Source organism: Pelodiscus sinensis, chromosome 11, assembly GCF_052426305.1.
Source record: "Pelodiscus sinensis isolate ZL-2025 chromosome 11, ASM5242630v1, whole genome shotgun sequence".
NCBI classification, from domain to species: Eukaryota; Metazoa; Chordata; order Testudines; family Trionychidae; genus Pelodiscus; species Pelodiscus sinensis.
The window spans coordinates 15164913-15237001 of NC_143062.1; the positions used below are offsets into that span (position 1 = coordinate 15164913).

The window sequence follows — 72089 nt, forward strand, 5'->3', positions numbered from 1 at the left end:
ATAGACAGTGGAGGCTACAAAACAATGTAGTTAAATGGATAATGAGCCCATTATTCCCACACAGAACATAATGTACAGCTGCATCCAGGGAAACACTTTAGTCAACAAACAAACCCAAGCGAAAGTAGGTGAAACTCCTTATGAGCCAGGAATTCTGGTTCTTTTTTCAGTCCCTCGGGTTGGAGGATTCATCATCTGAATAATAAAATACTGACAAGCTTCTCCCAGCTCTAACAGAAGAGCTCTAAGGGCAGAAAACATGGTCTGAGAGTAAAGAACTGATTTTATGTAGTTCAGTGATTTATATAAGAGCAACACCTTGGGAAAATGAGATACAATGTGGTTTGGCAGCTTCTCTCTGTGTATTACAGTATGTCATATTTCATACCTAAACAAAGTTCACCTTTTACTGCAAAGGCTGCAGGGAAATCACACTTACAGCTTTTTAAAAGAGTGTGCTGCTGAGGAGAGATTGGCTATGCTGAAAGCATTCAATTCTTGGAGACATGAACTGCTTTTCTATGTGTTTTGTGCAGAACCTAGAACAATGAGGACTCCAGGCACTACTGGAATATAAACATTAAATAAAAAAGAAAACAAGAATAAAGATGCAAGTCTCCTGAGGCTCTATTAAATCACTGTAATGATTTCATAGCTTCTTCCCCCTTGTGATCAAAGAAAAAAAATCAAATACCCAGAGGAAGAGTTATACCTTTTCAAAGATTAACAGAGGAAGGGTGGGTTTTGTCATTAGCCCCCTCCTCCTATTCTCCCCCACACACATTATATTTTAGGTCAAATGTTTAACAAAAAAATGTATAAACAGTGCCATCAAATGGTGAAAGAATGAAATGCTAGTCACATGAATTCCAAGTTTATTTTTCAGTATGCCTTGGGGCTCAAATTAACAAGAAGCAAAATTTCAGCCTAACTTACTTTCCCTCTACTAGATGTGTGCATACCTAATTTTACATGTACACAGCCAGATAGATATCTGTATGTGTGGTCTGACTGAACCAAACTTGCATCACTCAAGTCTGCATATGAAGTCCACTAGTTCATGTGCACAACACTATGGCTACGTCTACACTGGCACTTCGAAGTAGGAATAAGAGCCTTCGGAAAAGGGCGCTTTTTTCGGAGGATCGGGGCCAGTGTAGACGCTCTTTTCCGGCTTTTCTAAAAGCCGGAAAAAAGCGGCGGACATTTTTATTTAAATGCCGCGGGGGATATTTAAATCCCCCGCGGATTTCCCTACTACGGTAGCTGAAATTAACATGCCCCTTCCGGAAAAGGGGCCAGTGTAGACGAGCCCAAAATGTCTAATGTGCTCCCCAATGAATGGCACATTTTCAATACTTCAGTATCAAACTCTGAGGAGATTCAAACCTCCACAGAGACAGATTTATATTCAGATCTGATGCACCATAGGAACAGAGATAAGCAGCTCTCCAGCACATCACACGATAAGGCAGTGGAAACAGAACCTGACTTCTCTTTCCTGTTGGAGGAATGTTCTTATGCATGCTTCACAAAGTCAAATGGTGGTAGATTCAGAAGAGAGGGACAAACAACCGGGACATGTGCAGTAATGCAAAATATAAGCCTTTCCTGGTTATACTGAGCTCTGCTCTGCCAGTGAGAATGAGAAATAGTATGGAGGGATTTGTCTGGATATTCTTCCATCAGTGCCCCTATATCTCCTGATCAAAACCCACTTCCATGTGTTTATGAAATGCAGTATTTCTTTCAGCTGACAACACTGAGGGTATGTCTACGCTTGCAGCCTAATTTGAACTAAGGCTGCAAATGCAGGCATTCGGAATTGCAAACCAAGCCCAGGATTTAAATATCCCACGCTTGATGTGCAAGTTCCCAGCTGGTCGCCATTTTTGAAACTTACAAACCCGAACTAACTGCCCGCGTCTACATGCGGCAGGGAAACTGGCGTTCGAAATAAAGCCTTATTCTGAACTACCTGTTATTCCTCCTGCAATGAAGTTTAACAGGTAGTTCGGAATAAGGCTTTATTTCGAACACCCGTTTCCCTGCCCCGTGTAGACATGGGCAGTTAGTTCAGGCTTGTAAGTTTCAAAAATGGCGACCAGCCGGGAACATGCACATCAAGCGCAGGATATTTAAATCCCGGGCTTGATTTGCAATTCCAAATGCCTACATTTGCAGCCTTAGTTCAAATTAGGCTGCAAGTGTAGACATACCCTTCGGTCAGGGAGACTTCAGGGGGCAAGTATATAGGATCAGGAACTTGAATAGGATAAAGGCTTTTGATAAAGGGAAGAAAATCAGGTCTGCTGTACAGGGAGAGAGTAGAACACCACGGCTATGTCTACACTGCCGGGTTATTGTGCAAGAATGGCCGTTCTTCTGCAGAACGTCCACACTGCCCACCCGCTCTTGCGCAAGAAGGTTTACAGTAAAGCGTGGTAAGAGAGGGCATCTTGTGCAAGAGCTACACTCTTTTTGAATAGGTGTAAGCTCTCTTGCGCAAGAGTTCTTGTGTAAGAGGGCAGTGTGGACGTGAGGCAGGGGGTTCTTGCACAAGAAAACCCTATAGCTAAAATGGCCATCAGAGCTTTCTTGCACTAGAGAGCATCCACACTGCCATGGAAACTCTTGGGCAAACGCACATTTCACACATGGCAGTGCGGACGTGTTCTTGAGCAAGACTTCTTGCACAAGATGTTCTTGCTCAAGAACCTGCCAGTGTAGACATAGCCCAAGGCTATGTCTACACTAGCGGGTTCTTGTGGAAGAACTCTTGTGCAAGAACATGTCCACACTGCCATGTGCTTTTGTGCAAATGCGTCCATGGCAGTGTGGATGCTATCTTGTGCAAGAAAGCTCTGATGGCCATTTTAGCCATAAGGCATTCTTGCACAAGAAAGCCCTGCCGGTCATCCACACAGCCCTCTTGCGCAAGAGTTCTTGCACAAGAGAGCTCACATTTGTTAGAAAAGAGCATAGCGCTTGCACAAGGAGCCCTCTCTTACCACGCTTTACTGTAAATCTTCTTGCACAAGAGCAGGTGGGCAGTGTGGACGCTCTGCGGAAGAACGGCCATCTTGCACAAGAAGCCTGCAGTGTAGACGTAGCCCCCGTGTAAACTTGCAATGATAGGATTAGCAACCAGATGTCTTCACCATGTAGCAGCAAAAGGGCTGTCTTCAGGCAGAGTATTTTTCAGAGGGGTAGCTGCGTTAGTCTGATACTTTAAAAACAAGTAGTCATGTGGCACCTTAGGGTATGTCTACACTAGCCACCCTACTTCGAACTAGAGTGGCTAATGTAGTCATTCGAACTTGCAAATGAAGCCCAGGATTAAAATATCCTGGGCTTTATTTGCATGTTCCCGGGCGCCGCCATTTTTAAATGCCCGGTAGTTCGAAAACCTCTGCCCGTGGCTACACGCGGCACGGGCAAGGTAGTTCGAATTAAAGCTCCTAATTCGAACTACCATTACTCCTCATTGCAGGAAGAGTAACAGTAGTTCGAATTAGGAGCTTTAATTCGAACTACCTCGCCCGTGCAGCGTGTAGCCACGGGCAGGGGGTTTGAACTACAGGGCATTTAAAAATAGCGGTGCCCGGGAACATGCAAATAAAGCCCGGGGTATATTTAAATCCCAGGCATCATTTGCAAATTCGAATGACTACATTAGCCACCCTAGTTCAAACAAGGGTGGCAGTGTAGACATACCCTTAGGCTACGTCTAGACTGGCATGATTTTCCGCAAATGCTTTTAACGGAAAAGTTTTCTGTTAAAAGCATCTGCGGAAAAGAGCGTCTAGATTGGCATGGACACTTTTCCGCAAGAACACTTCTTGCGGAAAAGTGTCCATGCCAATCTAGACACAGTTTTGCGCAAGAAAGCCTCGATCGCCATTTTCGCGATTGGGGCTTTTTTGCGTAAAACAATACCGCGTTGTCTACACTGTCCCATTTGCGCAAGAGGGCTTTTGCCCAAACAGGAGCAGCATAGTATTTCCGCAAGAAGTACTGATTTCAGACAGTAGGAAGTCAGTGTTCTTGCGGAAATTCAAGCGGCCAGTGTAGACAGCTGGCAAGTTTTTCCCGCAAAAGTAACTGCTTTTGTGGAAAAACTTGCTAGTCTAGATGCAGCCCCTGAGACTAACAAAAATATATATAGTATCATGAGTTTTTGTGGGCAAAACCCACTTCAGATGAGCTGGAGTGGGGGAAAAAAGGAACCCAGAATTGTATAACTGAAAAAGAAAAGAGAGAGAGGGAAAAAAAGTAACTGTCAATTTTAGTGCAGGTGCTAATGAGGCTAACTGAGTGGGGCTGGAAGTATCTCATAATTATCTTTTGAAGTAAATGAGGTTTTAAATGTATGGAAAGCTGGTTTTCTTTCAAACACAGAAAGAGGGGACAAGGCAGCAGCTAACAAGCATAAAGAAATTGTCTGTTTTGAAGCTGAAATTTCAGGCAAGAGGTGGCTTGCTTTGAATGGCTAAGATGGAGATATTAGGTGAAGCAATTACGACCAGGTTATAAGTTGTGACCGTGGTGTTATAGTGATTAGTGCCCCCATCAGCATATTCACAGTCATCTGGAGAGCTATGGGGCCTGGATGGCTCCATAGTGCGGAGTGACAACTATAGCATAATTTCTTGTTTCATTAAGGGTCTATATAGACTGTGCTTGGTCCTGCCATGAGGGCAGGGGACTGACCTTGATGATCTCTCAGGGTCCCTTCCAATTCTAGTGTTCTATGATTCTATCTTAAGTTCTTGATTATAGAGGGACAATTTACACTTATTACTATATTTGCTTTAAAATGTGAGTGATATCGCCAAATATTTAAATGCTGCTATTTAAACTGTGTTATTAAATTTATTAACCCTAATTTGGAATATTGCATATTATATACCATGGCTACGTCTACACTAGCACATTCTCACGCAAAAACTCTTTTGCAGAAGAGTTCTTCTGCAAAAACTCTTCCAGAAGAGAGTGTCTACATTGGCATGTGCTTTTGCGCAAGAGATGTGCTTTTGTGCAAGAGCATCCATGCCAGTGTAGACGCTCTCTTGCGCAAGAAAGCTCTGATGGCCATTTTAACCATAGGGCTTTCTTGCACAAGAAATTCATGTTGCCTGTCTACACTGGCCTCTTCTGGAAGAGCTCTTGCACAAAAGGGCTTCTTTCTGAGCAGGAGCATCAGAGTTCTCGCGCAAAAAGCCCTTATTTTATACATTAGAACGTCAGTTTACTTGCGCAAGAACATGCGGCCAGTGTAGACAGGCAGCAAGTTTTTGCGCAAGAGCGGCTGCTTTTGCGTGAGATTGCACCAGTGTAGACACAGCCCGTGTATTTTATAACTTTTTAAACCAAACTTTGTACTTTGGGGCAATTTAAACAGACTCAGATATACAGAAACGTTTTTATTAACCTATAATTAACATTAGCTTTAATAAATTGTAAACCATTTCTTATCAGTTTAATACTTGATATGTTCCCTATCTGAGGAGATGGAAAAGGAGCTTGCTCCATCACTACACACATCCACCTGATATTGTAGAAACACTACATCTCCCCTTAGGCAGACTATCACAGTTGAATATTGATAGAAATGTAGCCATGTTAGTCTGGTGTAGCTGAAACAAAAAACAGGACTATGTAGCACTTTAAAGACTAACAAGATGGTTTATTAGGTGATGAGCTTTCGTGGGCCACACCCACTTCCTCAGATCAAATAGTGGAAGAAAATTGGCACAACCATATATACCAAAGGATATAATTAAAAAAAATGAACACATATGAAAAGGACAAATCAAATTTCAGAACAGAAGCCCCCAACTTAAACCTGTCCAACACATTATCAATAAACTACAGCCTATACTGGAACAGGATACTAAACTCCAAGAGGCTCTGGGAGACAGACCCATAGTCTCCTATAGACAACCACCTAACCTCAAGATGATTCTTACCAACAACCACAGGACATACCACACTAATACCAACCCTGGTACCTTCCCTTGCAACAAACCCCGTTGCCAGCTTTGTCCACATATTCACTCTGCTGACACCATTATTGGACCTAACCAAGTGAGTTACAAGATCAAGAACACATATTCCTGCGCATCCAGAAATATAATTTATGCTATCATGTGCCGAAAGTGTCTGTCTGCTATGTACATTGGACAAACGTCTCAGACACTTCACCAAAGGATCAATGCCCACAAAACAGATATTAGACAGGATCACAAAGAAAAAACAGTTTCTTGCCATTTTAACCAGAAAGGACATTGTCTCAATGACTTGATTACCTGCATCCTGCTTCAAAGGCCTTTTAAGAATACACTTGAAAGAGAATCCTCTGAACTGTCATTCACGCTTAAATTTGACACTTTACACCTAAGTTTGAATAAAGACGCTAATTATCTTACCCACTACAAAGATAGCTTCCCCAATTATCACCTCTAATATCAATAGCTCACAGACATTTACCTTCCCCCCATCCCGCTTCTGTTCTGAAATTTGATTTGTCCTTTTCATATGTGTTCATTTTTTTTAATTGTATCCTTTGGTATATATGGTTGTGACAATTTTCTTCCATTATTTGATCTGAGGAAGTGGGTCTGGCCCACGAAAGCTCATCACCTAATAAACCATCTTGTTAGTCTTTAAAGTGCTACATAGTCCTGTTTTTTGTTTCAACTATCACAGTGGAGAGAAAGTTGAACTACGTGTTAAGAGAGTGCTGGTTTAGGTTTGGGGTATGGTGTCCCAGATGCAGAGCTGTGCTGGAGCTCCAGCTTGCAATTTAGGAGACCTAGATGCAATCCCTGCTCCAACACAGACTCTCTGTGTTACCTTGAACTTCCCTGTGCCTCAATTCCCCATCCATACAAGGGAATAACAGTCATACCCTGCACATAGAGCGGGGCTCAAATACTATCGTAATGGGGTAGCCACTAGGAACCAAAGATAGGAGCTAGTCTCTGTTCCTTCTCACAGAGCCTGACTTATACCAGATGACTGGATGAAAAGCTCTATTGATAAGGGAAGTGTTCTCACACTTGCTGAGTCTGACACAGACCAGCATTGTTCTCAGAACATATGTTAATTTTAGATCATAGATCAGTGACTGATGGGTGCAGGTGCCCTGGGGCATCTTTACTGATACACAAAACACACACCTACATGGACACCACAAAATTTGGTGCACCAACTTGCCCCAAATTTCATCGTGCCCTACACAGCCACATACTGCTTATCCCCCACTGACTATGGGAACATAAGAACATAAGAATGGCCGTACTGGGTCAGACCAAAGGTCCATCTAGCCCAGTAGCCTGTCTACCGACAGTGGCCAGCACCAGGTGCCCCAGAGAGGGTGGACCGAAGACAACGATCAAGTGATTTGTCTCCTGCCATCCCTCTCCAGCCTCTGACAAACAGAGGCCAAGGACACCATTTTATCCCCTGGCTAATAGCCTTTTATGGACCTAACCTCCATGAAATTATCTAGCTTCTCTTTAAACTCTATTATAGTCCTAGCCTTCACAGCCTCCTCTGGCAAGGAGTTCCACAGGTTGACTACACGCTGTGTGAAGAACTTTCTTTTATTAGTTTTAAACCTGCTACCCATTAATTTCATTTGGTGTCCTCTAGTTCTTCTATTATGGGAACTAATAAATAACTTTTCTTTATCTGCCCTCTCCACACCACTCATGATTTTATATACCTCTATCATATCCCCCCTCAGTCTCCTCTTTTCTAAACTGAAAAGTCCCAGTCGCTTTAACCTCTCCTCATATGGGACCCATTCCAAACCCCCAATCATTTTAGTTGCCCTTTTCTGAACCCTTTCCAAGGCCAAAATATCTTTTTTGAGGTGAGGAGACCACATCTGTACACAGTATTCAAGATGTGGGCGTACCATAGTTTTATACAGGGGCAGTAAGATATTCTGTGTCTTATTTTCTATCCCTTTCTTAATAATTCCTAGCATCCTATTTGCCTTTTTGACCGCCGCTGCACACTGTGTGGAAGTTTTCAGAGAATTGTCCACGATAACTCCAAGATCTCTTTCCTGATTTGTCATAGCCAAATTAGCCCCCATCATACTGTACGTATAGTTGGGGTTATTTTTCCCGATGTGCATTACTTTACACTTATCCATATTAAATTTCATTTGCCATTTTGTTGCCCAATCACTCAGTTTGGTGAGATCTTCTTGGAGTCCCTCACAGTCTGCTTCTGTCTTGACTATCCTAAACAGTTTGGTATCATCTGCAAACTTTACTACCTCACTGCTTACCCCTTTCTCCAGCTCATTTATGAATAAGTTGAAAAGGATTGGTCCCAGGACTGACCCTTGGGGTACACCACTAGTTACCCCTCTCCAATCTGAAAATTTACCATTTATTCCTACCCTTTGTTTCCTGTCTTTTAACCAGTTCTCAATCCAAGAAAGGACCTTCCCTCTTATCCCATGGCCATGTAATTTACACAAGAGCCTTTGGTGAGGGACCTTGTCAAAGGCTTTCTGAAAATCCAAGTATACTATATCTACTGGATCCCCCTTGTCCGCATGTTTGTTAACCCCTTCAAAGAACTCTAACAGATTAGTAAGACATGATTTCCCTTTACAGAAACCATGTTGACTTTTGTCCAATAAATTATGTTCTTCTACATGCTTCACAATTTTATTCTTTACTATTGTTTCGACTAATTTGCCCGGTACTGAAGTTAGACTTACCGGTCTGTAATTGCCAGGATCGCCTCTAGAGCCCTTTTTAAATATTGGTGTCACATTGGCTACCTTCCAGTCATTAGGTATGGAAGCCGACTTAAAGGATAGGTTATAAACCATTGATAGAGATTGTCTAAGCTGTAGTCAGAAAGAGAGGAGGGGAGAGGGCAAACCATGGGCCAGAGCAGACAAACAACCGCATACAAAGGAATCCAATGCATCAGGGAAGGGCAGACAAATAACCAGTGGCAAATTTCTAAAGTGCTTGTACACAAATGCTAGGAGTCTAACTAATAAGATGGGTGAACTAGAATACCTCGTATTAAATGAGGAGATTGACATAATAGGCATCACTGAAACCTGGTGGAATGAGGAAAATCTGTGGGACACAATCATACCGGGATATAAAATATATAGAAAGGATAGAGCAGGCTGGGTGGGTGGCGGAGTGGCACTGTATGTGAAAGATAATGTAGAATCAAATGAAATAAAAATAGTAAGTGAATCAACATATTCAATAGAATCGCTATGGATAGTAATTCCATGCTCCAATAATAAGAAATTAGCAGTAGGGATATATTACCGACCACCTGACCAGGACAGCGATACTGACATTGAAATGCTGAGGGAGATTAGAGAGGCTACCAAAATAAAGAACTCTATAATAATGGGGGATTTTAATTACCCCCATGTTGACTGGATACATGTCACCTCAGGAAGAGAAGCAGAAATAAAATTTCTCAATGGCTTAAATGACTGCTTCTTGGAGCAGCTGGTGCAGGAACCCACAAGGGGAGAGGCAATTCTCGATTTAGTCCTAAGTGGAGTGCAGGATCAGGTCCAGGATATAACCGTTACCGGACCACTTGGGAATAGTGACCATAATATAATAACATTCAACATTCCTGTGGTGGGAAGAACACCTCAGCAGTCCAGCACCCTGGCATTTAATTTCAGAAAGGGGAATTACACAAAAATGAGGAGGTTAGTTAAACAGAAATTAAAAGGCACAGTGACTAGAGCCAAATCCCTGAAAGCTGCATGGAAACTTTTTAAAGACACCATAATAGAGGCCCAACTTAAATGTATACCCCAAATTAAAAAACATAGCAAGAGACCTAAAAAAGAGTCACCGTGGCTTAACCACCATGTGAAAGAAGCAGTGAGGGACAAAAAGGTATCTTTTAAGAAGTGGAAGTCCAATCCTAGTGAGATAAATAGAAAAGAACATAAACACTATCAAATCAAGTGTAAAAATGTAATAAGAAAAGCAAAAAAAGATTTTGAGGAACAGCTAGCCAAAAACTCAAAAAACATTTTGTTATTTCTTTTTAAGTACATTAGAAGCAGGAAGCCAGCTAAAAAAACTGTGGGTCCCCTAGATGATCAAGCTATAAAAGGAGCAATCAAGGACGATAAAGCCATTGCAGAGAAACTAACTGATTTCTTTGCTTCAGTCTTCACGGCTGAGGACGTTGGGGAGATTCCTGAATCTGCATCATCCTTTGTGGGTGATGAATCTGAGGAACTGACCCGGATTGAAGTGTCATTAGAGGAGGTTTTGGAACAAATAGAAAAACTTAACGTTAACAAATCTCCGGGACCGGATGGCATTCATCCAAGGGTTCTAAAAGAACTAAAATGGGAAATTGCTGAGCTATTATCTGTGGTTTGTAACCTATCCTTTAAATGGGAGGGGAAGGACTCTTTGGCCTTCCAAAGCTTCTGGTTCTACAAGACTGGGATAGGAAAAAAGTAAAGAACATAGTGAGAGGGTGGGAGTCTTTATTATTATTAATAGCAGGATAGCACTTAGGGAACCCAGTGGACATTATTGCTCCATTGCATGAGTCACAGCATAGACTCAGCTTGAGAAGGAGCCTTTGCTCCACAGAGCTAAGTCTCTTATCCCTGCTCTCTGAGCAGGACAGGGGGACATTAATCTAGATATCAGACTAACCTGGACTTTTCCAGATTAGAAAGCTTAGATGAGTGACACCCACTGCACTAGTAGGGGGGCAAATGTGATGGTTTTATTGCACAGTCATGCAGGGTACCTGTAGAGCCATCCCTACCAGTGCTGGTGCCCTCCCCAGCCCAACATCTGTACCCCCCACAAGGGGAATGGCTGCACCATGGAGGGAAGGGAGCCTGCAGGGGCAGAAGCTGTGGGGGAGCAAAGGGGTTGCCAACTCTCCTGGACTGGACACCATCACTGGGAGGAAGACTCATCTGCAGCCTTAGGGGAGCAGGCAGGAGGCGTGGGCGGCCTGTTCCCAAGAGCAGCCAGCGATGCCCAGTGCGTGTTGAGGAGGTGGAGCAGGTGCGGCAGGATTCTTGGTGCCTTGCTTCTAGGAACAGCGGCACCATGCTCCTCTCCTTTGCTGCAGCCGCTCCTGGGAACAGGGCCTGGCAGACCAGTGGATATCATCTATCTACGGGCAGACATCTGTATCCAAGCAGGGCTCTAGCATGGGGCCGGGGCAGACAGGGAGCCTTCTTCAGGTTCACTGCATCGCTGACCTGAAGCTGCCCCGGTAACTGCTGCCTGGTAGAAGCCTTCACTGCAATGTCCCAGTCCTCGCCCAAAACCAGCATCCCTCCTGGACTGCCTCCCAGAGCCAGCACCCCATACTCCATCCTGCACCCCAAATCAGCCCTGACCCCCCCCAAAGAGCCAACACACATAACCCTTCCTGCACTCAGAACCCTCTCTTGTACTCCAAGCACCTGTCCCAGCCCTAGCCTTGACCCCCCCCCAGAGCCAGCACCAACCCCCTCCTGCATCACTGTCCAGCTCTGCCCCCATCCCAGAGCCAGCACCCCCTCCTGAACCCTGGCCCCAGCTCTGAGACGCCTCCCGGAAACGGCACTCCTTCTGATACCCCTACCCCTTTGCCCTGATGCCCCTCCCAGAGCCAGGACTCCATCCCCCCCCCCTTGCACCCTAAAACCCCTGCCCCAACCCTGACTCCATCTCAGAGGCAGCACCAACACCTTTCTACACCCTATACTCCTCCTGTATCCCAAGCCACAGCCCTGAACCCCCTCCTGAAGGCAGCAACAATACCCAATCCTGCACCCCAATCCCCATCCCGAACCTCAAACCCTGCCCAGTAAAAGTGAGTGAGGGGTGGGAGAGAGCCAGTGAGGGAGAGAGGGGGATGGAATGAGTAGGGTGGGGCTTCGGAGAAGGGGCAGGGTAGATCTCGGGTTGCCCTTAAATTCCAAAGAGATCTTGGGCATAAAAATATTGGGGACCACTGGTCGCTGCGGGCAGTGCAGGCAGTTGAATGGCTTTCGAGCATTCCTTGTTATCTGCTAATAATGAGTAGGAGTTGAAACCAGTCCGTTCTCTGGCTCCTTTGCAACTCATTAGCCACAGGGGGTTCCCAGCTCCCCTTCCTCCAAGCTACTTCTTTGACTTTATACAAAAAGGCATTTCCTGCAATTCTGCTGTCCCATTCTCCAACTGTGGCCAGCGCCAGTTGTTTGACAGCTTGGAGAAGCCCCAGAATGGGCAACTGTGGAAGAAGTTGCCCACAAGATAAGTTTCAATCTGATCCCTATACTTAGGTCTACACGGAATCTGCAAAAATGTCCTTATGATCAACAAGAAAGTATTTCTACACACGCTCCTTCAATTTATATTCTAAATATATTCAAAGGCCTTGATCCTGACAGGTGCCAAGAGCCCCAACCCCTGATAGTCCCTAAAAGCCAAAACCCCTTGGTGTCACTCCACCCACTCCCCTTTGGACAAGCAAGTTCATGCCCAGGACAGTATTTGCCAACTCTTGGACCTCTACAGACAACTACATACGAAACCCATGGGTCACCACATCTACCATCACAGATTCAGTAACCACCCCAAACACGCCGAGAAGTCTGTCAAAGGCAGGCACTCTGATACTAAAGAACACACTCCAAGGAGAAAGTTTGCGACGGGTATCTTAACACATTCAAAATACCATCACCAAAGGAGGAGAGACTGCCAGAGTAGATTGCATCAGGGAATGGACCAACCAAACATATCAAAAAACTTGCTTTAGTGCAAAAATAAAACTCCCACCAACTGTACTACCTTAGATGTCACCTGGGATGACTGGTGAGCAGTGACACGGGGGCCATCAGCCACATGACCCCTGCCAGCCCAGGAAAGGGTCAGAACAATCCCTTTCAACCCAGATCCTGCCTCTCCCCACCCCTGTTCCACCCTCTCCCCTGCAATTGCTCCACTCCCACCTCTTCCCCCAACCCCCTCCTCCAAGCGGTGTGGCTCAGGAGACTAGCAGGGTCAAAGATCCGGTGTCAGCACCAGGGTTCAGCTCTTCCGCAATCATCAGCATCAGTGGAAGAAGCTGAGCAACGGAGCCCCACTCCCCTGACAGCATCGCTCTATTTGCCGCTGGTGTATCCCCTCCCCGGAGCAATGCACCAGGGGGGCTAGTGAGAGGGAAAGAGATTAGTGCCTGCAGTAGGGGGCCATCCCCCCACACTCGCTGACAGCAGCACGGGAAACAGAGCACTGCAGTCCCAGCTTGCTCTGCTCTCCGTCACTCAGTGGAGGGGTAGAACTGCCCCCACACTCATTAGCGGGAAGCAGAGCGATGCTCTGGGGGAGCAAAAGTGAGATAGGGCCATGTTGCTCCACTTCCCCCGCTGCTGTCTGTGAGTGTTGGGGGGCCCTGACTGCAGCTGCCAGTGCCAGACCCCCAGCCCTGCTAGATCCCCTCCATTAATTGGGGAAGAGTTGGGGTGGAGCAGGGGCGGGGCCTGGGTGGAGGGAGATGTCCAGGCACTTCCCTGGGCCAGGGGAAGTCACATGGCTGGTATGTCTCCCCTTACCATCCACCCCTGCTAATAGCGTGTTGAGCACAAGTCCGCACCCACTGAAAGCAGGGATATAGAAAGACTTCAACAGACCATGGAAAGCACACCGTGTCTTGTCCCCGTTCCTATGTAACCATCTTTTCTGACTCCTGCCTAGCCTCCTTGTGGGCACCTCCATCCAGGTGTCAGAACTAGGCATCAACTTCTCTGCTCCCAGACTGAAGTTTTAAGGTGTAATTTACTCTACTTATCCCAGCACATTTGACTTCAGTCCAGCACCTGAATTTCTGCTGTCTCCCAAGGGCTATGACAGGGATTACTTGGGTCCAGCCATTTTTCAGAAAGCATAAAGCAGTTAGGACAAACACATTACAAAGAATACATAAAACAAATAATCTACTCACAGGCTAACCGGTTTTTCCCCTGGGAAATCTCAGGAGGTAAAATAGGAATTAAATTAAATAAACAATACATATCCCGCCCCTATAAAAAACACTTCTGAATCAAGTTCCTCCTTTCTCAGTCTCAACCTGGGCTGCAGTCACTTCAGCAGATCTACACTTAAAATGCTACAGCCACACAGCTGCACCAATGCAGATGCATTGCTATTGCACTTAAGTGAAGATGCTCCTATGCCAACAACAGAGTTTCTCCCACCAGCATAATTAATCCACCTCCGCAAGAGGTGGTAGCTCTTCCAACAGGAGATCTCCTGCCAATACAGTGCTGTTGACACCAGAGTTAGGTTGATATAACTAAGTTGCTTAAAATGTGTGCACTTTTCACACCCAAGTGACGCAGTTATACTGGTATAAGTCTGTTGGATATACCTGGCCTTACTTTTGCCCAAAGCAGTTCACAGAAAATATACAGTTGGCACTAACCATTTATTCTTGACACACTTCTCCCTCCCCCACAAAAAGAAGGCACTCTAAATCACTCAAAAGGAGTAAAATTAGCCATAAATGAGACATGCACACAAGCTTAATACACAATACACACATTACACCAACTAAAGCCCCAGAATATTCCCCTTTTCCATATCTCACTGTGGGACTGATTCAATGGGGTCATCACCTTTTCAGAGCCAGGGCCTCTCTACTCTTCTGCAGCCAAAGACTAGGTTACATCATCCACAGGAAAGAGACACAGCTTATATATCAGAGGGGTAGCCGTGTTACTCTGAATCTGCAAAAGCGACAAGGAGTCCTGTGGCACCTTATAGACTAACTGAAGTGTAGGAGCATAAGCTTTCATGGGCAAAGACCCACTTCGTCAGATATAGATATATACAGCTTATATAGTGTCCCACTTGCACAGTCCTCCCCTAATCCCACCAGCTTTTGGGAGGCCACAACAGCCATCAAGTAGAGGTAGCAGGGACAGATCAGCTCATGTCCAGGACAGCAGCCCCAGGAGGAGGGACGGGGGAACCTGTATCCATGGTCATTTTATGCCTCTAGTTAAACAGAACAGGCCCTGACCGTGGCTCTGAAGACGCTGGATTTAAATTGCATTCATGGGCCCTGTGCGCTGATAAAACTATGCACCTGTGGAGAAGTGACTGTGAGGAGACAGCGCAGGCCGACTTCCTTGGAAGTGGGAGAAGAGGAAGGTCCAGTACAGGGCAGCCTGAGGCTCAGCCACCGGGGAAGGGAGGTTCAGAGCAAGGGCAGCCTGCGGCCCAACTGCCGGGGAGCTGTTGGGTGAGAGGGCTCAGCCGCCGCGGGCGGTATTAATTAGCCTGGCCCCTCCCCCCGGCGCGTCGTCTCTCCCCTAGCTGCGGGCGGGGCGTAGCAAGTCCAGCCAGAGCCTCCCTCAGGCACTCTCCTGTCCCTGGGCGTGGCCGGGTTCGGCTGCATTGTGCCCCGCCCCTTCGCCGCCCAGACCAATAGGAGCTCAGCCCCGCTCTGGATGAAAAAGGGGGCGGGGTGGTTTTCAAGTGTACAGGCGCGGCGCCCTCCAGGGTTCTGTAGGGCTGCGTGCGTGCGTGTGCGTGTGCGTGTTGGAGCGCATCGCGCGTGCGCTTCCCCCGACAGGCGTCTGTCCTGAGCCGCCGTGGCCACCAGATGGCAGCAGAGGGACTGGGGAGACTCATTTCTGGCGCGGCATACGGGAAGTAGCGGGGCGCTGTATGCAGGGCGATCCCCTCTATAGGGAAAACTAGCGACTCCTCCCTCCCTCTGCGAGGAAGCAGTGGGGCTGTGCGCGTGCAAATTACAGGTACTAGTGTGTAGGGACAAGGGCGGAGCGAGTCCCTCTATAGGGGACAGCATGGATGCTTCAGGCCCGCCTATACCGTCGTACAGGATTGGGAGCAGGGACACCTGCTATGCGCAGGGATAGTGGGACTGGGGTGAGTAGGAATCCGTCTACGGAGTGGGGAAGATGCTCTCCTTAGAGTCAACATAAGAGAACCCAGCATAGGAAAAGGAAAATTTCCACTGAGAGGCTAATTCACTGTTTATTCCACACATGCGATCTCTCCTGCAGTCTCCCTGCGCTGCCACAGCAGCATCATTTCCAGCCAAGGAGCTGAGAACATCCTGGCTACTTCTAGACTGGCATGATTTTCCGCAAATGCTTTTTACGGAAAAGTTTTTCCGTTAAAAGCATTTGTGGAAAAGAGCGTCTAGATTGGCACAGACGCTTTTGCGCAAAAGCACTTTTTGCGGAAAAGTGTCCATGCCAATCTAAACGCGGTTTTGCGCAAGAAAGCCCCGATCGCCAATATCTCCATCGGGGCTTTTTTGCACAAAACAGTTTTTAGCTGTCTACACTGGCCGTTTTGTGCAAATACATTTGCGCAAGAGGGCTTTTTCCCGAATGGGAACAGCATAGTATTTGCGCAAGAACACTGACAATCTTACAAGAACACCGACAATCTTGCGCAAATTCAAGGGGCCAGTGTAGACAGCTGGCAAGTTTTTCCGCAAAAGCAACTGCTTTTGCGGAAAAACTTGCCTGTCTAGACGCAGGGAACTGCAGTTGCTGCCCCCCCCAGAGCTTCGCACCCCACTGGAACAAGGTCCATGCAGCTAGAGAGCAACCATCTGGGCAGGGAGGAACACAACAGTAGAAATAAGATAGAGGCATAGATCAGGGGTGGCCAACCTATGGCTCTTGAGCCACATGCAGCTCTTTGCTCACAGAAATGCAGCCCTCAGGGTTACGGCTTGTTCCGAGCCACATGCCCGCTTTGTGCACACGCCCCAGTTCCTGGAGGGAGAAGTGCGTGGCTGTGGCGGTGGCAGCTCCAGTGAGACCAAGGCATTGGGTTAAAATGGGAGGGGTTTGGGAGTGCCTGGCTCTGGGGGAGGGATGTGTGGCTCTTTGCACTACTATCCACAGCTGTTTTGGCTCTTTGTGTCTAATTGGTTGGCCACCCCGGCATAGATGTTGGGTAGAAGATAGTCACATTTCCCAAGCTCTCACTTTCCACGCTGTTTATCACTTCATTAAGTGACTGCAAACTCTGAGATTCCAAGGCAGCAGGTATTTCAAGCAACTTAGTTCATGGTATATCAACATTAGTTCAAGGCTGGTTTCAGGATCTAACTTCTTGTTTAAGAATCTAGGACAATGTACACTCCAGTAAAGAATCAACTGGACAAATTCACTAAATTGGACAATGAAGTTACACCAGGATGAAACCACAGTCACCACTGAACTGCACTAACCTGATCAAGAAAAACTAGGACCTTGTACTAGAGTAGAAGAGTAATTTGCTGCTATTTCTGTACAAAAGCCAAAGTAGTAATTTAAAAATAAATTATGTCAATTTGATCCTATAAATAGTCCCCATTTTCCACGGTTATGTCTAGAAACACAAAACCAGACAATATATAATTGCCCTTGACTGTAATTTTGCATTTTTTCCTGCAAGAGCCTCTCAGCATAGACCTCTTTGAAATCATGGGGCATTCAGGACCATGCATGATGTTTTTGTACTCCTTACTCCCCATGGCTTTACTGAGCACTTTGGTGGCAGAAGGAAAGTTTAACTATATAACAAACCAAACTATTTAACAGAAGTAGTCCCAAATGAAAGCACTGTTTTAATTAAGTGATAGAAAACAGTCATACGGACTCCTTTGGGGTACATCTACACTGCAGAGGAAGATTGAAGCTGCCGCTGTCATTCTTCTAGGGTTCGAATTAATGGTCAAGTTGAACAGTGAGAGGGTCTAGTTCGAAGTGAGAGGGTCACTTTGGTCAATGCCAGCAGGGGCGGCCCGTGAGCCTAGGCACCCTGTGATGACGTCATGGCAATTGAAGGCCATGTAGGGGGGAGCGCCAGCTGCTGCAGCCGGCCTCAGGCCGCTCCCGGATTCTGGTAACCCTGCTTTCACAAGGAGTAAGGGAAGTCAAAGGAAGAGTGTTGACAATGCAAAGCCGAGTTAAGCTACTTCGACTTCAGCTACACAATTAACATAGCTGAAGTTTCATATCTTAATTTGATTTTGTCCTGTAGTGTATACATACACTCAAAGTCCTGCACTATGATTGCTCCATAGAGGCCAACCTCCTCTGCCAAATGTTGTCAGTAGCAGCAATGGCTGGATTGGAATAGCTAAAGGTTCCTCATGAGGATACCCCCTAGCTACCCTTAACACGCAAATCTCTCACAAGCCCCTCAGTAACTCTGTATGTAGCAAAGAAAACTTATATGAGAAAAGGAACAGCATTAATATGGGAAACAATAAATCTACCACATGGTGAATGAACACTAATCAAAACCCCTTCTTCCACATTTCTTTTGTCTCAGTTTCCTCACCTGCAGCTCTGAGGGTGCATCTCCACTGCAGGGCTTGACTCTAAATAAGCTACACAAATTGAGATGCTTCAATTGCCTATCTTATTTCAAAATAGCTTATTTCGAAATAGGGAGCATCTACACAGCACTTATTTCAAAATAGAGCACTTCCAGCTTCCCTTAGTCCTCATACAATGTGGCTGTGTCTACACTGGTGCAATCTTGCGCCAAAGCGACCGCTCTTGCGCAAAAACTTGCTGCCTGTCTACACTGGCCGTGTGTTCTTGCGCAAGTAAACTGACGTTCTAATGTATAAAATAGCCTGAAGTTTAGACATACCCTAAGTTATTTCAGAATAGTGCTAGTTATTTTGAAATAGTGTTGTAGTGTAGACGTACCCTGATAGTCCTATGAACAAATATTTCCTTTAGCACACTACTTACCTCCTCATAGGTAGCAGTCAGACATTAGTATTGTTCCCAGGACAGCATCTCTCCCAGCCACTATGGTTTTCAGACACAATATAAAGGTTGGGTCCTGAGGCTCTATTACATGACCCAGCTTTCAGTGTTTCCAGCTCCCATAACTAGTAGGTAGGTAGAAGACTCATTATGGAGTACATTCAACTCTATTATTATACTATACAACCTTAGCAGAGAAAGACGCGAGCATCTCCTATACTCTCCAAACAAAACCCAAATATTTTTTGTCATTTGTCTCTCAGTGATTGGAATCTGAAATATTGGAAAGGGTGACCTCTGATTTAGGACATATTCACTACAGTTCTTTTCTCCTTTAGTCATGCAGTCGGGCACATAACATTTCATTACACCTACAGCCAAGACATATATTCGGTTTAATCCAAAATGGCCAAAAATGATCACATGGCCAGGTGGGACTCATGCATGCCAGTGAGGTCTCTGTTCATTTGCTCTTTTCCCTCTAGTTTACCAGTAGCTGGTGAAGAGGGCTCCTTTTCTCTAAATGCCTATCCAGATGTACATGTATCTAAGAAGAGCCTTAGCAGAGAGGCTGAGGGGCAGGATTGAGGGGCATCAGCAGAAGTGTTTGGATGGGGTGAGGAGCCCAGAGCAGGGTTGAGATGGAGGGGCATTGGTAGAGTTCTAGGGGCGGGAGCTCAGGGCTGGGCTAGTATAGGAGATGAGGGTCAGTATTGAGGGCCATCAGCAAAGTTGTGTCTTGCGGTAGTTCAGTACTGGGACAGCAGTGGGAATGCAGAGGGGCATCAGCAGAGGTCTCTACATGTAGCAGGTGCGTGAGTCCAGGGCTGGGAAAGCAAGTAACAGTGGTCAGGATTTGGGGCACCAGTAAATCCATGTGGTTGCTGAGCGCAGGGTTGGGATGTTTATGGGTCTGTAGGACATGATTGAGATGCATGATTGAGACTGGAACTGGGGGTGATGGTTGGTCTCTTCAGGTTTGAGTTGGGAGGCAAAAGTTCTGTCTAGTCAAGAATCAAAGGTAGGGGGCTTTGTCCCAGATGTAATTGGGGGAGATGAACCTCTTGAATTAGGAATGTGCCCTGCCCACCCAAAGTACAGTCCTCTGAAGTTCCTTCCCAATGCCTTCACTAGGGGCTTTTACCCATGCTCTCCCCTCATCAGATAGGACAGTTGTTCCCTGGGGGTTTCACCCTCCCCCTATCTTCTCTACTTGAAGAAGTTGCTTTTGCTCTCCTGCTCTCTGACTCTTCCCATGTCCGACATGGATTTGCTGGAGGGTTACCCTCTTTGCTCATCCTGGGTTGGGAGTGGTCACTGGGGGTACGTCTAGACTGCATCGCTATTTCGCATCTTTTGAACCAGCCCATTATTTCAAAATAGATTTTGAACTAACAGGCTTGCTGTTCTGATGTCCCTGTAATCTTTGTTCCATGGGAGTTACGAGACGTTTCGGAATAGTGGTTTATTTCAAAATTAGATCGAAATAAGAAACGCAACTTGCGTAGCTCTAATTGCGTATCTTATTTCGACCTACAGGTGCAGCGTATGCACCTGGGTGTTATCCTCTTCTCCCTGTGTAGGGGGAGTGATTCCAGTTGTGTCCAAGCAGCCAGGGACCAGAAGGGAAGAGAGCACTGAGTCAGGAACTGTTCCACTTGTGTCTGCAGGATGAAATGGCTGTGTCTGATAGAGGAGGAAAGGACGGATCAGAGGGAGCAAAAGGAGGGAAGCCAGCCGTATCAGCTAGAACACCTGTGTCCAAAGGAGGTAAGTCAGAGGAGGGAAAGGAGTCCACGTAGGGTCCGTTCCAGCTGCATCCATGGGAGGGGGAGCACAGAGCTGGGCATTGGGAAGCTTTTCCACCTGTCCTGGGAGATGGAGGCTAGGCACAGTTGGGTCATTTTAACCTTCAAATCCTTAAGCAGTAAAGTGACAGAGGTGCAAGGTTAATAAACAGTTTATTTGCATTTTACAAGATCAATCTTCTTACATTCTCAATTAATTTGCCATTAAAGTGCTGAAATATTTTTTTTAAATCAAGATACATTTGTTAACAGAAATTATAATAAATCTCAGAAAAGTGGCAGTCACAGATTTTTGCATCATAACTAAGAAAAGTCCTCTCTTATAATACAAATAATGAAACAAACATATGGAGACAACTAAGATGGTGTCAGTCGCATTCAATCCAAAACATGTAGAGTCAAGGTTAGTCTTTTATTGGTAAATTCTGTTTTTCTTCATGACATTTATCTTAAGTAGCCCAGGTTCTCTGGTCTTAAATTAAAATACATTTCTCACCATTACAACTATCAAAGCTAATAGCAATCATAGGTTTCTGTGATAAACACTCCAAGTCATTTTAAACTCCATCTTACAAGGGCAAGTGACATATTTCAGTTGTATCTATATATTTTACAGTGTTTTCAGTATATCCATTCTCATTATAGAAATGTAAGCCCTGCAAATAAAAGCCAAAAGGTACTTAAAATGGAAATATTATTTCCACAAACTGACACTGAAAATATCCAGTAAAATGAAAAGGATATCAAAATAGCTTGCTAGTAAACTTAAGCTCTCAGCATTTAATGCACAAACCAAAGTCATGAAAATGAAGAAACTTTCAAATACATCAGTTGAACTGTGGTGCAGCTGCAGGGTCACTTAAAATCTCCTCTCTTTTGGGTAGGCAAGCTAAGTCTACCATTTCACTAGGCACCGTTCATTTTATTGCTGAGATGGAAAGTATTTCAAGCTATGAAATTTATATACAAACACACAGAAGATATATATATACAGACATATATACATGGACGCTTTACTCTTTCTTTTTGGCAACAGTCAGTTCTACTGCTGGTACTCGGAATCCCCCCTTTGTCCCGCTATCGTTACTCGACGAGGAAGACAGGCGGGATTTCTTGGACGTTAATGAGACCCCACTCCCTGGCATCTTTCCTGCTTCATCATCACTTCCAGTTACCTCATAAGAACCTTTAGTTTTTGACCCTATTCCTCCAAATGTTCCAAATTTCATCTTGGCCTGTTTTTCTTTCTCTGCTCCTGAGCTGCACTCAAACTCCAACGTGCCAGTAGGGGTTGACTGGGAGGAATGTTCATCACTAAAGGAAGATGACCGATGACGTGGCTTTTTGCTTTTAAATAACGAAAACTTGCCTTTAGGTGAAGTGGCAGCAGCTTCCCCTCCCTCCAATTCGCCCTCCATAGAACCTAGACTTGCCTTGGAACTCTTCAGTTCTCCTTTAGACCCTGAAACGGACACTGAGACTTCTGTTGAGCCAACACTAGTGCCTTTGCCCTTAGGTTTTGAAAAATTAAACTTTGGCATTTTAATTTTAGATTTCTTAAGCTTGACATCTGGCTCTTCGCTCTCAGCCTCCATCACACCGGCCTGGAGACTGGCATCTGGCTGAGGGAAGTTAACATCAACCCCCACTTCTCTTCCTGTTACCTCATGTCCCGAAGACACAAATTTAGGCAATTTCATCCTAGGGAATGTCACTTTTCCTGAGGCACTTTCTAAGTTACTTTGTGGAAAACTCATATCTATGCCAGGACCTTTGAGTCCTACTTTGGGACCTTCCAGACCACCCTCTATCTTTGGTCCAGAAACATGAAGACCTCCTGCAACATTTGGCACATTCATTGCTACATCAAAACCAGAAGATGAAAGCTGTGGCCCTTTGAATTCACCACCTGAATGCTCAACGCCCAAGAGTGGCGCTTTCATGTCTCCAGAAATGCCGAAACCTCCTTTGATTTTAGGCCCTTTCAAATTCACATCGAAATCTGACCCAGAAACTTTTGGTGTTGATACACTGAAGGAAGGACCTGTTAAGCTGACATCAGGAGCATCAGCAGCAATACCCACCCCCGAAACCTTCATGCCTTGGGAACCTGAAATGTCACATTTGGGCAGTTTAACTGAAGGCATTTGAATATTTCCATGTGAGCTTTTCATGCTGATGTCTGGTGCTTCCATTCCAACTTTTGGGCCTTTAACATCGCCAGAAATATTAATATCACCCTTTAGGTTTGGTCCTTTTAAGTTAAAATCAATGTCAGATGTAGAGATTTTTGGAGTTGAAATTTTAAGTGGCTGTATTTTAACTGTAGGCCCTTTCAACTCTCCATCAATACCTGTGCCGATAAGGTCTCCTTTAATTTGTGGTCCTTCAATATTCATACCCATGTCAGACCCCTCAACATGAGGACTAGAAATGCCAAATTGGGGGAGCTTTAGAGAAGGAAGTTTAATTGCACCTCCCAGACCTTCCAAGTTAACATCAGGTGCATCTATAGCCACCTTGGGGGATTTAATGCCACCAGAAAGATCAAGATCTCCTTTTAACTTTGGTCCTTTCAAATTTACATCAAAACCTGGGGCAGAAATACCTCCTGATGGCATTTTCACTGCAGGCCCTTTGATATCAAGGTCTGGGGCACTGAGATGTACATCCATACCTGGTGCTTTTATGCCACCCTCAAGTTGCGGGACAGAAAACCCAGCATCCCCTTCCATGTTCATGTCTATGTGAGGTCCCTCCACAGTTGGAGATTTAAATTTGGGAAATTTAAGTTTTCCTCCAAGGCCCTTAATATCAACATCTGGAGAATGTATGTCCACTTTTGGACCTTTAAGATCACTAGAAGCATCCAGGTCTCCTTTTAGTTTTGGTCCTTTCAAGTTTACATCAAAATCAGGTCCAGAGACTTGGGGCATTGAAAGGTTTACTGATGGCATAGTCATCTTAGGTCCCTTCAGTTTTGCATCTAATCCTTCAGCTGCAGGAACACTCACACCTCCTTCTATACTTGGGGTTGAAACATCTACGCTTGCTGAGGGAAGCTGCACCTCAGCTCCTTCCAAATTCAGACCTGGTTTCCCTATCTTGGGCAGTGAGAACTTGGGAAATTTTAGTTTTCCTCCTGGACCTTCTAATTCTGCTGTGGGAAGACTGACGTCACCTTTTATTTTTGGTCCTTTCAAGTTCATATCAAAATCAGATGCGGAGAATGAAGGAGCAGAAATGTCCACTGAAGGCAGATTGACTGTAGGTCCTTTCAATTTGATGTCAGGGGCATTAATGTCTGCATCAATACCTGGGATTCTCAGATCACCTTCCATTTTGGGACCAGCTATATCAATATTTCCACTTGGAAGTTTGACCTTAGGTTTCTTAAGATTGATATCAGGACCTTCAATGTTAACATTAGGAAGTTTTGTGCTGATACTGGGAGTTGTAATGTCAAGACCTGGTGACTTTATGTCACCTTTGATACCTGGTGCAGAAACTTCCAAATCAGGTGCTTTAAATTCTCCTTCCATTTTAGGAACTGTCACAGAAGCATCAGCTTTGAACTTAGGTGATTTAATATCAAACTCAACATCTGGAAAAGAGAGTTTCCCAAACATTGGTTTCTTTCCTTTGGGGGATTTGACATTAATATCTCCTTTTATAGTTGCATCTGGGCCAGCTACATTCAGATCTAAATCAGGAGATTTCAAATTTACATCTGCATCACCACTAGGTAGATTCACATCAAATCCACCCTTCTTTCCTTTAATTTTAGGACCACTCATATGAAGTTTTGGCATTTTAAATTTGCTTTTCTTTCCTTTCCCAGACAGGCCAATATCAGGGGATTCCACATTCAGTTCACCTTCTGGGACAGCAATATCCACTTCAGGAGGTTTGATTTCTGTCTTAGGACTTTTAATTCCAAACCCAAATTTTGGTTTCTTAAATTTGGGAAGTTTAACATTGCCTTCAAGGCCTTCAGTGGTCACATCTGGACACTCAACATCAAGCTCAGGACTTCTAACCCCAAGTTCTGGGCCTTTGATATCAACTTCAGGACCTTTAAGATTACCTTCAATCTTGGGGACAGAAACATCTAAGTCCCCCTTCATTTTATGACCTTTCAAATTTAAGTCAATATCTGGCATTGAGATTTTAGGTGTCTTAAAATGCATCTCAGGCATCTTAAATTTTGGCCCTTTCAGTTTTCCTTCTGGACCTTCAATGTCCAAATCAGGAGCATCAATGTCTGTTTTTGGACCTGATAGATCAATCTCTCCCTTTGGAAGACTTACGTCCACATCCAGCCCTTCCCCTCTGAACCCAGGCGTACTGAATTTAGGCAGCTTCATTTTGGGCATTTTCAGTTTTCCTTCAGGGCCATGAATATCAATGTCTGGTGCATCAATATCCACTTTAGGACCTTTAATATCAAATTCAGGACCTTTCAAATCACCCTCTATTTTTGGACCAGAAAGACCTATGTCTCCTTTCAGTTTAGGTGCCTTTAGATTCAGGTCTACATCTGGCATGGAGATTTTAGGGGCCTTGATGTGCATTTCAGGCATCTTAAATTTGGGACCTTTGAGTTTTCCTTCTGGACCTTCAATGTCGACATCAGGAACATCTATGTCCAATTTGGGGCCTTTGAGATCAAAATCAGGACCTTTCAAATCCCCCTCAATCTTTGGAACAGAAACATCCATGTCTCCCTTTAGTTTAGGCCCTTTTAAATTCAAGTCAAAATCTGGCATGGAGATTTTGGGTGCTTTAATATGCATTTCTGGCATCTTAAATTTAGGACCTTTCAGTTTTCCTTCTGGACCTTGAATGTCAACATCAGGAACTTCAACAGACATTTTGGGGGATTTAATGTCAATCTCAGGACCTTTTAAATCACCTTCTATGTTAGGGACAGAAACATCCATGTCTCCTTTCAGTTTAGAACCTTTTAAGTTTAAATCAATATCTGGCATGGAGATTTTAGGTGCCTTGATATTCATTTCAGGCATCTTAAATTTTGGACCTTTCCATTTTCCTTCAGGCCCTTCGATATCTAAATCAGGGACATCAATGTCCATCTTAGGACCCGAAATATCAACCCCTCCTTTTGGAAGACTTACATCCACATCCGGGCCTTCCCCTTTGAACCCAGGCATGCTGAATTTAGGCATCTTCATTTTAGGCATTTTCAGTTTTCCTTCAGGGCCATGAATATCAATGTCTGGCGCATCAATATCCACTTTGGGACCTTTGATATCAAATTCAGGACATTTCAAATCACCTTCCAACTTAGGTCCAGAAACATCTATATCTCCTTTTAGCTTAGGGCCTTTAAGGTTGAAGTCCACGTCAGGCATGGATAGTTTAGGTGCCTTAATATGCATTTCGGGCATCTTAAATTTGGGGCCTTTCCATTTTCCTTCTGGGCCCTCAATCTCCACATCTGGGGCATCTATGTCCAATTTGGGGCCTTTAATATCGACTTCAGGGCCTTTCAAATCACCTTCAATATTTGGCACATCCACATCTCCCTTCAATTTGGGGCCTTTTAAATTCAGATCAAAGTCTGGCATGGAGATTTTAGGTGCTTTAAAATGCATGTCAGGCATCTTAAATTTGGGGCCCTTCCATTTCCCATCTGGACCTTCAATCTCCACATCAGGGGCATCTATGTCCAGTTTGGGACCTTTGATATCGAATTCTGGGCCTTTCAGGTCCCCTTCCAATTTTGGAACAGAAACATCCACATCCCCCTTTAATTTAGGGCCTTTCAAATTCATGTCAATGTCTGGCATAGAAATTTTAGGTGCCTTGATGTTCATTTCAGGCATCTTAAATTTAGGGCCTTTCAACTTTCCCTCCGGACCTTCAATGTTCAAATCTGGGGCATCTACGTCTACTTTGGGGCCAGAAATATCCACCTCCCCCTTTCGAAGTTTTACATCCAGATCAGGGCCTTCCCCTTTGAACCCGGAGATGCCAAATTTGGGCATTTTGAATTTAGGCATTTTAAGTTTACCCTCTGGCCCATGAAGATCCACGTCTGGTACATCAATGTCAACTTTGGGGCCTTTGAGGTCAAAATCAGGGCCTTTCAAATCCCCTTCCAGTTTAGGGCCTGAAATGTCCATATCTCCCTTGATTTTCGGACCCTTTACATTCAAATCAAAATCTGGCATGGAAATTTTAGGTGCTTTAAAATGCATGTCAGGCATCTTTAATTTGGGGCCTTTCCATTTTCCATCTGGACCTTCAATGTCCACATCAGGCACATCTGTTTCCAATCTGGGGCCTTTGATATCAACTTCTGGGCCTTCAAATTTTGGAACAGAAACATCCACATCCCCCTTCAGCTTAGGGCCTTTCAAATTCAAGTCAATGTCTGGCATGGAAATTTTAGGTGCCTTGATGTTCATTTCAGGCATCTTAAATTTAGGGCCTTTCAACTTTCCCTCCGGACCTTCAATGTTCAAATCTGGGGCATCTACGTCTACTTTGGGGCCAGAAATATCCACCTCCCCCTTTGGAAGTTTTACATCCACGTCAGGGCCTTCCCCTTTGAACCCGGAGATGCCAAATTTGGGCATTCTGAATTTAGGCATTTTGAGTTTAGCCTCTGGGCCATGAAGATCCACATCTGGTACATCAATGTCAACTTTGGGGCCTTTGAGGTCAAAATCAGGGCCTTTCAAATCCCCTTCCAGTTTAGGGCCTGAAATGTCCATATCTCCCTTGATTTTCGGACCCTTTACATTCAAATCAAAATCTGGCATGGAAATTTTAGGTGCTTTAAAATGCATGTCAGGCATCTTAAATTTGGGGCCTTTCCACTTCCCATCTGGACCTTCAATGTCCATATCAGGCGCATCTGTTTCCAATCTGGGGCCTTTGATATCAACTTCTGGGCCTTCCAATTTTGGAACAGAAACATCCACATCCCCCTTCAACTTAGGACCTTTCAGATTCAAATCAATGTCTGGCATGGAAATTTTAGGTGCTTTGACGTGCATCTCAGGCATCTTAAATTTAGGACCTTTCAGTTTTCCCTCTGGTCCCTCAATGTCAAGATCTGGAACATCTATGTCTAATTTGGGACCTTTAATATCAACATCTGGGGCTTTCAAATCTCCTTCCAATTTTGGAACAGAAACATCTACATCCCCCTTCAACTTAGGGCCTTTCAAGTTAAAATCAAAATCTGGCATGGAGATTTTAGGTGATTTAAAATGCATATCAGGCATCTTGAATTTGGGGCCCTTCCACTTCCCATCTGGACCTTCAATCTCCACATCAGGGGCATCTATGTCCATTTTGGGGCCTTTAATATCGACTTTTGGGCCTTTCAAATCCCCTTCCAATTTTGGAACAGAAACATCCACATCTCCCTTCAACTTAGGGCCTTTCAAATTCAAATCAAAGTCTGGCATAGAAATTTTAGGTGCCTTGATATTCATTTCAGGCATCTTAAATTTTGGGCCTTTCCATTTTCCTTCTGGTCCTTCAATTTCCACATCAGGAGCATCAATGTCTATTTTAGGTCCTGAAATATCAATCTCTCCTTTTGGAAGACTTAGATCCACATCTGGGCCTTCTCCTCTGAACCCAGGCATTCCGAATTTAGGCATTTTGAATTTAGGCATTTTCAGTTTACCCTCTGGGCCGTGAATATCCATGTCTGGTGCATCAATGTCCATCTTGGGACTTCTGATATCAATTTCAGGTCCCTTCAAATCTCCTTCCAGTTTAGGGCCAGAACCACCTATGTCTCCTTTTAGTTTAGGGCCCTTTAAGTTAAAATCAATATCGGGCATTGAGACTTTTGGTGCCTTGATGTTCATTTCAGGCATCTTAAATTTGGGGCCTTTCCATTTTCCTTCAGGACCTTCAATATCAGGAGCATCAATGTCTACTTTGGGGCCTTGGATATCAAACTGAGGACCTTTCAAATCCCCTTCCAGTTTAGGGCCAGAAACATCCACATCCCCCTTTACTTTTGGGCCTTTCAGGTTCAAATCAAAATCTGGCATGGAGATTTTTGGTGTTTTAAAATGCATATCAGGCATCTTGAATTTGGGGCCCTTCCATTTCCCATCTGGACCTTCAATCTCCACATCAGGGGCATCTATGTCCAGTTTGGGGCCTTTGATATCGATTTCTGGGCCTTTCAAATCCCCTTCTAATTTTGGAACAGAAACATCCACATCCCCCTTTAATTTAGGGCCTTTCAAATTCAAATCAATGTCTGGCATGGAAATTTTAGGTGCCTTGATGTGCATCTCAGGCATCTTAAATTTGGGACCTTTGAGTTTTCCCTCTGGTCCTTCAATATCAAGATCAGGAGTATCTATGTCCAATTTGGGACCTTTAATATCAATATCTGGGGCTTTCAAATCTCCTTCCAATTTTGGAACAGAAACATCCACATCCCCCTTCAACTTAGGGCCTTTCAAGTTAAAATCAAAATCTGGCATGGAGATTTTAGGTGATTTAAAATGCATATCGGGCATCTTGAATTTGGGGCCCTTCCACTTCCCATCTGGACCTTCAATCTCCACATCAGGGGCATCTATGTCCAGTTTGGGGCCTTTGATATCAACTTCTGGGCCTTTCAACTCCCCTTCCAATTTTGGAACAGAAACATCCACATCCCCCTTTAATTTAGGGCCTTTCAAGTTCAAATCAATGTCTGGCATGGAAATTTTAGGAACATTGAAATGCATTTCAGGCATTTTAAATTTGGAGCCTTTCAGTTTTCCCTCAGGACCTTCTATTTCCAAATCTGGAACATCAATGTCTATTTTGGGACCTGAAATATCCACCTCCCCTTTTGGAAGGTTTACATCCATATCTGGTCCCTCTCCTTTGAACCCAGGCATGCCAAATTTAGGCATTTTCAATTTGGGTATTTTGAGTTTCCCTTCTGGACCATGAATATCAATGTCTGATGCATCGATGTCTACATGGGGACTTTTGATGTCCATTTCGGGCCCTTTTAAATCCCCTTCCAGCTTTGGACATGAAACATCTAGCTCTCCTTTCAGTTTAGAACCTTTTAGATTTAACTCTACATCTGGCATTGACACTTTAGGTGATGAAATACTGAGGAACGGCATTTTAAATTTGGATCCCTTTGCTTTCCCTTGAATATCCACATCTGGAACACTCACATCCACCTTTGGTCCAGATACATCAATATCAGATTTCTTAACTTTCACATCCACATCAGGGGTCTGAACTTTTGGGCCAGAAAAACTGAATTTGGGCAGTTTAAATCTTGATTTTTTTGTCTTTCCTTCTATATCAAGTTTTGGGGCCTCAAGGTCAATATCTGGCCCTTTCAGTTCAACTTTGGGACCTTTCAAATCACCCCCTACTTTAGGAACAGATACATCCACATCTCCCTTCAGATTAGGACCTTTCACATTTAAATCGATATCTGGCATGGAGATTTTGGGAACATTAAAATGCATGTCGGGCTTCTTAAATTTGGGACCCTTTAGTTTTCCTTCTGGCCCTTCAATATCCAAATCAGGAACATCAATGTCAACTTTTGGAGCTGACAGATCAATCTCCCCTTTTTGAAGGCTTACATCTACATCTGGTCCCTCCCCTTTGAACCCAGGCATGCCAAATTTGGGCATTTTGAATTTAGGCATTTTGAGTTTACCCTCTGGGCCATGAAGATCCACGTCTGGTACATCAATGTCAACTTTAGGGCCTTTGATATCGAAGTCAGGACCCTTCAAATCACCCTCAATCTTTGGAACTGAACCATCCACATCTCCCTTCAGTTTAGGTCCTTTCAAGTGTAAATCAACATCTGGCATGGAGATTTTGGGTGCCTTGATGTGCATTTCAGGCATCTTAAATTTGGGACCTTTCACCTTTCCTTCTGGCCCCTCAAAATCCAACTCTGGAGCATCAATGTCAACGTTTGGACCTGACAGGTCAATCTCTCCTTTTGGAAGGTTTACATCAAAATCTGGTGCCTCCCCTTTGAATCCAGGCATGCCAAACTTGGGCATTTTGAATTTAGGCATTTTGAGTTTACCCTCTGGGCCATGAAGGTCCACGTCTGGTACATCAATATCAACTTTGGGGCCTCTGAGGTCAAAATCAGGTCCCTTCAAATCACCCTCAATCTTTGGTACAGACACATCTACATCTCCCTTCAGTTTAGGGCCCTTCAAGTGTAAATCAACATCTGGCATGGAAATTTTGGGTGCCTTGATGTGCATTTCAGGCATCTTAAATTTGGGACCTTTCAGTTTTCCTTCCGGCGCCTCAATATCCAAATCAGGAGCTTCAGTGTCAACTTTTGGACCTGACACATCAATCTCCCCTTTTGGAAGGCTTACATCAACATCTGGTCCCTCCCCTTTGAACCCAGGCATGCCAAACTTGGGCATTTTGAATTTAGGCATTTTCAGTTTACCCTCTGGGCCATGAAGGTCCACGTCTGGTACATCAATATCAACTTTGGGGTCTCTGAGGTCAAAATCAGGCCCCTTCAAATCACCCTCAATCTTTGGAACAGACACATCCACATCTCCCTTCAGTTTAGGGCCTTTCAAGTGTAAATCAACATCTGGCATGGAGATTTTGGGTGTCTTGATGTGCATTTCAGGCATCTTAAATTTGGGACCTTTCAGCTTTCCCTCTGGACCTTCAATATCCAACTCTGGAGTATCAATGTTCAATTTGGGACCTTTGATATCAACCCCAGACCCTTGCAAATCACCTTTCAATTTTGGAACACAAACATCCACATCCCCCTTCACTTTCGGGCCTTTCAGGTTCAAATCAAAGTCTGGCATAGAAATTTTAGGAGCCTTGATGTTCATTTCAGGCATCTTAAATTTAGGGCCTTTCCACTTTCCCTCTGGACCATCAATGTTCATGTCTGGGGTCTCTATAGCTACCTCCGGCCCAGAAATATCCACCTCCCCTTTTGGAAGCTTCACATCCACCTCTGGTCCTTCCCCTTTAAGACTAGGCATGCCAAACTTGGGCATTTTGAATTTAGGCATTTTGAGTTTACCCTCTGGGCCATGAAGATCCACATCTGGTACATCAATGTCCACTTTGGGGCCTTTGAGATCAAAATCTGGCCCCTTCAAATCACCCTCAATCTTTGGTATAGACACATCCACATCTCCCTTCATTTTAGGGCCTTTCAAATTCAAGTCAAAATCTGGCATGGAGATTTTGGGTGCTTTAATATGCATTTCTGGCATCTTAAATTTAGGACCTCTCAATTTTCCTTCTGGCCCCTCAATATCCAACTCTGGAGCATCAATGCCTATCTTGGGGCCAGAAATGTCCACTTCTCCTTTTGGAAGCTTCACATCCACCTCTGGTCCCTCCCCTTTGAAACCAGGCATGCCAAACTTGGGCATTTTGAATTTAGGCATTTTGAGTTTACCCTCTGGGCCATGAAGATCCACGTCTGGTACATCAATGTCAACTTTAGGGCCTTTGATATCAAAGTCAGGCCCCTTCAAATCACCCTCACTCTTCGGTACAGACACATCCACATCTCCCTTCAGTTTAGGGCCTTTCAAATTCAAATCAATATCTGGCATGGATATTTTCGGTGCCTTGATGTTCATTTCAGGCATCTTAAATTTAGGGCCTTTCAGCTTTCCCTCTGGACCTTCAATATCCAACTCTGGAGCATCAATGCCTATCTTGGGGCCAGAAATGTCCACTTCTCCTTTTGGAAGCTTCACATCCACCTCTGGTCCCTCCCCTTTGAAACCAGGCATGCCAAACTTGGGCATTTTGAATTTAGGCATTTTGAGTTTACCCTCTGGGCCATGAAGGTCCACGTCTGGTACATCCAGATCAATTTTAGGGCCTTTGAGGTCAAAATCAGGCCCCTTCAAATCACCCTCAATCTTTGGAACAGAAACATCCACATCTCCCTTCAGTTTAGGGCCTTTCAAGTGTAAATCAACATCTGGCATGGAGATTTTGGGTGCTTTAATATGCATTTCAGGCATCTTAAATTTGGGACCTCTCAGTTTTCCTTCTGGCCCCTCAATATCCAAATCAGGAGTATCAATGTCAACTTTTGGAGCTGACAGATCAATGTCCCCCTTTGGAAGCTTCACATCCACGTCTGGCCCCTCCCCTTTGAAACCAGGCATGCCAAACTTGGGCATTTTGAATTTAGGCATTTTGAGTTTACCCTCTGGGCCATGAAGATCCATGTCTGGTACATCAATGTCAATTTTAGGGCCTTTGATATCAAAGTCAGGACCCTTCAAATCACCCTCAATCTTTGGTACAGACACATCCACATCTCCCTTCAGTTTAGGGCCTTTCAAATTCAAATCAATATCTGGCATGGATATTTTCGCTGCCTTGATGTTCATCTCAGGCATCTTAAATTTAGGGCCTTTCAGCTTTCCCTCTGGACCTTCAATATCTAACTCTGGAGCATCAAAGCCTATCTTGGGACCTGAAATGTCCACTTCCCCTTTTGGAAGCTTCACATCCACCTCTGGTCCCTCCCCTTTGAAACCAGGCATGCCAAACTTGGGCATTTTGAATTTAGGCATTTTGAGTTTACCCTCTGGGCCATGAAGGTCCACGTCTGGTACATCCAGGTCAATTTTAGGGTCTTTGAGATCAAAATCAGGCCCCTTCAAATCACCCTCAATCTTTGGAACAGACACATCCACATCTCCCTTCAGTTTAGGACCTTTCAAGTGTAAATCAACATCCGGCATGGAAATTTTGGGTGCCTTGATGTGCATTTCAGGCATCTTAAATTTGGGACCTTTCAGTTTTCCTTCTGGCCCATCAATATCCAAATCAGGAGTATCAATGTCAACTTTTGGACCTGATAGATCAATTTCCCCCTTTGGAAGCTTCACATCCACTTCGGGCCCTTCTCCTTTAAGACTAGGCATGCCAAATTTGGGCATTTTGAATTTAGGCATTTTGAGTTTACCCTCTGGGCCATGAAGATCCACGTCTGGTACATCAATGTCAATTTTAGGGCCTTTGATATCAAACTCAGGACCCTTCAAATCACCCTCAATATTTGGTACCGACACACCTACGTCTCCCTTCAGTTTAGGGCCTTTCAAATTTAAATCAATATCTGGCATGGATATTTTAGGTGCCTTGATGTTCATTTCAGGCATCTTAAATTTGGGACCTTTCAGCTTTCCTTCAGGACCTTCAATATTCAACTCTGGAGCATCAATGTCTATCTTGGGACCAGAAATGTCCACTTCCCCTTTTGGAAGCTTCACATCCACCTCTGGTCCCTCCCCTTTGAAACCAGGCATGCCAAACTTGGGCATTTTGAATTTAGGCATTTTGAGTTTACCCTCTGGGCCATGAAGATCCACGTCTGGTACATCAATGTTAGCTTTGGAGCCTTTCAGATCAAAATCAGGCCCCTTCAAATCACCCTCAATCTTTGGAACAGAAACATCCATATCTCCCTTCAGTTTAGGACCTTTCAAGTGTAAATCAACATCTGGCATAGAGATTTTGGGTGCCTTGATGTTCATTTCAGGCTTCTTAAATTTGGGACCCTTTAGTTTTCCTTCTGGCCCTTCAATATCCAAATCAGGAACATCAATGTCAACTTTTGGACCTGAAAGATCAATCTCCCCTTTTGGAAGACTTACATCAACATCTGGTCCCTCCCCTTTGAATCCAGGCATGCCAAACTTGGGCATTTTGAATTTAGGCATTTTAAGTTTACCCTCTGGGCCATAAAGATCCACGTCTGGTGCATGAATGCCAACTTTAGGGCCTTTCAGGTCAAAATCAGGCCCCTTGAAATCACCCTCAATCTTTGGAACAGACACATCCACATCTCCCTTCAGTTTAGGGCCTTTCAAATGTAAATCAACATCTGGCATGGAGATTTTGGGTGCTTTGATGTTCATTTCAGGCATCTTAAATTTGGGACCTTTCAGCTTTCCCTCTGGACCTTCTATATCCAATTCTGGAGCATCAATATCAACTTTTGGACCTGACAGATCAAAGTCCCCCTTTGGAAGCTTCACATCCACGTCTGGCCCTTCTCCTTTAAGACTAGGCATGCCAAACTTGGGCATTTTGAATTTAGGCATTTTGAGTTTACCCTCTGGGCCATGAAGATCCACGTCTGGTACATCAATGTCAACGTTAGGGCCTTTGATATCGAAGTCAGGACCCTTCAAATCACCCTCAATCTTCGGTACAGTCACATCCACATCTCCCTTTAGTTTAGGGCCTTTCAAATTCAAATCAATATCTGGCATGGATATTTTAGGTGCCTTGATGTTCATTTCAGGCATCTTAAATTTGGGACCTTTCAGCTTTCCTTCAGGACCTTCAATATTCAACTCTGGAGCATCAATGTCTATCTTGGGACCAGAAATGTCTACTTCCCCTTTTGGAAGCTTCACATCCACCTCTGGTCCCTCCCCTTTGAAACCAGGCATGCCAAACTTGGGCATTTTGAATTTAGGCATTTTGAGTTTACCCTCTGGGCCATGAAGATCCACGTCTGGTACATCAATGTCAACTTTGGGGCCTTTCAGGTCAAAATCAGGCCCCTTGAGATCACCCTCAATCTTTGGAACAGAGACATCCACATCTCCCTTCAGTTTAGGGCCTTTCAAATTCAAGTCAATGTCTGGCATAGTTATTTTAGGTGCTTTTATGTGCATTTCAGGCATCTTAAATTTAGGACCTTTTATTTTTCCATCTGGTCCTTCTATGTCCAAATCTGGAGCATCAATATCCACTTTGGGACCAGAAATGTCCACCTTTCCCTTAGGGAGTTTCACATCCATGTCAGAGCCTTCTTTGAATCCAGGCATGCCAAACTTTGGAAACTTCATTTTTGGCATTTTCAGTTTGGCTTCTGGACATTCTAGGTCAACATCAGGAACATCTACATCAACTTTGGGCCCTTTAATGTCAATGTTGGGTCCTTTAACATCACCTCCCATCTTTGGAACAGAAACATCCATCTCTCCTTTCAGTTTAGGTGCTTTTACATTCAGGTCAACATCTGTCATGGAGATTTTAGGGGTCTTGATGTTCAATTTAGGCATCCTAAATTTGGGGCCTTTCACCTTGCCTTCTGGACACTCCAAATCCATATCAGGCACATCAATGTCCATTTGGGGACTTTCAATATCAATTTGAGGCCCCTTAATGTCAATGCTGGGTCCCTTCAAATCACCTTCCATCTTTGGAACAGTGATATCCACATCGCCTTTCAGTTTAGGTGCCTTCAAACCTAGGTTCACATCAGGCATGGAAACTTTTGGTGTCTGAATATCTAGCTCAGGCAGACTGAACTTTGGACCTCTCACTTTACCTTCAGGCACTTCAGTGTCCAAACTTGGGATATCAATGTCCAGTTTAGGACCAGAAACACCCACCTCCCCCTTTGGAAGTGTTATATCCACATCTGGTCCTTCTCCTTTCAGCCCAGGCACACCAAATTTAGGCATTTTCAGTTTAGGCATTTTCAGTTTACTATCTGGGCCATGAATATCTACATCTGGTGCATCAATGTGTACTTTGGGAGCTTTAAGATCTAATTCAGGTCCCTTGAAATCACCTTGTATCTTTGGAACAGAAACATCCACATCTCCCTTCAATTTAGGACTCTTCAGGTTCAAGTCTATGTCAGGCATGGCGATTTTAGGGGTCCTGGTGTGCATTTCAGGCATCTTAAATTTGGGACCTTTCAGATGTCCTTCTGGCCCTTCAATGCCAATGTCAGGAGCATCTATGTCTATCTTGGGACCCTTTATGTCAATCTGAGGTCCCTTCAAGTCACCTCCTATTTGTGGGACGGAAACTTCCACATCTCCCTTCAGTTGAGGCCCTTTCAAACTCACATCCACATCCGGCATGGATACTTTTGATGGTGACATTTTCCAAGAAGGCATCGAGAATTTGGGCCCTTTCACCTGACCTTCAGGACTTTCAAGGCCAATGCCAGGAGCTTCAATGTCTAGTTTTGGGCCTTTAATGTCCACAGTGGGTCCTTTCAGATCCCCTCCGATCCTTGGTCCTGAAATACCCACATCTCCCTTCAGCTTGGGAGCTTTTAGATTCAGGTCCACATCTGGCATGGAGATTTTCGGTGTCTTGACATGCATTTCGGGCTTTTTAAATTTGGGACCTTTTAATTCTCCCTCGGGTCCTTCAATGTCCAAACCTGAAGCACCAATTTGTATCTTGGGACCAGAAATATCCACCTCCCCCTTTGGAAGTGTTATATCCACATCTTGCCCCTCCCCTTTCAACCCAGGCACACTGAATTTTGGCATTTTCAATTTAGGCATTTTCAGTTTACCTTCTGGGCCATGAATATCAATATCCGGTGTATCAATATCCACTTTTGGACCTTTAATGTCAATTCCAGGAGCTTTTAACTCCCCTTTCAACTCTGACACTGAAACATCCACATCTCCTTTGAGTTTAGGACCCTTCAGATTCAAGTCTATATCAGGCATGGAGATTTTAGGGGTCTTGATGTGCATTTCAGGCATCTTAAACTTGGGACCTTTCAGATGTCCTTCTGGCCCTTCAATGCCAATGTCAGGAGCATCTATGTCTATCTTGGGACCCTTTATGCCAATCTGAGGTCCCTTCAAGTCACCTCCTATTTGTGGGACGGAAACTTCCACATCTCCCTTCAGTTGAGGCCCTTTCAAACTCACATCCACATCCGGCATGGATACTTTTGATGGTGACATTTTCCAAGAAGGCATCGAGAATTTGGGCCCTTTCACCTGACCTTCAGGACTTTCAAGGCCAATGCCAGGAGCTTCAATGTCTAGTTTTGGGCCTTTAATGTCCACAGTGGGTCCTTTCAGATCCCCTCCGATCCTTGGCCCTGAAATACTCACATCTTCCTTCAGCTTGGGAGTTTTTAGATTCAGGTCCACATCTGACATAGAGATTTTTGGTGTCTGGCTAATTAATTCAGGCTTCCTAAATTTGGGGACTTTCCATTCTCTTCCAGTGCCTGCATCTGGCATGCTGATGTCTACTTTGGGACCAGCAATAGCAACCTCCCCCTTTGGAAGCGTCACATCCACATCAGGTGCTGCCTCTTTGAAACCTGGTGAAGTAAATTTAGGAAATTTCATTGAGGGCATTTTTATTTTTCCTTCACCACCTTGAATATCAACATCAGGAGCCACAAGATCAATCTTGGGGCTCTTAACATCGACTTTGGGACCTTCTAGTGTTGGAGAGGACACTTCCATCGTTCCCTTCATCAACTGAGGTCCTTTGAGAGCCACACCCACGTGTGGCTTTGCAATGTTAGTGCCCTCACCTGCAGGCGCTGTAAATTTCAGTTTTTCCTTTGGACCTTCAACATGAACAGATGGAGCTGTAATATCTAGGGAAGGAGATTGCATCTTTGGTGCAGAAATGTCTACACCTGCCTGTGGTGCTCGAACATCAGTTCCTGAAGCTGAAGATGAGATGCTAAATTTAGGCATCTTCATTGCAGGCATTTTTATTTTTCCTGGGCTTTCAATGTTCATTCCCGGAGCTTTAATGTCTTGCGTATCGCATTCGATGCTCGAAAGGGGAATGTCTACCTTTGGAGTTTTGATATCACCTTGAATCTTAGGGCCAGAAATATCAACTGAAGGACCCTTGATTTCTGAAAAAGATACATCAACTTTGGGACCTTCCATATCGCTTCTTATCTTGGAGCCTGAAATACCGAATTGTGGCAGTTTGCCTCCTGGAGCTTCGGTTTTGACATCTATGCCTGAAACACCCTTTTTTCCACTTAGTTTAGGGCCTGTGGTGTGAATATTTGCATCCAGGTTTCCCCTCTGTCCATTTGCTTCGATTCTGGGCAAGCTGCTCTCTGGGCTTGTGACTCTAGTACCAGAGACACTAACTGATTTGCCAACATCCACACCTGGAACCTGAATTACTGCTGGTTTAAAGTCTGTTTGTGTTCTCAGGTGAACACCTGTGAGTTGAGGTCCAGAAACATTTATCTCAGTTCCCACCTTGGGCTCTTTCATGTGTACGTCAGGAGTACCAATGTCCAACCTTTTGGTAGAGGATTCAACTGTTGGTCCAGGATATGAGATGCCACTAGGTCTACCTCGGATCCCCATACTGAAGTCTCTTGTTTGTGTTGTCGTCCCAGACAAATCCACCTGTGGTATTTTGATCACAGTTTTCCCAGGTTCTTTTTCAATTTCTGTTGCTGTTATATGGGTGAGTTGGTGGCTTGGAATCTTAACTTTAAATTCTGGGCTGCTGATGTCAATCTCTTTTGCTCCCTCATGTCCAGTGACATCTACGGTATATGCTGTGACCTTTTTGGTGACGGTAATGGTTCTGCTTTCTGTGTGTTCCGCTTCTGCTGCATCATCCGACTTCAGACGTGGTTTGATTTTCGTTGTGTAAATTCTCCTGTATTCTGCATCATCCCCACTCTGGAAATAAGAGACATTGCTTAGCACCAGAGTGCCCCAAGGAGAGATGTGAAGGAGAAGGGGAACATTGGCTAGAGTTTCAGTAATGTGTACAGTAATCACTGGACTCGACTCTGTCTTGAAGGGTTGCGATTTGCATCTCCTTCCTACAGGGTGCTGCTGTGGCAAAGGGTCAAGTCACCCCCCCGGTCCTGCTGTTCTTTGCTATGGGCATCTATATGTTCAGAAGGACTGCTCCCCGTGGAGATCCTGACTCAGCATACCTGGCTTGTCCCCATTCCTGACCACCTCTGTAGTGGCTGACTCCAAGCTATCAACAATGCCCTCTTTGCAACGCCCTTTCTAGCTGGGAAGATTTCCTGTCCTAAGAGAGGGTGGCCAAGATTCTGCAGTGGAATAAGTCCACTCTAGTCGCCATATGGAGTAGTCTGCAGGAATGCTTGGGCTGCTTTCCCTTCCCTTCCCATTGTCATCAGGCTGAGAGCTTGCATCCCTCCCTCACTCACCAGAACAACTTCCGGGCTCGTGGATGAGAACACATCGTGTGACCATGACTGTCCTGGCAGTGGAGACCTGTCCCCCTTTCTTTGCAGCCGCAGCCCCACGGTGTGGTGGCCCATGCTGTTCAGCAGCTGCGTGACCTCTCCGGACTGCAGGTTGTCAAAATAGATGGTGGCGCTCACAATCTGATCCCCTACAGGTGTGGAGAGAAAGGAGTGAAGCCAGGCTGAGGGCACTGGCAAGCCTGGGCCCAAGCAACAAACAAATCTCACTCAGGAATGCACAAGGCTGATCAAAATAATCAAAAGCCTTTTCAACAGCATTGCGGCCAGTGCAGGGGCGACCTGCCAAATGCTTCCAGCACTTGATCCATGGCTGTGATGTGCTGACAGGAACTTAGAGATAGGCCTGCCATTGGGGAGGGTATAGGGAGCAATTGCCCCAGGGCCCAATGATTCAAAGGGGAAGATGCAGCAGACACATCAGAAGGCCCAAGCCCTTTAAATTGTCACCAGAGTGCTGCACAGCGCACTCTGGGTGGCTGTTAGGGCCGCCTGGAGAGGTGCAAGGTGGGGTGGGGGGGGAGGAGACACACAGCATGCTCCAGGCAGCACTGCAGAGGGGCACGGTCCAGGCAGTGCTGATGGCCAGCTGCCCTTAGCCCCACTTCTTCTGGGAGCACAGAACCAGGGCCCCCACACACCTTTCCCAGAGGCCAGGAACACTTGTAGGCTGCCCTGCCTAGAGGGGTTAATCTGAAAGTTCATGCTGATTCCTTTGTTTCATTCCAAGGCTGGCTGGAGCAAAGACACATACTCCTGTCACCACAGACGGGGCTGCCCCCCGCTTTCCCACAATACCCCATGGAGCCAGCAATGACCAAATCCTGCTCCAGGCATAGAGTCAGTGAGACAACTCTGAGGCAAGAGAGGAGGGTATTAGTGCCTTGGAGCAGGCTCCAAACATGCTGTGAAAGCAGCGCTGTGCAATGGGTAAGGCACAAGGGTTCTGTTCCCAGCTCAGAGAGCTGTGGGATCTAGTCACTCTGAGCAGGGGTGCTGGAAGCCAGGACTCATGGGTTCTCTCCCTGGCTGTAGGAGTACCGGGGATCTGGTGGGTTAGAACAAGAATTCCTGGGAACCATGACTCCTGGGTTCTATCCCCAGCTCTGATCCTGATGTGGGGCGGTCCCTTCCCCCCTTGGCACCTCTGTTTCTCCTCCCACCTTGTGTCTGTTTAGACAGTGAACTCACTGGGGCAGGGCCGATCTTCTCATGTATTTGTGCAGCAGACAGGGGCCTCTAGGTGCTACAGTACAGTAGATAATATCTGGGCTGGGCCACCAGCACAGCACAGGAAGAAGAAAGCAGCTGAGTTGGCCAGAAAAGTCTCACCTCAGGGAAGAGGCAAACAGATAGGGTGTGATGGAGAGAGGAGTCTCCATTTGCAGAGAACAGGGCAGGAGCCCCAAGCAGGAGGTGCCAGGAAAACAAGCTGCCTTAGTGCTGCTTCTGTGGCTTTGAGAGAATTACAATAAAATAAAGGGTTGCAAAGGAACAAGAGAAAGAGAGTCAGAATTTCCCATAATCCTTGTTCCTTCACCCAAGCAATAAACCGACACAATCCCACCGGGTGGTACACTGTGCTCACCTTCCTTCACAGTGCTGGCTGCAGGAGAAGTCTGTACCACCTGCTTCACAAAGACTCCATCTTCCGTCTGATCAATGGTGATTCCATGAGAGCCGCTTCCTTGCCAGTTGGGGAGTAAGATCTCCCGTGTTTCCTCCTCTTCCTTCTCCATCTAAATGGCAGGAAAATAATGAGTTAAGTTCCTGGGAGGTAGGTCCATCAGTGGCTATTAGCCAAGATGGAAAGGGGCACAGCTCCATGCTCGGGGGCGGGGGCAGGACTGGTCCCACCTTGCCTGGTGCGGGGTATTTATCTCTGTAGTTTAACTTTGGAAGCTGACAGTCTGGATGGACATGGGCTGGGCACAGTTTCCATGCCCCTAAACTTCAATGCATAAACTGCAGCAGGTAACAGTTATCTCCTTGCACAAAGCTTGGAGAGTGGAGACGTTAGTGCTAGCTTTTTGCATAGGTTGGATTTCACCCAGCATGGGTATTGTGGGAGGTGTAGCAGAGAAAGTAAGAATCGGCATGTTTCATTGTCTAAGAGATGAGGGATGAATGGGCCGATCCTGTTTGACTGACCTTGCAGGGACTTTGGTCCAGGCTGGAACCGCCCCAGGAATTCCTCTTTTCACTTGGCGACCTTCGGTAATGTCTGTTTCAACTTCCCAGCCTAATAAAGAATTCAAGGAGTTCTGAATAAGCCACTTATGTTTTTTATGTTTTATGGTATGTTTTTTACATTTAGCTTTTTCTGGTCCATTCTAGGATGAGCCCAGTCTCACAGTTGTAGGATCTAACAAAAAAAGACACTGGTATCTGAACTACTCATGGAGTGACTGAAAACAACCCAACACAGAAGACCCTGCCAGGTTTTAAGTGTTTCAGTGGGGAACGAAAAGCTGTCCAGAAGAGCTAAATATTATTGTTTGAAATGTATAATGTTCATAAAGTGAAAATAAGCTCTGAGGGGGAAATCCTGGCCCCACTGAAATCAAAGAAAGTTTTGCCTTTGACTTCAATGGATTCCACCCTAAAAAGAATACCAAGGTGTTTAAAAAAATGAGATGCAAAGCCAAGAGATTAACATCACTGTGAAACTTAAAACAAACCCCAACACTGGGCAGGCTGGAAATACTATATTAAGGTTTTCTGGAGGCTTTTGCTGTGTCCACCAAGCTGCCTCCCAAAACCCTGAGACCAGCCGGGTCTACATGTGCCATGCTGCACCCAGAGCTTTCCAGCAGAGTGCAGGGTGTGAGAATGGCACATGGCAGAGAACACGGGAATCCAGGCGTCAAGCAGGGATCTCGGTTTCTTTGAATGAATTGTTCCTAATCAGGGCAATGGGAGTAGCTCGACACCCCCATACAATGGTCTGTATAAAACCACTCTCTAGTCAGAGGGTTTGCTGAGCAGGAAGGAGTTAAATAGGGACAAGTAAAGAGAATTGATGCAACCTGTGTGGGGAGGCGGGGATTGCTTGGGCCTGGCTGCCCATGTGACTGTCACCACCAGGGGGCGGTGAGCCTTTGCTAGTTCTGCCTGGTTGGTGTTAGTCGGCAACACCCACGCCAGCTGCCCCACCTTTCCTCTTCCCCAGCTAGCAAGGCAAAAAAACTTTCCCATTTCCAGCAACTCCAGACAGTGCAGGTCCCAGGCTGGAAACGCGACAAGGGACCCACGCCTGAGAGAGGCTGGGCGCTCAGGGAGGTGTCAGCTCTTGCAGAATTACAGGTGTTTGAACTCAGGAGCCAAAATTGCAATCAGAAGCGTATCCCAATGAAGGGAATGTGCTCTGGAGTGGCTTGCCACCTACAGAAAACAGCTCTCCGTCAGCCCCCACAAGCTATAGGGCACAGCCGTCTGTCAGCTCCCACAACCTATAGGGTACAGTCGTCCGTCAGCCCCCACAACCTACAGAGAACAGTCCTCCGTCAGCCCCCACATCCTACAAGGCACAGCTCTCTGTCAGCCCCCACAGCCTACAGGGCATGGCCCTCTGTCAGCCCCTTCTATGAGCAGCTGCTGCAGAGCTGAGAAATGGATGGAAGCAACCATGAAGCTGGAGATCCAGTGCTAGGGGCTGCCTGGGCAGCATGCAAGCCTGAAGTGGGGACTTCCTTGCAGGAGAGCTGCCAAGATGCAAATCTAAAGGAGACCATGGAACTGAGTAAGACAAGGGCATTGCTTAAAATGTGGACAGAGGCAATAACAATACCAATGGGAAGGGAGATCGGCTACTGCAGAATCTGCTCCCGTGTCCATGATGTTGGGCCGTGCTACGTCCTGTCCCCAACCAATTGTCCCAGCATGTATCCCTCTGGGACACTGTGCTCAGTCTCCTCCCACCCCCTGAGCTCGGCTGGAGGGGCCAAGGCTCAGCATCTCTCCATCTCAGAGCCCTAGATACAAGGGATGTAATACATAGTATAGTCGATTAACCAATTAAGCAATAAGCAAAAGCTTATAGGTTAATGCTATAGACTACACACATTTCCCTCCCCTCCACTGGCCAGTAAATTTAGCAGCTCAGCTCATTCCTGACTAGCGACAGGTCTGGGACCTACCCCGCTGCAGCTCTGCATTTAAAGTGTATTAGGAGCCAGGCAGACAAGCAGCCTGGCTCAGTCCTGGCCCGCACCGGATCCGGGACCTACCCCTGCTGTGGCTCTACATTTGACGTGTATTAGGAACCACGTGGGCAGGCAGCCAAGCTCATTTTCGCCTCACACCAGGTGCAGGAGCTCAGACGTCCCCTAGACAGGGGCTGTTGCCATCCTGTGCTGCTGCCTCTTTAGCAGAGGCAGCAGCATTGGGCGACAGGCAGCCAGTCCACAAGGGGAGCTTGGCTCCTCAGGAGCAAGGCCAGAGCGCACCAGCTGCCGGCCCCACCCCCGGGGACTATAGACTAGTCGACTAACCAATAAGAATTCATGAGGTTACTCGACTGTTCAATTAACCGATATTTAACATCCCTGCTAGATACCACGGGCCGGATGTGCCATTCCCCTGTTGCCATCTGCAGGGCTGGTAGAAATTTGTAGCCTCTTTGCACTGGTGGAAACAGCTGCCCAATCAGGTGTTTCCCCAGCTCAGTCCTGTAAGTCCAGCTCCCAAATGGCCAGGGGTCAGCCGGTGCCACCAGACATCTGTGCTTAAACCCCCACTGCTCCCTTTAGCCCCTGAAGGACACCGTTCTGCACATGGAATGCTCAAAGCCTTGCTAGGGACACGGGGAGAGGAATAGCAGCAGCTGTGCAACACATCATAAGATGCAATCCTGGTCCCCCTCTCCTTATCTGCCACTCACCCCTTGCCAGGTGGGTCTGGCAGCCTCACAGGCAGCCATGAAAGTAAATTAGCATTTCTTACAGGGACTGTCCTATTGCAACCCGGGTTCCTGCCAGCTCTTTAAATAGCTCCCTGCTGGCTTTTGCCGGTGCTGCACAACAGGGTGCACCCGCTTACTTTCACCTCTGCTCTCAGGTAACATTCAGAGCCACTGCACAGCTTTCTAAAGACAACTCCTTAACCCTGAGCCCCTCCCAGCTCCCCAGATGACTCCATAGGTTTCCAATCCAGATATTCTTTCAACGCACTCCCCAAGTCAAAGGAAGGGTAGCCTGAGGCCGGGAGACCCATGGCATCACTAGGGCGATTCCAGTACTTGCACGTTTTTAAAACAATAATTTAAAGTAACATAATGCGTTGTTGTCAGGCAGGTTTGAGCCACACTGGATCCACCTCCCCGGCTTAAAACTCAGACAGGATGAATCCTCCAGCATCTCAAATGCTGGGAAGGTGGGTTTTCTTTGCAAATCCAGGGCATTGTTGCAGGCAAATAGTAAATACAAACAATTTTAGTGGGTCACCCCCGGTTATGTGTCAGGCTCCCTTTGTAACAAGAATGGTTTGTGCATGCTCACCCACACACACCTGTGCATCCCTCACTATACCTCATCCCATCCAGCTACCCTTCCGCTGTGCCGCACCTTACTCCAGGGCAGCTACAGACTATGGTGCTCTGTAGCATCAGACAAAGCCCTGGCTGGGTTGACCTAGTTGGGATTGGTCCTGCCTAGAGCAGGAAGCTGGACTTGATGACCTCCTGAGGTCTCTTCCAGCTCTATGGTTCTATGATTCTATGATCAGTAGCTCACGTCTGGTACAAGCTTCCTATTGGAGTTCTGACTCACAGCAAAACACCCACCCAGGAGCCCTGCTGAAAGGCAAATCAGTCTGCTCCCAAAGGACCCCTGGAACCAGGTTCTGTTCTCAGGGTCACACTGTAAATCAGGGTCACCTGCACTATTCCCTGTCCCTGCATAGTCCAAAGGCAACCACACCTCAGGCTAGCCAGGCCTGGCACTGTGGCTGGTCCCTGTGATCTTGCTCTGGAGCCCCAGAACAGCTCTCTCCAAGCACCCTGGTAGCTCTGCTGTCCTTCAGGGTCATGCAGGATGCCCAGACCAAGAGGTAGAGCCCTGCAAATCCATGGATATCCACTTTATATCGGCCACTCATTTTTGCAGATGTGGATACAAAATTTTGTACCTGTGCAGGGCTCTCCCGAGGGGCAATGTCTGCTCTGCACAGGGTCTCCCAGGCTGGAACAATTTGATCTCTGAGTAATTTGGAAACCAGCAATAAACTGGAGAAGAAACTGGTTTGTTCTTCTCAGGTGGCTTAGGAGAGAGAAGCCTGTGGGATGGGTGTGGAGGCCTCTGAAGTGACTCAGCTTGCACCAGGGCGGCTGTGAATGGAGGGTGAAGCCAAAAATCTCAGCCAGTCCTCTTAGGCTTTCAGGCCCAGATACCTGCCAGTCCAGGGTCCAAAGTCCAACCCATTCAGGATCAAAGCAGAGGACAAATCACACAGCTGACTCATTCTGCCTGCTTGAAGAAAAGGCCCCAATGGGTTGGGTGCCTCACCCTCCTCTCTTTTCTCCCCACCACATGCTGCCTCACCTCACAGCTGCTGTCCTCCCCTCCCCGTAGGCCATGCCCCTGGGTTCTGCTCTGTGATGTGCTTTCCAAGCATTATGCAAAGCCTGGTGCCACAGCACTGGGAGCGCTGAGGAGGGGAAGGGCAACTCCATGTCATGGCAACTCTTTCTGCCGATGGCAGGGAAAAGGTTGTGGATTCCCTGCGCCCCCAGCAGAGACCACAGGAGATTTCCCCGGGGAGATGAGCATGAAGGCCTTTGGCCAGGGTAATACTGGGAGCACCAACGTGTGAGAGTTCACAGACCTTTGTCCATCTCCCACTAGGGGACTCAGCGCTAGCAAAGGCTTAGCTAGCTCCACAAGGGGAAGGTTTCAAGCGAGCACAGCAGGGCCCGCCCCTCCAGCCTGGCAAAGGGAACCCCTGCAGCCGTCCTGTACAGCAATGCCAGCCACGTGGCCCCCGAGCTGATGCTGCTATTCTCAGGTTCCCCACATGTTTCAGCTCTCGATATTTTTAGATGCATCTGCCCTACACACAGGCCTTCTGCTGGGCTCATGCTCCACGAGGAGACCATTATTCCTCCCCTCGGCAAACAAACGCAACCCACGGGCTGTGAAACAAACCACTGCGCCTGAGTCTTGTTGGGGCTTTGCAAAGGTGCCCTCCAGCTGCAGCTCCCTAGCTCCCCACACACGCACTGGGGCATGCTGCAGTCCCTCTGCCTCACAGGAAAGGTGACAAAGTCTCAGCCCCTAAATCCTGGCCTCCAGCCCTGCTCCTTTGCCCGCCTGTTGCACATGTCAGACATTTCAGCTCCTCCTCCCACACATCCCAGCCCCTACAGAACCACACAAGGGACTGCCTTTATTTCCATGCTGGGCTGTGAATACTCAGCTTCTGAAGAATCCTCTTGTGTCCCATGCAAAAGGAAGGGTCCCAAGCAAACCAACAGCAGCCAGGCAGCTGGGGTGCTAAGCCCATTGCGTGTGCTGACCCAGGCTGTTCCCCTATTGGTCTGCCCCCTGCACCACTTCGTATTCAGGTTTGAGCTCTGTCGGGAAGGGACCGTCCTTGGCCCGTGTTCATCCAGTGCCTAACAATGGCGGGGGGAGGCTGGCTCCAAGTGCCTCCAACACTCACCCTGCAGAAGAAATCTCCAGCAACGTGAGGCTGAAAGCAGGAAAATGCTTCAGTGACCAGGTCTGCCTTAGCCTCCAATTTCCAGCGGAGAGCAAATGGGCAGGGAAGGGACTGCGATCCTTCGCTCCCAGGGAAAGCGCTGCCCCAGTAGGACAGTTGCAGTTCTTGATGGCTCCCTGTTAGGGCCAGGTAGGTCCCTTGGGATTCCTTCTGAACAGCAAAGGACAGGTCTGAAGCACAGAGTTCCTCGCCTCCAGATTCAAAGGCAGCCAGCACAGAACTTGAGAGCAGGAGCAGGGAACATACCCTGGTGTCTCCAGTCGCGTGGCAGCAACTGGGAGAAGCAGCAGCATGCAGCAAAGCTAGGAAGCTCTGGGCCTAGGGAGACTTAACCTGTCATCCTTTACTGTGCCCAGACCACAAAGAAGCTGGGACCTTCCTGCAGGCACCCCTCACCCGGGTCATTACTCCTCTCTGCATTGCAAGGTTGGGTCTGAGATGGCTCGGAGAGTGCAGGCTGCACGGTCCCATTCTGCGCTCACGCAGTGGTGCACACATGAGCTCAGTCCAGCCACTTCTTGGCTTTGGGGTGTCAGCCCCAGGGCCAGCTGCACCCCAGGACATGACAACCCTCACTCCTCCATGCCTTTGGAAAGAGGGAGCAGCTTGTGGCTGAGCTGCTGCACAGCACAGCTTTGCACACCTAGACAACTGCCCTACCCTGCCCCAGAGGCAATTGCATTTCCCAGCTGGCTGATGTAATCCCTCTGGATCCATCTGCAAAGAGCTGGCTTCACAGCTGGTTCAGGGTAAATAAGAGAAGCTGCTGCTAGGCCCCTGTAATCCCTGCTTCGGGGGTTTCCTCCAGACTTCAGTGATCCTTAAGGGCCTCTCCTCAGCATCTCCACAGGCCTGCTACAGTAGCCAGGTCACTACACCAATTTGCTCCAGCCACTCTGAGACAACCATCCCCCTGCTTCAAGGGAAGAGCTGAACACTGCTCCCAGACAAGGGGATAACCAATGATCACAGGTCACCAGTCAGTCCCAGGCCCAGGCGAACCGCACAAGGGACAGTCTTCATTTCCATGCTGGGCTGTGGATGTTCAGCTTCCGAAGAACCCCCCTGTGTCCCATGCAAAAGGAAGGGTCCCAAGCAAACCCAGCAGCAGCCAGTCAGCTGGGGTGCTAAGACCCAAGCCGTTCCCCCACTGGGGCTCCAATCTGCAATCAGAAAGAGACCCCAGGGGGCCACCTCCAGAGCTCCAGCTGCCATCCCCATCCAAATCACCCCTGGAGAGGGAGGACTGAGACTGGAGGCAGAGCAGAGTCAGGCGTCCAGGGCACACAGAGTGTGGGGGCAACAGCACTAATCCCTGTAGGCCCACGGGACACTGGCAGTCACTGTGGTGTACACAGAGACGACAGCCTGGCGCGATGCCAAGCCTCCACTCGGGACACAAAGGGAAGATCTGCTGAGCGAAGCTGGGGCTACAGTGGCAACTAATCTCGGAAAATCCATGGCCAGCACACAATCAGCCCCCGCGGTGACCTTTGCCAGCCTGGGTGGAGACCGAGCACAGATTTCATAGGCTGTGAGGCAGACTCCAAGTTCAGCAGCGAGCCACAAGTGCGTCCCCTCTGCTCCAGCACCAAGAAACCTTCAGCCTGAAATACGACTGTGTCCCCTCTGCTCCAGCGCAGCACTGGGCAGCTCCAGTCCCAGACACGACTGGGACCCCTCTCTCCAGCGCAGCACCCGGGACCCTCCTGTGCCAAGACATGGCAGCACCTCCTCCGTTGTGATGCACACACTGCTAACCACGTTCTACACACCTTGAGACCTTTAGATCAAGGATCTGTGGGTTTCACTCTTCCTGTGCTCAGGCTTTGAATGCAGAAGTCCCCAGGCGGCAGCTCTGGGGCAGCAGAACACATGTTGGGCTGTCCACATAACTGCCAGGTAGCTCCAGTCAACCCCTGGGCCTCTAGCTCTGCACTCCCTGGCTGCCCCACTGAGGAGCTGGGAATCCTGCAAAGCTGGATGTATTAGCCCAGACTCCAGACTGGTTCCTGTGCACACAGCCAGCAGCCACCACCCACCCCGGGAGCTACTCTCGGCTGGGAAAGAGAAAGTCTCAAAAACTCACTGAGGAAGATTCCTGCTTGCCCAAATCCTCTCATGCAGTCCCTTCAGGCTGAGCCTTGCCAGCCTGTGGGGAAATGGCGGAGCTGGCCCTTCAGCTAGAGAGTCCTGAGTTGCAGCGCATTCAGCAACCATCTCAACAGGCGTATTCCTGCAGGCAGGTATCCCAGAGCTAACCATTCACCAGCTGGGCCTACACCACACTCACCCTGGGACTTCGTCAACATCACAGATCCAGCATGGAGCCCTCCCCCCTACGTCAATACCCAGCCAGGCCAGGGCACCAGGGCAGGGACCCAGCACAAAGGCCACCCTACGGCAGCAGTAGCCTGCAGTTGCCAGGCACCCACCAAGCCCTGCAGCTGCTGCACCACTTGCCAGAGGAGAGGCTGAAGAGGCACAGGATGTGCTCATGCCCCCCTCCACTGCCCAGCTGAACCTATAGGGATGTGACACCATGTGGCCACCCTAAGCAAGGACATAGGTGCTGCAGTGGTAGCAAGTGGCCGGTGACCCTCCCATGCCCCTGTTGTGGCTGCAGTGCCACAGTCTGTACTAGCATGATGGCCCATGGCATCACCAACCCAGACACCCATGGGCCTGTTCTGGTCTCCCTTCCCCCTCTGTCTCTGATCTGGGGGGAATGGCATTAGCACAGCTCAGGATGCTACTCCTCCGGCAGGGTCGCTCTGCTTCATACCGGCTTAATTGGACATGGCAGCAAACACAGATCAACAGCTACTGCAGCCAGTCCTTCTCCCCAGAGTGTTCCTCCAGCTACATCCGGGTGATCACATGACATCACACCCAACCACTCGGGTACACAGGTGCACACACACATCCCTGCACAGATGCACACCCACACAGACCGAGGGACTGAGCATGCACATGCAGAGATAGCTGTAAATGTGTGCACAAACACAGATGTACATGCGCACACAGAGACAGAGGTATGCCCTCTCACACACATGCACATACAGACACAAACACGCATTGCACACTCACACACACAGGCAAGCACACAACCACACACAGAGATGTATGCGCCCACCCATACACAGATATGCATGGGCGTGTGCACAAATGTATGTGTCTGCATACAAAGGTCAGGTGTACACACACGCAGATCAATATGCGCGCGCACACGCACACACACACACACTCACACAGCTGGGTACAAGCAGGAAATTAAGACCAAGCCCAGGACTGAGGAGAAAGCCTGGAGAAGAAGGCAGTGAAGAAGCTGTTTCTGGTGTTGAGGAAAGAGCCAGGGATGATGATGCTCTGACCCTATGGAACCGCCCTACGTGGTAGCAAGCAGAGGGGAGCAGCTGCCTTTGCCCACCAATGACACAGTTCTCGCTCTGCTGTCCACCAACGCTGGCAGGCTGTTGTGGGGTCCGCTCCCGCCCAGCCCCTCCGCGGCGCATGAGAAAGTCCTTCTGAGCTCTTTGCCCAACCTCCTGCCGACTTCACACATCTGCTTTCATGCGCGACTGCGAGGGGCTCTGGGCTGCGGGCAACATGCCGCTTTGCTCTCGGTCTGGGACTGGTCTCCGTGAACAAGTGGGTGTCTGTGTTCTCCAGGGACATGCTGCTCTTGCCAATCAGTGCCGGGAGTGGCAGGGGGCTGCGTGGGAGGCGGAGCAGCAGCCCTCACCAGAGCCCTTGGAACAACGCCACGTCCCTGGCGAGTTAAATAACAGCCAACCAGAAAGTCACATGGCTGCCTTCGAAATCCAGTTACCGACCTAGCCCAGCACATTGGCTGCAACCACATCAGCCGCTGGATCACGAGGCACCCTCAGAGTTTCAATCTCTCTTTCTGTGTCCCCATATAGACCCACCCACCCGTCCTCATTACATGCCCATCTAGCCCTCTATCCCATTCCACCCCCTCAACATATCCATCCATCCAGGCATCCCCACACAGCTCGCTCTCCAGGGGGTTTATTCCACTGCCCACCCCGCTATGATAAGAGCATGTGCCATATAAAATCAATAGTGGGCTTCATGGACTCTCTGGAGAGAAGGGCTGGGCCAGTGGGGAAGGGCGCTCCACTCTCTGCTCCACAAACAGGCTGACCGTGTGACTGTAGCCAGCTGGCTCTCTCAGGGCCTGGGCTCCCACTGCCAATGGGAAGAACAGATGGCCCTGCCCCTTAGGGGTGTGTGAGGATACAGTGTCACCCAGACACTAGAGGGATGGGCACGTCTCTAAGGGCGTCTCTCTTGGGGGGGATATTCAGCCTAGTTATGATGGATTTTTCTGCATTTCGAGCAAATGGGAAAGTGAGGACAAAACAGCAGGGTGAAGAATCAGCAACAGGGGACCAGGCCCTGGCTGTCAAAGAGAAGGGATCGTCCGGGTAGCAGAAAGGAGTCCGAGAGAGAATTCATCCAGTGCACAAACATCAAGTGCATCATGCCCACAGGCCAGTACCAATGCAGCCAGCTTCCTGTTTCACAGAGGGGCACAGACAGGGGAGCCAACAGAATTGCCAGACCCCGGGCAAGGTGGGGGGGGGGCACTGCTCCGTGCCCCCAGAAGGGGCAGGGTCTCGAGCAGAAGGGACAGGGTAGGGGCTGAGCAGCCTTCAGCATCGCATGGATTGAGCTGTGCCTCCTGAAGGCAGCCCTCAGTGCTGCCCCGCGCACGCCATGCCGGGCTCCAACTGCAATTTAAAGGGCCCAGGGCTCCGGTCACCACAGTAGCGGCGGCAACAGGGAGCTCCAGGCCCTTTTGCATTGCCAGGCCCCAGAATAGCTGCCCCCTTTGCCCCTCCCTGTCAGTGGGCCTAGGCACAGAGCACAGGCTGGTGGGGCAGGCTAACAGTTCTGGCAGCTGCATGCAGGGCAGGGTCACTGGGTGCCCCTTCTAAACAGCTGGCACGGTGGGAACTGGAGGAGGACGCACTATGCAGAGGTCCTGTGGGGAGGGTGCTGGCCACAGAGAGTGACCACTGACCAGGGGCCTTGCTGGGCCTCAGCTTCTCCTTGGCCTCTTGGTTACCTCCCTCCTGAGCTACGACCTGGGAGTCAGAGACCACTGGGAATGGGGAGGATGCTGAGCCAGCCCGACAGCTAACTCACAACTGGTTCCCCAAGCACATAAGATAAAGAGGTTCCCCATTCACCCTGACACACACTCCAAACCCCCTCTCCCTCTACCCCAAACACCGCACCCCAAACTCCACGTACGCACACCCCAGACCCTGCCACACACCCTGAATCCTTAGCAACACCCGCTGCAAATCTCTATGCACTCCACAAACACACACTCCTCTAACCACTCCCCTCCCTCACAAACACCACTGCCAACTCCCTACATACAAATACCACCAGTTTGCCACTCCTTGCACACACACACACGCACACACATACTACTGCGATGGTCATTTATATAAGAATTTAGACAACACACACTCATGCTGTGGTGACAGAGGCTTAGATAAGAACCTGGCTACACACACGCACACACACACATGCATTTACTTTATTGTGCTAACTGGTTGCAGCTTGTCTCCCGTTTTAATGACAAACTCTCCAGGGCAGGGAACAGAGTTTTATTTCATTTGTCTGTGTAACACCCCATGAGCTTCTGGGTGCTACAGAAACCACAGTAATTGCTCCTGGGGCTGGCTCTTCCCACAGTGCCCAGCCATTTACCTAACCATGTTACAACACTAGGGCAGGCCCACGCAGAGAGAGTCGTGCAATATGAATATGAAGCAGCAAGGGAGTGTGGCCCTGCCTGTCCCAAATAAGTTCCCAGAATCAGAGAGTGGAGGGGGGCGGGGGCGGGGGCGGGATGGGACAGGACAGCTGGCTCCTCCCAACCCTCTCCTGTGCCCCATGCTCCACCCTGTATGTCATTCCCACTGGCAAGTTTGCTTGGAAGCGCAATGGGCACAAGGCAGCACAATATGCCATGGGACAGACTGTGGAAGCTATCTGGCTTTCACAACCTCTGAACAAAGACTCCATTGTCCTGTGGTGTTGGGACAGTCTGTGTAGTGGGCAGACAGAGAGCCACTAAACCAAACTGCGAGCCCTGGATATGATGGAAACCACTTCCAGCCCGGGGGAACCCCCCTAATTCCAGCACCTAGGCCATCATCTCACACAACTCCTCTGATACTCTGCCCCAGCACCATGGCCTTGCCAAGAGCCCTGTGACTGGACAAACTGCCCGATTGCATCACCCAGACAGTTCAAATATGTATCTAGACAAGCCATGGGCTCTTTGTCCCAAGGAGAGAGGATTTACAGAAACTTTCCGTTGCAAACATAGGCAGGGCGTGGTCCTGGACCTTCCCTGAGGCAAGCGAGCTCTTCTCCTCAGCATAGCCTCATGGTGGACAGGCAGGAACCCTCACAGAGAATCCAGCTGGGGAATGGTCCCAGGGTGGCACTGACTGCACATGCTGCCCCTCGGGCTCTACATCCTCCCCTGCAGGAGTTGCTGCTCTTTGCAGGAGGGGAAGAAGGCAGTCAGAGTGGAACTGCAGCACTTTCTGAACAGCCAGGACATGGTCTAATGCCAGTAGGAGGGGTGGGAAGAGACACAGGCTGCCCTCTGCCTCCATCAGTTTGCCCCACGTATCAAGGGGGCACAGGGATAGCTAAGCCATCTTGACTCTTGCAAACAACAAGCACAAGATTTAAAAAGTTGCTATCCAAGTTCCTCTGTAAATAGGTGTATTGCCTAATAATAGCACTAAAGAGCTGCAAGGGGATCATGGAAACCTATTGTAACTTCTAGCAACCTTGCCCCGCCTTCCCCCACACATTCACACACACAGCCCGGCCAGCTCTCAGGCCTCCTGACACTTTGCAAACAGCCTCAGTGTCACAAGACCCCAAGGAACAGGCCAGCTCCTTTACAGAGGATGAGATGCCCAGCTGGAGGAGGGACCCTGAGCTGCTCAGAGAACTGTCTTGGAGACTTCAGGCCACAAGTCAAGCTTCTCTGCACCATCCTCCACCCCACTGCTCTCTGCACCTCTCAGTGCCCCCTTCTGCTAATCCCCTCTGTGCTCCTAGACCCCATCTCAGCACCAACACCCTAATCCGTGTCCTCTGGGAAAAGCAGCCCTAGTGCTTGTAATAAAAATAACATCTCTCTAGCCCCTTGCACTCACAAGCTTAATGGCACTTTATGACTCTTAACTACACCTTATTCATCCCAGCTGGTGAGCTGGTGCAGAGCTGTCGCACAAGGGCCAAAGTAAGGCACAGAGCAGTTGATATATTTTGGAACAGAACCCAAGAGTCCAGATTTCCAGGCTCATGATCTAACCACTGGGTACCACTCCCCTCCCCAGCTGAGAATGGAATCCAGGACTCCTGACTCCTGCTCTAACTTGTTACACTCCACTCCCAGAGCTGGGGAAAGAACGCAGGAATCCTGTCTCTCAGCCTGACTGGAATCCATTAGGCTCCTCTCCCCTCCCAAATACACGGGTGTTCACAAGGTCTGACGTCACATCTCCTCAAGCCTCAAGAGCTTGTCATTTTATAAACTCCTACATTTCCAAACCCACAGGTGCCATCCTGCTCATCCAATCTGACCTCAATAGGCCAGGCCAAAGAATCCCACCCAGTAATCTCACCCTCCAGGGAATGGTTCCTCCAGCAAGGGCAGCCTCCCCACAACGAATGAGAGCTGAAATATAAATCATCACTTGGCACTTAGGCAACCCAGCCGACAACCCACAGGGACCACGGCACCAGCCCCTGAAGTCCTGCCCTGCGCAGAGCTCTCCATGTAACTCACACATAAGTCCTTCTGTCTCAGATACCTCCACTTTGTCCCCTGCTCATCTCCAGTTTCCCAGCTGTCCAAGTACAAACTGATTCCAGATTTCCAAAGAGAACTCTCTGCACAGAAAACAGGTCCCTGTGAATTGAATGTGGAGCTCGCTACCAGCCAGTCTGGGCCCTTTGCCACAGGAAACATGGAGTTAATCTCAAGTGTCAACAGCAGTCAAATAAACTTTTGTAGTGAGTTGAGCCCAAAACAAGCTGCCACGCTGGGAAGCGCATAACAGGAGGGGGATGGGTCTTTCTCTCCCTGCGGGTGGGACACAAGGGGACTGACCCTTCTATCAAGAGCTGGGTCATTGTCCAAGAAGGAACTGTCAGAGCCCTGGGCATTGTAGGGCTGCGCCAAGGCAACGCAAACTTCTCCAAAGTAGTGGAGAAGGTGCCACACCCTAAGCGCAATTAAGTGCAGTGCCTGAGCTACCCACTAGCCCGCAGCGCCAGGAAGCCAGCGACATGGGGCTTGCCAGTGCCCTGCAGGCTTTCGTACCCCCCAGCAACGCGAGTTCTCCAGCCCAGCTCCAAGCTCCCCAACGGCGCCATGCACTCCAGCTTAGGGTGGGGCAGATGCATATTATAAAATGGGGGAGCTTTGCTCCCAGACCCTTGCAGGGACACAGTTTTTCCTCCACCTCTGCCCCCCCCCCCAGCTGAGTTGTGCGCACCCCCAGTGCCTCTCACAGGCCTGCCACTGGCGACGCCTGGTTTGAATTAGTCACTCTTTCCAACCACCACATTCCACAGGCGGCTGGAGCAGGTCCAATGGGGGGGGGTCCCCACTGTAGGGCGAGGGGGGCTAGGGACAGCTCCAGCACTGCAGCTGCCTGTCCGCTCAGCAAAACTCCCCAGAGCAGATCCCAGGCTCTGGACTCTAGCCCCCTGCCAAACTGACCCCAGCCCCAGCCTGGAGCAAGGGAAACTTCAACACACTCGGTATGGAACAGCCACCACCTACTCACACTCTGCGTACAATCCCTGCCTGTCCACACCCTATATAACCGCCATGCAAGCACGTCCCATATGCCTCCCTGCCTTCATACACCCGTATACAACCCCCCGCTGCACAACCCCTCCATACACCCCATATATACACAACCCCTCCTATGTACACACACCCCATATGCACCTCTGCCTACATACACCTCATATACGCACACACACACACCCTATGCATGCCCCATATACAGCCCCGCCTATATACACCCCATAGAGACACATCAGTACAATGCGTATAGGCACCTCATAAACAACCCCACCTACATACACACTCCCCAGACACAAGCGCACAGCCATGCGTATTCCCCAACACACAACAGCCCCAGCCCCTCCCTCACACATCCGCTAACCCACCCACCCCCAGAACCCCCGGGGCTCTCAGCCCCCGACCCCTGCCCGGCGCGCGTGAAGGCTGCAGCTCGGCGGGACGCTGCGCAAGGCGCGCGCGAAGCTCGGAGCCGGAGCAGGGCGGAGGCAGAAAGTTCCGCCGGTCCGGCCCAGCCGCAGGGTCGGTGCCAGGGGCGGGTCCCCGCGGGGCGCGCCCGGTCCCTACCTGCGGGTCAGTGGCTCTCAGCTTCCCGGCACAGCCATGCCCGGCGGCCCCGGTCCTGCCCAGCTCCGAGCCCGCTCCGGATTCCTGGCGGCGGTGACTACTCCCTGGCACGCAGGGTCCGGTCCTGTCCCGGCGGCGGAGCGCACCAAGTGGACGGCTCGCGACGCAGGGCAGGGCTCTTGTAACTCAGCCCGGGCTGGGTGTGTCTCTCCCCTTCCCAGCGCCGCGCTGGGGGGAGGGAGGGACCAAGAGCAGAGCCAGCCTCGAGCGGAGCGAGCGAGTCACCCTGCCGGGCCGGGCCGCGCGCGGAATCCTCGCCGCGGCCGGGGGCGCACGCCCCTGACAGACCTCCCAGCCGCGCCCTGGCCATGGCACCCCCTGCTCGGCCCCGGGCGGAGCCCCTCGACGGCCAGAGATGCGCCCACCTCCCTAGAACTCCCCTGCTGGGGGCCCAGGCGTGACCCCCCCAAACCACAGCCCGCTGGGCGAGAGGGTTAAACTTGTGCCCCCCCCCCTTCCTGGCCTGTGGGCTCCACCTCCCCAGCTGAAGCAGCATAAAAACTGGCTGTGCCTCTCCCTGCCTAGGTCTGGGCACCCATCAGCCTGAGCTCTGGGCTGGCTGGGGAGCTGCTCAGGGAGACCCACAAAAGGGGTAGAGAGGGATCCAGGCAAGGTCAGCTCTGTGCATGTATCCTGCACCCTGTGGCTGCAATGGAGAAAGGGGGCTGCTAACCTGCTATGAGATAGCAACAGGAATCAGCCTCAGGATGCAAGTGGATCCCTCTGCTTGAGCACAGGCAGATCTCCCTGCAACCTGGGAAACTGTCCCCCTCCCAGACACCCGGGAATCTGGAGCCTCCAGACACGACTGTATCCCCTCCGCTCCAGCACAGCACCTGGGAACCTGGAGCCCCCAGACACGACTGCATCCCCTCTGCTCCAGCACAGCACCTGGGAACCTGGAGCCCCCAGACACGACTGCATCCCCTCTGCTCCAGCACAGCACCTGGGAACCTGGAGCCCCCAGACACGACTGCATCCCCTCTGCTCCAGCACAGCACCTGGGAACCTGGAGCCCCCAGACACGACTGCATCCCCTCTGTTCCAGCACAGCACCTGGGAACCTGGAGCCCCCAGGCACGACTGCATCCCCTCTGTTCCAGCACAGCACCTGGGAACCTGGAGCCCCCAGGCACGACTGCATCCTTTCTGCTCTAGCACAGCCCTCAGGAGCCTGGAGCCCCGGACATGACTGCATCCCCTCTGCTCCAGTGTGGCACCCAGGAACTTGGAGCCCCCAGACACAACTCCATTCCCTCTGCTCCAGCACAGCACCTGGGAACCTCTCACCCCAAGATGTGACTGCATCTCAGTATTATAATGTGGTTTCCAAACAAAGGAATATTCCTTCAAAATAACAGGGCACCCAGGGTGTGTCTAGACTACATGCCTCCGTCGACGGAGGCATGTAGATTAGCCAGATCGGCAGAGGGAAATGAAGCCGCGATTAAAATAATCGCGGCTTCATTTAAATTTAAATGGCTGCCCCGCTCTGCCGATCAGCTGTTTGTTGGCAGATTGGGGCAGTCTGGACATGCCGCGCCGACAAAGAAGCCTTTCTTGATCGGCACAGGTAAACCTGGTTTCACGAGGCATACCTGTGCCGATCAAGAAAGGCTTCTTTGTCGGCGCGGCGCGTCCAGACTGCCCCGATCTGCCGACAAACAGGTGATCGGCAGAGCGGGGCAGCCATTTAAATTTAAATGAAGCCGCAATTGTTTTAATCGCGGCTTCATTTCTCTCTGCCGATCTGGCTAATCTACATGCCTCCGTCGACGGAGGCATGTAGTCTAGACACATCCCCAGTGTGTGTGTCTTCCATCCTACTATGTTTTTTGTATTTGAAACATGACTTTGAAGGCTTCTGCTCTCATTCAGGCCCAGGACCTGATTAGGGCCTTAAATGTCCCAGTAATCGTCCTGGAGTATGGCATGTACCAAAGTCAGCTCTTCTGTGCTGCAGCTTCTCTGTCGACTTCTCTAAGAAGCCCATTTTCTCCTCCCCCCACTTTCCTGTTTCCCATCTGCTTCCACATGCTTTCCCCACTCCCCTCTCCCTGCTGTCAATGAGGTGAAGACTTTTGCTAAGTCTTGCTAATGAGGACTTCCAAAATGAACAATCAGGGGTGTCCCATGAGCCGGGCAGCGTACATGCCTGGAGATCAGGAAGATGTTCCCGTGTTATAGCCATTGCACGAAACTGGCAACAAACAATCTTTTTATGTCAACCTAGGTACATACCCAGTAACTGTCTCTATTGCACCTGACCCCCCTCCCAGCTCCCTCCACAGAGCTGACAGAGAACTGACTTGCTCCAAAGCACACAGGTAGCCTTAGCAGCACCTGCTACTGAACCCAAGTTCATTGCTTGAACCACACAACCCTTCCTTCTCCATAACACAGAGTAAATCGAGCTTCTGGACTGTCCCATCTCCAGCTGAACCACAGTATGTTTGAACATCCCTGCAAGGGTCTCCGTCCCTGCTTCCTTGGAGCTGCTGCATTGGTGACTTTGCCTTGCTTTCCTTAGCAGTGGAGACACCACAATAATATCTCCCTGCATTTCCCAAGCCCCAACAAGCACGGTAACACTCACCACCCACTTGTGAGGAACTGAACTAGCCGCAGGTCAGAAGTGATGCCAGGATGTGAACTCCAGAGCCCCTGGCTACTGGTGCTTCATGCCTCAGCCAGAGAACAGCACAGAGGGGCTGCAGGAGAAAGCCAGGATTACAAACTGCTGCTGACACAACAGGGCTCCCAGCAAGAGCCTGTGGTCTTCAGGCAAGGAGCAGCCCGTGGTTTCAGCCACCAGCCCTTACCTGCAACCACCAAGTTTGCGGACAGGCTATAATGACCCAGTGAGCCTGGTTTGTTTAGATGCTATAAATATTGCATGAGCCCCCTCCGCCTCCATAATAAACACTCCCGCCCTCCCTCGGCTCTGTTTATCAGTTGCAAACCATCCAACTACCCTAGTGTGAGAGACACCCCCTGCGGGCTGTTGGGCAGGGTAGAGGACGGGGGTTGCTTGTTGTGTCCCATCTCACTGAACTAGAGAGGGGCTTAAGTGACTGGCCTGCTGTCTTTAAAAGACCAGAGGTCAGCCCCCACCTGCTGCAGGGCAATCCCAGGAATCCCAGCCTGGAAAGTTGCTGGAATTCACACCCAGGGGAGAAGCTGAAGAAGGCAGGTGGGTCACAAAGGGACATGAGACTCTGCATCCTCCCCCCAGCACAGGGACCCCAGAGATCAGCCACACAGGTCCCTGCAGCACCCAGGCTCTTTGCAGTGGCAGGGTGGAATCTCTTCACTTTATGGCAGGCCCTTGGGTTCAGGAGTCTCAAGGTGTAAAGATCACTCCAGTGATCAAGTCAGCGTCACTTCCTTATGGATGGGTGGAGCAACTTGGGGGTGTGAGCAGAGCGGGAGAAGCCACGCCCTGAACACTGGAGTTAAATGACACTTTTGTGGGTATTTGTCATCCAATTTCAAGGCCAATGGAAACATCAGTTGTACCCTTGGCGCACCCAGAGAGCCAGGCGGTGGGGCACAGGGAAAAGGGTGTTCTGTGTGAGGGAAGGGTGAATTTAAAAGGGAAGCCTTGTGGTCCAGCTCTGGGCTTCTTTCACCCACTGACCTATTGGGTGACCTCAAGCAAGTCCCCTCCTCAGGGCCTCAGTTTCTCTATCTGTGAAAGGGGGTGATGCTGCTGCCCCCTTTCCAGGTACATCTATCACATTCACAAGCTGCATTTAAAGAGCACTGTTAAGGTGGGAAAGCTAAGTACTCCAAGGTGAGGAAATGCCAGAGTTATCCATGCAACACGAACTCAGCCCCATGTGCACACACCTTACAATATTCCCTGTCATTACACGCTCACAGTCTAGTATTTCCACAAGCCCCCTGCCTCATGGGTAGCATGGACAGTGCTCATTTAATGAGCACCTATTCGATATGTTGTTTTTTCCTCATTATTCAGCGTAGCTCTGTCCTGCGCACTGGATAAGGCAAAGATCCTGTGGAAAAAAATGTACCTGATCAGATAATTAAAATCTGTATCATAATGTGTGAGTACCATGGGCTGAATTAGGGTTGCACTGGCAATCTTCACTCTGGCCTTGCCTAGCTTTTGAGTGCTGGAATGTACAACCCTAAGAATGTTCTTTTAACTTGGATCTTTGTGTCTCCTTTCCTAGATGTTTTTTAAAAAGCAAATTGAAAAAAAAAACAGAAATCCCATCATATGGCATCATATGTACACCTACATGGGACATCAGCAGAAATAGAACCATTAGCCACAGACCCCTGCCACAAACTGAGTAACAGGTAGCAGTAGTAGGTTGTCGTCCTCCACATGGGCCAGTGTTAGAAAGGAATCAGCATCACATTTTGCCAAGTGGGTTCCACAGCTATTTGCTGACAGCAAAGACATGGCGAGACTCAGGAATCTTAAGTTTCATGCCAGGCTTTGAAGGGGAGTGTGTTCTATTGGACACAGATTCTTCTGCCCTTTTCCTACCCCCAAAGGTTGACCCTTTCTACTTTGACTCCTCCTACCTGTCCCTTTAGTGCTTGGTTCCTTGCCCAGCTAGTTCCAGTTTTCCCTCTCCCAGCGCCTCATTCAGTTAGTACACTTCCCCACACCTATAGCCTCATAAGAATGGCCATACTGGGTCAGACCAAATGTCCATCTAGTCCATTATCCTGTCTTCCAACAGTGGCCAATGCCAGGTGCCCCACAGGGAATTAAAAGTGAAAAATTAATAGGCATCAGGTTTAAAACAAACAAAAGGAAGGTTTTTTTCACTCAGCGCTCAGTCAACCCGTGGAACTCCTTGCCAGAGGACGCAATGAAGGCTAGAACTTTAACAGGGTTAAAAAAAGAGCTAGATAGATTCGTGGAGGTTAGGTCCATCAATGGCTGTTAGCCAGGATGGGTAGGAATGGTGTCCCTAGCCTCTGTTTCTCTGGAGGTGGGTGACGGGGAGGGATCACTTGAGGATTACCTGTTGTGATTCCTCCCTCTGGGGCATCTGGTATTGGCCACTGTCAGCAGACAGGATACTGGGGTAGATGGACCTTTGGTCTGACCCAGTACGGCCATTCTTATGAGAGGAGGAGGAGGAGGAACAAAACAGGGAATCAAGTGATCCCTCCCCTATAACCCATTCCCAGTTTCTGACAAACAGAGGCTAGGGACACCATTCTTGCCCACCCTGACTAATAGTCATTGATGGACCATTAATTTATCCAGCTCTTTTTTGAACTCTGTTAAAAAGCCTGCATTAACAACATCCTCTGGTAAGGAGTTCCACAGGTTGACTGTGTGCTGTGTGCAGAATTGCTTCCTTTTGTTTGTTTTAAACTTTCTACCTATTAACTTCTGGTAGGGGAAAGAGAAAGGAAGTATGTCCAAATGTCACGTGTTGTTTGGTTTGGGACCAGTATTTTGTCTAGAACTGACTGGATTCAACACACGAATGAGATGGCGGAAGGACCAATGACCAGGATATTGACATTTAAGGACTAAGAAGCCATAGAAGGCTGGACTTGGGAACACCACATGGCTGGAGGCAGGCAATGAAAGGGGAGAGGCATCTGGTGGCTGTGACTGAGTCTACACTACAAACTTTGGTCAACACAAGTAACCTCAGTGACCAGCCACCAGAGTTCATAGGGCACTTGGGCACATGCATACTTAGCTGCTTGTATCTGCTCTCCCAGGGGTGCTCTGTGCCAACACAGAGTGAGGTGTATCACAGATAGGCATTTCAATGTATGTGTAGCCAACCTCAGGCCCATACGTACCACGGTGCAAAAGCACCCCTCTATGATCCCCCTAGTAAGCATGCTCTGACCAGCTGGGGGAGGGCTGGGGCTGATTTTCCCGCTTACCTGGGGGACCATGGAGGGTGCATTCACACCCTTGTGGTCTGTATTTACAAAAAAACACACCCACCCACAGAAAGTCCTGCATACGGGCGAGGGATGTTAAATATCAGTTAACTGAATAATCGAGTAACCTCGTGAATTCTTATTGGTTAGTTGACTATTCTCTAGTCCCTGGGGTGGGGCCAGCAGCCAGTGCGCTCCGGCCTCACTCCCAAGGAGCCCCCTTGCCACTTTGTGCTGCTGCCTCTATATCAGTAGCAGCAGCATAGAGTGTCAGGCAGGAACTTGTCTGTGAGGGAAGCCAGTTTAAAAACCAGCTCCCCTTGCAGATTAGTTGCCTATCACTCTGTGCTGTTGCCTCTGCTAAAGAGGCAGTAGCCCTTGTCTAGGGAGTGTCTGAGCTCCTGGACCCAGCACGAGCCGGAAGTGAGCTGGGCTGTCTACCTGCCCGGCTCCTAATACACTTTAAATGCAGAGTCACAGCAGAGGTAGGTCCTGGACCTGAGCTGGGCTGCTGGCTAGCCTGCTAAAAAATGTACTGGCAGGGCGGGAGGGGGGAGAAATGCAGGTAGTCTATAGCATTAACCTATGAGCTTTTGCTTCAATTAATCGGTTAATCAACTAGACTTTTACATCCCTCGTGTGGGCCTGAATCAGCACAGTGCCTTTTGGGAGATAGAAATGACTCACTCCGGGACCGCTGGGAGCCAGAGGTCAAGTTCCTGGCACATTACTTTCTCCAACCCATAAAGCCATCCATATCCCATCATTTTTACACCATTTTTGAAAAATCCCACGTGGCATTTTTCTGTGTCCGCTGTCTGAAAGAAAAATGGAGCCTGAAGAATTCAATCACCACTATTCTCCTGGATGCTGTGAGTACAAGCTATGTGATCCTCTTCTGTTTGCACACCTGCAGGAAGTGCAGCAACAACAGGGGGCATGACAGTTTCTCTGAGGATAGTGTGCTGAGGGACACAGCAAAAAACAATTCTAGGTTCACTGAGCACAACGCGGAGTGGCACTTCTGGACCTGAGAAACCAATGTTGACTGGTGGGATTGCAGGGTGATGCAGGTGTGGGGCAGAAGGCATCGCTGCAGAACTTTTGGATGTGAAAGGCCATTTTCTTGGATCTGTGTGCAGAGCTTGACCCCCTTCGCTTCCAATGCAGGGACATCAGAATGATGTTCCCAGTGAGTGGTAGCAGTGGGGGCCAGAGTCGCAGGCCCTTTACATTGCTGCCAGAGCCCCGAGTAACACACTCTGGGTGGTGCTAAGAGCTGGCAGTATGGACATGGCATGGTCAGCCCCACCCAGTGTTCCCTGTAAGCTGAGTGCTTGGGTGGCTGCCCAGCTGATTAACAGAGTGCCCACAGTGCTCACAACCAGCAGCATGTGTTTCTATTGGTAGTGCCCATCCACACATGCCTTGGTGCACATAACAAAATTTATTTTGCACATGGATGGAAAAAAATTAGAGGGAACATTGGTCCTGCCCCTTCCATCCAAGGCTTCACCCCCTTCCAGGAGTACAGAGCCTCCCTGCCATCTTGCCCAGGGGCTCAGCAATTCTGTCCACCCTCCTGGCAAAATGTGATTATGTTCTGGAAGCTTGTAACTCTAGATTGCTACCAGCCAGTGAGAAATCATTTTGGAGTTGGAAAATCCACAGTGGGTGCCATTGTGTAATTGTCACTTTTACACAGGACTTGAGCACATTCTTGAGCAATGTGCAGTGGCTGGCTTGTAGCCATTTGGGTTCCCACACTGTGGTAGGGTGAGACAGCCCAGCTTGCCACAGAGTACATCCGCTGAAAGGACTACTTTTCTATGATTATGCAAGCAGTGGTGATTCACTGAGGATGTGTCACTGATACCAGCACGGGGTGCTCAGGGATGGTGCGTGACACTTGGATATTCAAGAGCACACGGCTGTTCAGAAAGCTGCTTTCAGCCCAGAACATTACAAATGGGCAATAGTGAAATGCCAATTGTGATTCTGAAATGCCAACTGTGGCAGTCTATTCCTTGCTCCTTGGGCTCATGAAGTCATACGCTATCTTGACAGCACCAAAGAAAGATTCAACTACTGACTCAGCAGGTGCAGAATGTCTGCTGAATGTACTTTTAGTAGACTGAAGGCACTTTGCCAGTGTTTACTCACTAGATTGAGGTTCAGTGAGAAAAATATCCCTATGGTTAGAGCTGTCTGTTGTGTCCTGCATAATGTCTGTGAGGCAATGGGGGAAATGCTGAGGCCAGTGTGGAAGGCAAGTGGTTGTTTGCTACCTTTGAACACCCAGATACATGTGCTATTACAACAGCCCAACATGAAAATGAAGCTATTTGGTTAAGGGAGTCTTTGAAAGATCATTTTAATAGTCAGCCACAGAAGCATCTTTGCTGGCATGTTCTCTGGGGTTGGTGCTTTAGGTGTCACTCAGAACTGTGTGGTTCTTGTGGTATATTTATAAATGTGGCTGGGGGTTTTCCTGATGCTCTGAATTCTGTTGTGCATTTACAAGGGCTGTTTACTTTGAGTACAACTGTGCATTCTGCAATATTTGTTGTGAAGTAATAAAGATAATAGAATGTTCATATTTTGGAAAAAACAGTGCAGAAAAAATCAACGTGCAAAACCAAAACAAACCATGTGCAATGTTATACAATTTTAACACAACTTAATGGGGGCGAAAATTTAAAATTATAAAGGGAGTAAACATTTCTGTTCGAGTGCATAAATGTAATCTGTTTTCACTGCACATTTACACTGGCCCATGAGAACCACAGTTGTGTGAAACTGTGGTTTTCTTTGCTGTGATGTGTAAGGGTAATAATGCACCCTATGATACCACGTGGGATGTTAGGGGATGTTGGGTGTGGCAACCAGCAAGTTCTCTAAGGATGCAAAGAGTGGGAAGTCTAGGATTTTGGAACTGTAGGACAACCAGAGTCTGCAGCATTTAGGTTTGCTGCCTGAGAATATTCACTATATCCTGGTGTATTTCCCACTATTTGTCCTGCTGGGACTTCTGGGCCTTTTTCCTGGCCTTGCTGCTTAACTCCACTGACAATCATATTGGCCCTCTGGGCCCCTTTGTTTACAATATGATCCAGTGCTGGCTTGCAGGAACTCACTGGACATGTCCTCCCTGGTCTTCTTTTTCCTTTTCATCAGGGTCAGGTGCTCCGCGGGTGGGGAGGGGGCAGTCTTCAAGGCCACAGTGCCCCAAGGTGCTGATGAAAACAGTCAGCTGCACCATTGGATTTACAGTCACAGTGGAGAGAAAAATACACTTTTCAAAACTCCCTTCCCTTACTCCCATTAACACTCTGAATCAGATGTGCTTATTGACACTTGGCTTTGGAGAGCTGAAGCAACACCCTCGCGCCACAGTCATGGTCAATACAGCCTGACAGGGGCAAAGGGGGAAACGCTGCATGTAACTATAAAATGTTGGTTCCTATAAATAAGTATAGGCCAATGGCAGCAAATAGTGGTCCTATTTGCTCAGGTGCTGGTGATGTTACCTGAGATCTCATGCTGGAGAGTCACAAAGGCACAGAGAACACAGTTGCTACTGGCATAAAAAAGCTGCTCCAACCTGTGTGCTATTCGTCTGTTTACTGCAATGGTTCCAGCCAAACTCTTTGCAGAATGGCATGGGAAAGCATCCTACAACAGAGGAAGACATAAGGCACCGCATCCCTAGTAACCCTTGTGTGACAGCGAGTTGGGGGTCCCCCAATCATGCAGCCCCATAGCAGCAAGAACAGACTCCACCAGCCAGTAGAATAAAGAGGGTTTATTGCTTTTCCAGGATACAGCGCAGCCTAGACGTGACGTGGCTACAGGAGTCTGGGCCAGGATGCCTCAGACCCCTTGAGATTGGTCTCTGGGCCCGTAAATTCCAGTCCCCTCCTTCGTCTGTTTCCTTCATGGTTCCAGCCCCAAGACTGCCTCGCTCTCCGCCTCCCTTCCTTTGTCTTTCCCCTGGGGAAAGAGCCTTATCAGGTGTCTGGGCTAATACACATGTGGGTGAGTCAGTGGAAATCACACATCACAGCACAGGGGACACCGGGTTACAGAGCAGACAGCACCCCCCACTATGTCACACCTTGGGAGAGAACTGCAGAATATCACTGTGAAATTTTCATCAAGATCTCCCAGGAGAACAAACAGGACACCCTGCCTAACTCAAGAGGTGAATGAAAATCAAATTACTGTTAGTTGTACAGAGTAAAAAGTCAATACTTTTGTCTTGTTAACTTGGGGATGAGCCCGGGCAGCACCTTTAAATGTAAACATTTAGAGGAAAAATGCATGGACATGCTTAACCGACTTCCCTTCCCCTTTATCAGGCTTGCGCATGTTCCCCTGATGGGAGTGGTTAGAGTCTGATTGAGGCCTGGTCTACGCTAGGGGTTTAGGTCAAACTTAGCTGCATTAGGTTGATTTTCTAAACAATGAGTTCACACCAACAAGCCTGTTCCATCGACTTTAAGAACTGTTAAAGTTGGTTTCGGTATTCCTGCTTTTCACAAAGAGTGACGCTAAATTTGACCTTGCATGGTCGACTTTAGGGTGGTTCAAATACAGCACTGAGAAAGTTGACATTTTTTACCTCTGGGAGGTGTCCCACAATGCCCTGCTATGGCCACTCTGGCCAGGACTTTCAATTCTAATGTTCTCCATGTGAATTGGAAAAGCTCTGTTGTTGCAGAACTATGAACCAACAAAAGAAATGCAGATATCTATGCCAAGATCGCAACGGGCATGGAGAAGAAAGGATAAGCCAGGGATATTCAGCAGTGCTGTGCGAAAATAAAGGACCTGAGGCAGTCACACCAGAAGACAAAGGAGGCAAACGAACGGTCTGGATCATCGCCACAAAATGCTGCTTCTATGCAGCTGCATGCGATCCTAGGGGCGGGACCTGACCAGCTTCTCTAGCTAGTCTATGGATTCCTCACAAGACACTCCTCTGGCAGCCTCAGGCAGCAGCATGGAGGACAGAGTGGATGATGAAGAAGAGGAGGAGAAGGAGAATGATTTGGAGGCGAACAGGGTAACCAGTGTCACTGACAGACAGAACCTTTCTATAACTTTGGGGACGATCCCTTCCTCCCAAAACATCTTGTAGCGTTGATGCTAGGGAAGGCATTTCTGCGGAGTTCACATTCTTTATCCAAGGAAATTGGATGTAATCTGTGGTGGCCACTCTGTCTACACAGCAGGGGCTCCCTGGAACAGTTTATTAACATGTTTGGAGATGGAGCAGGAATCCTCCCTGGACATCTCCATAAAGCTCTTGTAGAGGAACTCTTTCATCCTTCTCACAAGGTTTCTGGGGATATTGGCCTTATTTAGTCCTTCGCAGTAAGACACTTTTCCACACTAAGCCAGCAGTAACTGGTCTGGTGTCATTGCAGCACAAAGCATTCCAACATACGGCCCACATTTCTGACCACATTCCATCTGCTCCCTATAACTGTGTAATTCGGAGAAGACTGATATCGCACAAGGCAACCTGGATGAAGCAGGAAAATCTATTATTAGCTGATGCCTCTGCAGTAAACCTTCATTTGCTCATCCCCAATGAAGCATGGGTTGAGCCCCTGTCCTGCTGCCATGCCCGCACCCCCTCACCCTCTGAACACATGCTCCTGGGGGAAGGGAAAGTTTGCACTCTCCTGGCAAATGGGGTATCAAACCCATGGGCACCATGTGAGCCCCTGTCCTGCTCTGCCACCCTGCCTGGACCCAGTCCCACCCGCATACTTCTGAGAGAAGGGAAAGTTGAACTCTCCCAGCAAACGGAGGGTGCTGAATGCTTGGGCACCACATGAGCCCCTGTCCTGCCACCACATCTAGACCCTGACCCACTCCAGCAGGCTCGAGCCTCAAGCCTGTCCCTTACCATGCCTGCCACCAAACCGAGCTGCTCCCCTAAAATCTCTGTGGTGAATAGTGAGCACTTAAAAGCATAACTGTGGCCTTGGACATAACACATCTCTATTGTCTTTAGATAGACCTTCCTTTTATGCTAAGAGATTAGGGTTTATGCATGACAATGTATCTCCTGTAAACACTGGTGATACAAGGGGGTGCACATGGGGGCACATGCACCCGCCAAGGCAGGGGGGGGTCATGCAATGTGGCACAGCCCCTCCCCCCCTCACCCACTGGCAGTGGCAATGGGAAAGTGCAAGCCGAGCAGCTCTAGATGTGAAGGTGGGGAAATGTAGAGAAAGATGGGACGGGGGCTGAGCAAGGGGTAGGAAGAGATGGGGGCTGGTGCTCCCCTCTTTCCCTTGTCACCATTGTCTATAAAGTCTGCCTTTCACTTTTTGTTACAGCAGGTCCAGTAGCGAGTATGCTGCACACTCCCCCGGCTCCGCCAGCTGTGAGGCTAGTGCTAATCCAGAGGCAAAAATGTACCAGGGATGGCATATTCAAGGAGCATATGCAATCTGCCCACTCAGACAGGGAGTGCTTAAGCGAGTGGAAGAATACAGTGCTTCAGGAGATGCAAGCAGAGTGTGAGGACAGAAGAGCACGCAGGGAGCTAGAAATAAAGAACCAGGAGAGAGTCTTGACAACCATGGCAGATGTGATGGCGGCACATGGCGGCCTTCCAGGACAGGTACATACACAGGCACCCTCTCCAGCCATAGAAAACCCTCATTCCCTCCTCACTGAATTCCATAGCCTCCTCCCCTGGGGCCCTAGAATGCTGGGAGTGAAGAGTCACACTCAACCTCCAGAGATGCATCCCAGAGCAAAAGGCTTTCCTCAAACCTGTGATCACCCTCATCCCCAAAGCTCCCACCCTGAACTCCTTTTCTGTCCCTGCTGCCTTGTGTTCCCTAAATAAAAACACGTGATTGCTGAACAAGTCTCTATTGCTTGTGTTGTGGGGAGGAGGGGAGCTTACAGGGTTTACAGGCAAGCACACTTAATGCAAGGGCACCTCATTAAGAGCAACACGCACAACTCTCACGTCACTGTCTTGCCATTCATAAAGCTGCCTTTCAAAGCCTCACTAATTTGCAGTGCCCCTCACTGTGGTCTCCTTCTTGCCCTGGTGTCTGGCTGCTCATAATTGTTGGCTAGGCACTGTGCCTTGACCCCCAAAACTGTCATGTAACTTTCCCCTTTACCCTCGCAAACATTATGGAGCACATGGCAGGCTGCCACAACATTGGGAAAGTGTCCAAAAGTACATTCTACTACCATTCTGCACTCTCTCAGCCGTAGTTGAACTACTCCTTACTGTGGTCCAGGCTTCCTGTGTATGGCTTCATGAGCCACGGGAACACAGGGTTGGCTGGGTCTCCAAGAATCACTATTGGCATTTCAACACCTTCAGTGTTAATTTTCTGGTCTGAGAATTTGCAGCTTTCTGAAGAGGCCGGAGTTCCTACAGATGTGCGCATCATGCACCTTTCCCAACCATCCATGTTGATGTTGGTGAAATGGTCCTTGTGATCCACCAGTGCCTGCAGCACCATTGAGAAGTACCCCTTATGGTTAATGGAGTCTTTGGCAAGGTGGTTGGGTACCAAGATAGGGATATGCATTCTTATCTATCGCCCCCACCGCAGTTAGGGAAGCCCATTGCGGCAAAGCCCTCACTAAGTCCTGCATGTTTCCCAGAGTCACTACCCTCTGTAACTGAAGGATGTTGGTTGCCTTGGCTACTTGGATCACACCAATCCCCACTGTAGATTTCCCCACTCTGTACTGATTCCCAATTGACCTGTAGCTGTCTGGCACTGAAAGCTTCCACGGGGCTATTGCCACTCGCTTCTCAACTGTCTGAACGGATCTCATCTTGGTATTGCTGCACTTCATGGTGGGGGAAAGCAATTTGCAAACTTCCATGAAAGTGGCTTTATGCATACGGAAGTTTTGCAGCCACTGCTGATCATCTTATAGCTGCATCACGCTGCCGTCCCACCAGTCTGCTGGTCTCATGGCACCAGAACAGGTTTTCCACTGTGCTCAGAGGACCGAATGCCTCCAACATCTGCCACTTGCTCATCTCAAGTACTTCACAGGAGAGTATGATCATGGCCTTATGAGATTCTTCCTCGTTCCAGCAGACCTTGGATATGAACTGGACATACTACAGCATTAACATAAGAACATAAGAACGGCCGTACTGGGTCAGACCAAAGGACCATCTAGCCCAGTATCCTGTCTGCCGACAGTGGCCAGCACCAGGTGCCCCAGAGAGGGTGGACCGAAGACAATAATCGAGCGATTTGTCTCCTGCCATCCCTCTCCAGCCTCTGACAAACAAAGGCCAAGGACACCATTTTATCCCCTGGCTAAAAGCCAGGTGCATCATTGTTAATGTGGTTGCCATAATGCTTTGTTGTTGAACAAGTTCCACGATGGGCTCAATGCTTATCCTGCTATCACATCTGTGCGGATAACCAGGGGGAAAAGGGTGTGAAAGGAGTGTTTGCTGTTGCATTCAAGCAAGGGATGGAACCAGGACACAAGTGTATTATAGGTCACTGATGACATATACCCAGAACCACATGCTGCACAGTTTTGGTTGCAGCATGCACTGGGAGCATAACCCAGAATGCAGAGGAGCAGCAGGAACTGGGGGATAGCTACCTGCACTGAATCACTTTCAGAGTCGATGGTGGCCACCCTACTGGGGATGTGCTACTTTGAACTACGTCACATGCTTGCACACAATGGGGACATGCACCTTCAACTTTACAAAATCAGATGCTAAAAAAAAATTGACTTTAATAAATTTGCCCTTATCTCATAGTGTAGACAAGGCCTGAATGTCAAAGAGGTCCTAGCTTACAGCACGGCTACAGCCTCACTGTAGGTCCTCCTCTTCTTCCTTCTCCTCCTTGCTGTTCATGGCAGGGTTCTGTCTCAGTCTAAGGAGGCCCCGTATGCATTCCTGGAATACTAGACTTTCTGGCACTTCCCAAAACTGCATGGGCCTCCCCTGCCTGTACCATGGTCACATCTTAGGATGCCATTTTGAAGAGTACACCACTCTGCGTCACTCTAGTCTGACCTTGTGTGCAGCATGCATGCAATGTCAGGCTGATGGGAGTGAAGAGGCATGCTCTTCCCATTGGCTCCCATGTCATACCAGACAAAAACTACACCTTTTATCAGACGGGGACAACTGGTCAGCCAAATCAAGAACTGACCAGTTTTGGCCTCTGTCTTGGGCTCCTCCAAGGTATCGCGTGGGTGGTACGGTGTTGGTGGCACCTCCACCACACAGAGGGTGTGTCTAGACTACAGAGTTTTGTCGACAAAAGTGGA

The 72089-nt window shown here is 48.4% G+C and overlaps 1 protein-coding gene and 1 long non-coding RNA gene across 2 annotated transcripts; one reads left to right on the forward strand and one right to left on the reverse strand.

Annotated features, from left to right (window-relative positions):
- The first annotated feature begins 15663 nt into the window (after positions 1–15663).
- On the forward strand, positions 15664–42111 carry LOC112544204 (uncharacterized). The gene is made up of 3 exons (XR_003087528.2): positions 15664–15799; positions 20464–20563; positions 41975–42111. It is a non-coding gene; the product is annotated as an uncharacterized LOC112544204 (long non-coding RNA).
- AHNAK (AHNAK nucleoprotein) lies at positions 20738–57000 on the reverse strand. Its single transcript, XM_075939321.2, has 5 exons — positions 56817–57000; positions 41789–41879; positions 41226–41376; positions 39581–39768; positions 20738–39074 (listed from the first exon to the last, which is right to left on the reverse strand). Exons 3-5 carry the CDS (start codon positions 41374–41376, stop codon positions 21615–21617), a joined length of 17799 nt encoding a protein of 5932 aa, XP_075795436.2. The 5' UTR covers positions 41789–41879; positions 56817–57000; the 3' UTR covers positions 20738–21614.
- Between the last annotated feature and the right edge of the window lie 15089 nt (positions 57001–72089).

Excerpts from the sequence above, each read along its gene's own strand:
- AHNAK (XM_075939321.2), bottom strand. The coding sequence starts at position 41,376 with ATGGAGAAGGAAGAGGAGGAAACACGGGAGATCTTACTCCCCAACTGG. Across the intron at positions 39,769-41,225 it reads AGCCAGCACTGTGAAGGAAG|GGGATCAGATTGTGAGCGCC; the intron begins GTGAGCACAGTG and ends CCACACCTGTAG. Across the intron at positions 39,075-39,580 it reads CGAGCCCGGAAGTTGTTCTG|AGTGGGGATGATGCAGAATA; the intron begins GTGAGTGAGGGA and ends TCTTATTTCCAG.